We start from the raw sequence: 60,948 nt of genomic DNA on the forward strand, positions 1-60,948 counted from the left end.
ATTAGACAATTGTAACATTGGTAACAGTAGAAACTCAGAATAAGTCCAAGTGTTCATCCTAGGTTTAGTGTTGGAAGCTGAATTTTTCTTTACTTTAACAACACATTTTAATTAATTGAGTAAACACTCAAAACTTGTTCTAAATGCACTGCAGAAGTTCAATGAAGGTAGAATTCTCTTCATTTAAAGTCTGTGGTTTAAAGAGAACCCATTGCGCAGATGCTCACTCATGATTCTGTTTCATCTGAGCCTGTTATCATCTTGTATGCCTTGCTTATGCTAATTTACAGGGGTTTCCCCCAAGGATCTTATCTGCTGCCTTAATGGCTGTTACTTTCCGTACGTACCTTGCATGGTTGAACTAGCTGTGCTGTAGAAATACGAGTTGCTAAGTGGCTTTGCAGTTTAACTAGTCTCCTTCTAGTAAATGATGAACTTGTCTTTTAGAAAGAGGTGTGTTTTTTCTTTTTGTGTTATGTCTACAATGTTAAGAACACTCGGAACATCTAATTTAGTTTAAATTCATAAAAATGTAGAACTTCTTTTAGGCTGAGCCCAGTTCTCCTTTGGAACACACAATGCTCTAAAATCTCTATGTGTAGCTACTATTCTAGAAGCATCTGATAGCTCTGAGTGGATTTCTTTCAGGCTCCTGTTCAAAATGGGTTTCGTAAGGGGAGTTTTTTAAAAAATAAAATGTTACATGAAATGAAATGGAAAATGAAATGGACAATTCTAGGACAGTGACCTCAACTGGACAAGACATCATAGAATCATTGGGTTGGAAAAGACCTTAAAGATCATCAGCTCCAACCATACCTGTCTACTACTAAGTCATGTCCCCTAGCACTTCATCTACTCACCTTTTTTTTTGGTGGGACTCAACCACCTCCTTGGGCAGCCTCTGCCAGTGCCCAAGAACCCTTTCTGTGAATAATTTTTTCCTGATGTCCAATCTAAACCTCCCCTGACGCAGCTTGAGGCCATTCTCTCTTGTCCTATCACCTGTCACATGGGAGAAGAAACCCAACACTCACCTCTCCACAACCTCCTTTCAGGTAGCGTAGAGAGCAATGAGGTCTCCCCTCAGCCTCTTCTTCCCCAGACCAAATGCCAGTTCCCTCAGCTGCTCCTCATAAGACTTGTTCTTCAGCCCCTTCACCAGTTTCATCATTCTTCTCTGGACCCCAATGCCTTTCCTGTAGCGAGGGGCCCAAAACTGAACACAGTACTCAAGGGTGCAGCCCCAACAGTGCAGAGTACAGGGGCACAATCATCTCCCTGGTCCTGCCCATGGCAGGGGGGTTGAACTAGATGATCTTTAAGGTCCCTTAAAACCCAAACTATTCTATGATTCTATCTGCAGGGTCATTTAGACGCAAGTGCACGTTTTTTTCTGCCTGTGCTTCAAGCAAGCTAAACCAAGCTCTTACCAAGATGAAGCCCCAGTGGAGGTGATGTTTGAATTTGTCAAACATGGTTTTGGGGATTCCTGTAACTGAACGTTAGTTGCCTTTATATTTACTATTTTCTCATCAGCTGAGCTGCAGTTAGGCTGGTGGAGGCTGAACTCTTCAGGGGTCTGTCAGCACAAGACTGCCTACAAGCTTCAGACTCAGAATTCTAAGCAGTAAGGAATAGGAAAGGTTTCAAGTTCATAAAACCTGCATCACGATAAACCTGCCTATCATACACTTCTGCCTTGAGTATTTGTATTTGTCAGTCCGCTGAGAAATGAGATTACGTAAGGAGAAAAGGATCTAATAGTAATATATCAGCAAGGACATGGCACAGGTGCATGGGGGCTTCCTGACCTCTTCGGAGTGTTTTTCTATGGAAACGTTCAGCAGCTGTTTAAATCGTAAAGCATGCTGCTAGTTATCTCAGAAAGGAGGCAAGTCTTATTTCAGGAGAATTAAAACCAGTTAGTGCCTAATTATGTATCTGTAAACAATTTCTAGTGTGTAAGTTTGACTTCAGCTGAACTAGTCAAACGGCAGAGTTAACTGCATTAACTGTTTATTTCTGAGGTGCTGTTACTTCACCCATCACTGAACTGTCTCATCACTAAACTGACATAGTGACCGCCCCAGTTCTGAAATCTTCTGGTCAGCTGCCTCTCACCTCAATGTCTGCAGAAGAATGTATTCAGGATCATTCTTTGTTCTGATACCAGCACGTTTGTATCCAGCAGTCCTGGAGGGTTTCTCTGTTTGGTTCGATGCGGATATGATCTATTACACCGTCTGAGATCCCATCATCCTAACGAGGTTTTACAGGGAGTGGAAGTGATGGGTCTGTCAGATGACCTCTCTGTCTGAAGTGCCATACATCAACTCTTTACTCCCACATCACAAAAACAATTTTTTATTGTTCTCTACTGTGTAAAATGAAAAGCTTAGAAGTGAGGTACTTTCATCTTTCTAGACTAACAAATACTGAGACAGGTAGAGTTTTTGTGGTCTTGAAGTCTTTGTCCCTGTTCTGAAGTAGGTAAAGATCTGAAGATATTTTGCCTAGAAAAGCAATCTTAAACAATGCATGCACGCTATCTCTTCTATCTTAGAAGAAAAGATAAGAGATCTTATCTTTCATCACTGACTGTCCAGAAACCATACCTGGGTTTTATTATGTGATATAATTGCTAAGGACCAAAAAGTATGGGTCTTTCATCACTGTCTGTCCAGAAACCATACCTGGGTTTTAGTATGTGATATAATTGCTAAGGACCAAAAAGTATGGGTTCTCAAGGTTTCAGCTCGGTTTTTTAAAAGGTAAAAATCAAAAGCATATCCTGCCTGAATATAGGCCACACTCATCCTCTCCCTTTGAGAGACTGTATTTATGCATACATTACTTTTGAAAATTGTCTTTTAGCATTGCTTATAGCACTATCAGCTTCAACATCAGCTTAGAACAGTTAAATTGTTGCTTCATGCTGCAGCAAAATTAATCAGATGAGCTAAGCTATTTGTGACCCCGATTACTGCGATTATTTAAGTCCAACCTTCAAGGCATGCAGCACCTTATCTTGTGCCTGAAGTCAGATCCACATTAGAAAATCACATCCCTTCCCCTTTGGTAAGGATCATCTTACACCTAGCATTGGTGATTCTACCATTTTGTAGACACTGCTGAACTGCAACTTGTACAACAGCCTGCCCTGGCTCCAAGACTATTTATTTATATCCTGAAATGCAGATTAGTAAGTAATGGGTTATTTTAATTCCTTACATACACAATAAGCAGGCAGAAATATCTGGTTTTGGTTTTGTGTCCCCTTCTACCTCAGGATTTAAAATACAGTCAAAAGGGAAAGAATTTGAAACTTGTCTGTTCCATTTACCTGTTAGAAGTGAAAGAGTAACCTGTTTAAGACCCTGTTCAAATTATTACCCAAGTACCGTGAAAGAATTAAACATACAAAGTGATATGTTAAATGATGTTTGCTGATTCTACCATAGATGCTACCTCTTCTACTTAATTCACATTTATTTTTTCTAAATGGGAGTAAGATATTTATGGAAAACAAACTTGTTGACCATTTATTATCCTGTTTTGCTCAAGCTGTGTAATGAAGTTGAGGGGACATCTCTGATGATGGCGTACACTCTTAATAAAATATTTAAAGCCAAACAGACCATTCCTGTGTAGTAGCTAAAACATGTAGCTTTCACCACTCTTCAGACTGCTCAATTCTTTACTGTATTTTTCTATGTCAACCAACTGTTCCTAACAAATGGTTAAAAAAATACCACAAACCAACCCAAAACTTCTGTATTTGCTGTACAGACTAATGTGGGTCAAAGATTGCTGAAAATCACTAGAAGCTGCTCTTCTGTTCATCCTTCACACTACTCTACTTCATATCTGTCAACAGATTCTGAATTAAGGTACTGATGCTAACTCATGACTTACACTCAGAGTAAATAACTTTAATAAAGTGTGACAGTAACACAAGCATTTGATAAACATCTGTCTGCAGTGTAAGTGGGCACATTTGCGGTCTTGAAATGTTCCTAGAGGAACACGTTACCTGCTGCTCACGTCATTCCTTTCTTACACAGTAAGCCCACGTGTCCAAACATCTTCAGTTGTGCACAGTGAACATGCTATTAGCAACACATTACAAGGTAGACAGGTACAAGCACATGATGGACAAAAGGAAGCTAGTATATGAACAGAAGAAGATAGAACTATTATGAACAACCACAAACCAAGTAAAGCTCTTTCTTCAGAATACCTGGTGAAACGTAAGCCAGATGAAACCATTCAAGCTCTCTCAAACAGTGTTCTGTAACTAACTTCATTAACTTTGCTTCTTAGATGAAGCATGGCCATCAGAACAAACTGGACTTTACCAGGACAGCTACGTAATAACAGCCTAAACTGCAAACAAATACCTTTCTTTCTAAGGCTGCTACCTGTACAGCATCTGACTTGCACCCGATCTATTCTTTCCACTTTTGTGTGGCGCAGAATACCTGAAAGCTGAATTTTTTCCAAGTCACATCACACCTACAGAGATATATCATGAGCTTTAATAAAATTAAGTAATTCTCTCATAACATTGCAGTGGAAGACCAAAGTCTTACTGGGCATCACAAAAGTCACATAAGATAATGGCCAGATTCACATAGCTTGTTTCAAAAAAACAGGAAATAATCCTATCTGAAGGCAAATAGATGCAGCTGCAACACCAAAGAGAGGTAAAGGTCTTGACTGGTAGTAGCATGCATCTAAACTGGAGATGTGGCTAAACACGTTACTTTTCATTAGAAAAGCAAGAAGCTTATTCTTTGTTAACAGTGCACCTATGTGAACATGTAGCCCTTTATCATAAGGCAGAAACCCCCAAAACATCTGAAGAGAAAGCTTTGCTTACCAGAACATATATACTTCAGTAACAACCTCTGGCCATCTTTTTTAGTCATTAACAAAAGTGTATCACTGAATAACAGCTGCTTACCTACTGAATTTAGAAAATGCCTTGGTTTGAAAGGTAAACATTTCTCTATCAACCTCTAATAAACACATTGAAGCTAACAGTCCATTGGAAAAACAGTTCTTGCTGTGGTCACCTGGCCTTGAAATCATCCATCCATGCTTTATTCTGAAACAGGACTGAGTGTTTGCTTCTCTGTTCTTTCCTGGTCACCATTCTCTGGGTACTGGGTGAGATCGAAAGTCAGGACTCGGCTGAACATAATGTCATCATACTGCGAAGAGGAAGGACAGTAAAATTTCAAACATTTATGTTATTTGAAATAAGCATTTCATAAATGACTATGAAATAGAATTACGTGCTGGAGTTACCAAAATGATCCTTTCATTGAGCCAGTACCTGCACTTATTTCTGAACACAAAGTAGCTCACATCCAGCAACACAATTATGTACATGATTCATTGTAGTAACACTTAGGTGTGAATTAGTACTTCAACAAAAAATAGCTTGTATTCTTTAACAAAACTTGGTAATAATTAATTGTTACCTCTGGACACACTCCAATCAATGCGTCTGCTTTGGAATAAAACTCTTCCTTTAGAGAAATAACTATCATTTGCAACTGTTCATGTGCCTGATCTCTAATGAAACTTGATACCTTTGGAAAGAAGTCAAATATTTCAATAAGTCAGGTCTAGTAGAATTAAACCATGCTATAATTAGGGAATGATGTAGAAAGAACTGAACTACATTAGCTGCAAAATTCAGCAATTCAGTTAGGAAATAAGCAGGATAAAATGAGAAATAAGAGTCTTTAGATAGATACCACACAAGTTCTTAAAACAATCCCTCAGATTTGCTGCTTTTTGAAAAGACGTAAGAAAATAACAATTCTTTCAAATGAATAAAGTTACAGAAAAAGGGCACCACCGATGAAAAGTATTTTACTTACTATAAATGCTAAGGAAAGTGGAAATTCCTGAATAAGGGAAAAAAAAAGTGTGAAAAGGTGGTTACTGGCTGTACACTTAAATATGTGCTACTTTGCTGCAGACAGCAACATTTTTTCCCAATTATATGCAAAATAAAGCCACAAATATTAAGTTATAAATTGATGACTAAATAAGGCAGTATCCCACAATATATACGAAATGATGAATAAAGGAAAAGCAGTACCATTTTAGATAGACTTTTGTCTGCACAGTTACATCTATGCGATATGGAAGTAACTTTTTCAAGGGAAGGACTGCCCTTAATGAGTTGCATAACTCACATTTTACAGTATAATTACAAGTAAATTATTCAGGCTGAGAGAGTTGCGGTTGTTCAGCCTGGAGAAGAGAAGGCTCCAGAGAGACCTTACAGCAACCCTCCAGTACCTGAAGGGGTTACAGGAAAGCTGGGGAGGGACTGTTCACAAAGTGACAGGACAAGGGGGAATGGCTTTACATTGCAGAGGGAAAGATTTAGATTAGATGTTAGGAAGAAATTCTTCACTCAGAGTGGTGAGGCACTGGCACAGGTTGCCCAGGGAAGCTATGGCTGCCCCATCCCTGGAGGTGCTCAAGGCCATGTTGGATGGGGCGTTGGGCAGCCTGATCCAGTGGGAGGTGTCTCTGCACACGGGTGATCTTTAAGGTCCCTTCCAACTCAAACTATTCTATGATTCAAGATCTGCTTTGGTAAATCCTTAAATGGAAAGAATGTAAAAATTACCCAAGCCCTTCGTTCTACATATAAAACCAGAATACTAGTGAGTACTAGCAATATATAACTTTATAATTTTGCTCACTTGCAGTATTTAATTCTCTGTCTGAAGGTTTGGGTGCTTTCCAGTAACAACTGCACCTTACAGATAAGGAAAGAGATATGAAAGACCCCAAGAGCAGGGAAACATTCAGTTAATTATACTTGCAGATCACTCTTGCTTATTCTGCAATTCGACACACTTTTCACACATGCTTGAAGGATAATCTAACCCTCCTTATAACAATATCCAGATAGATGTTGAAGCCAACTCAAGAAATTTTTCAAGAAATCACTATTTTGTCATCTCCTCCTGTATTACACGGGGCAGCTGCTCTCCAAGCATATTTGCTTGCTTCATGTTGCTTATGTGAAAAGAGCAGCCCATTTAGTCACCCTGCCCTAAACTCTCCACACTGCATCTTCTCATGGGAGCAGCAGGCAGGCAAAGGACAGCACAAGGGCAGCAAGCCGAACGGGATGTTCCCACAGGGGCCACGCAGTCCCACCTTTAAAAGGGATGGGCATCTCTAGCAATGGTAAAAGCCTAACTCTACTTCAAAGCAGGAAGCTCAGCCTACCTTACCAGTCAGATTAGATGGGCCCTGAGGGCTCAACTAGTCATGCAGACTATTAAGGCAATTTCAGGTTTAACGCTAATGTGAAATATAACCCAAGTTCAAGAGCTCTTTGGCCATAAAGTGGTATTTATGGATGTTATTTTTATAAATATACATTAGATCAGAACTTAAAATACTTTAAACTGTATGCACTGATGTTTTTCTTCTCTTGAACACACGTCTTAAAAGCATACATTGTTGTTGCTGATGCAGCAAATGAAATATGATACTTTCAAACTGTAAAAAATACTATGAATTTAAGGTTATAAGCCTAGGAACCATTTGGGTAACAACTGTTAATAAGACCATCTTTTGAACACATGCAGTGGGCTACGAATGTGGTTTTTACCTGAAGAGAAGTAAACCAGATTTGAAATATGTTTGAGTTGCGAAACCCATTTTTGTTTTTAAAAATAAATCGAGTATTCTGTGTTTATAGTGTTCTGAAGAATAGTGCTTAGCGTATTCTAAGGTATCAAGTAAACAACTCTTCTTCGACCAGATCTGTCAGAATGAGCCTACTGAGAAAGGCAAGTAGAGGAAAGTGCCTCATGACTGCGTCTCTCATCAGAAATTATTAATGTCATGGAATGTGTAGGTAATTAATGATTGGTGTCTCTGTAACAACTGCAACAGGAGCTTATAAGGATAAAATAAATGAGTAATCCAGGTAAGGACCAGCAGTTTTGTTAGGCATTATCTGGGACCCCTGCTCAGCTGCAGACAGAACCATGGAGAACTTTACATTTGTATCCAAAAGACCACCTCAGAAGTCTGCAGAGGCAGGAAGGACTCCTAACCTAATGCACCACAACTCTGATGAAAAACAAAAGTGAAATTTAGCATTAAATAGCATAATAGCAGATAAGAAAAACAGCAAAGGAGAACTTGGAGGCAGCCCAGGTAACTGTAAGTCATCATCCACAATACATTTGATTCCAAAATTAAGAATACCAAACAGAAAACACTGGTGTTCAATCAGAACAAGTGATGTTCTGTACGTCAAATCATAGGAACCCTGAGCGAAAGCCTAGTAATTTAAAATTATTCCTGTTGAAAAGCTAAGATCACAGAGGTGTTTTGCATCACTTTGCAACCTTGTTTCTAAGCAACCTTGTTTCTAAGCAGTCATTGAGAGCCAAACCATAATGCTTGCTTAGCTATTGTAATGGGTTTGCATGGCAAGGTTTTGGTAGTGCAGGGGCTAGAGGGGTGGCTTCTGTGAGAATCAGCTGACTCCAAGACAGACCTGCTGCTGGCCAAGGCTGAGCCCATCAATGATGGCAGTAACAACTCTGCAATAGCGTATTTAAGAACGGAGTGAGGAGAGAACAGCAGGAGAGAAGTGAGAATGTGCAAGAGAAACAACTCTGCAGACACAGAGAAGGACAACAAAGGAGGAGGGAGAGGCTCCAGGCACCCAGAGCAGAGATTCCCCTGCAGATCCGGGTGAAGCCCATGGTGAGGCAGGCTGTGCCCCTTCAGCCCACGGAGGTCCCTTGGTGGAACAGATGTCCACCTGCACCTCATGAAAGACCCCACCCTTGAGCAGGTTGAGGCTTAAAGGAAGCTGTGACCCCACTGGAAGCCCACACTGGAGCAGCCATCTAGCAGGACCAGTCGGTCCACTGAGAGAGGAGCCCATACTGGAGGAGCTTTGCTGGCAGGACTCATGATCTCGCAGGGAACCCACGCTGGAGTAGCCTGTTCCTGAAGGACTGCACCTGTGGAAAGGACCCATACTGGAGCAGTTGGTGAAAAACCGCAGCCTATGGAAAGACCCCATGGTGGAGGAGTTCATGGTGGACTGTCTCCTGTGGTATGGAACCCACATTGAGTAGGGGAAGAGTATAAGGAGCCCTTCCCCTGCACCTGCCAAGCAAACTCTGGTGTACTTGGCACATCACAGCCAAGAAAAGACAAAGAAAAGAAAAAAATAGTTTGGGGATTATAAAACTGCTTTTGTTAAGCTCTATCAAGACTAACATCACTATTAATTAAGGCTTGGTCTTACTTCATGTGGAAAGGAATGTTTCAACAGAAGAAAATCCAAGCACATGTAGAGATCATTTTGATTCCTCCCCTACACATAGTCTCTGTTTTAAGTCTCCTCCACCCAGAGAATGACATCTGCAGCTGGCGATGCTTACTGCCTGTATTCTAGCCTATGTTTTTGCTATAGTGAATAGTTATTAGCAAAAACGGAAAGAAAATGAAAGGAGGATGGGAAGCTATCTTCATTAAGCAAGAATTCATGTGAATAAAAAGATAGGAGCGATGGTCCTTACTTGGTGTTAGTATAAAAATATTAGTAGGCCAATTACAAAAAATAAATACTCCAGCAACAGAATGACTTGATTTTTGAGGTGCAGTTACACTCCTTTCTGCTTCTTAGAGGTAAGGGAACGCAAAGGCCTTAAAAATTCCAAACAAACAAACGAAACCACCAATTCACAAATGACCTTTGTGTCAGATTGCACCGCACGTGGTCATGCAGTGTATTTTCACTCTCCTGACCTATTTTCTCAACTTCACAGTTCAGGGACTGATTAAAATGCACAGATTTATGAATCTAAACCTATCCCTAGTCTAACATTTCATACAATGATTATTTCACTCCTAAACCAAGTATAGTTTAAAATAGGTTAGTGCAGTGTCATCCATCTTTTTATCCCAACAACCTGCAATGAACAATAGCCATCCTTCTAAAAAAGATATCATTAAATCACAGATAAAACAGTAAAGTGAAAGGAATCAATTTACTTTATCGATGTTTGTGTTATCCAGGGCAGCATCTATCTCATCCAAAATAAAAAAAGGCGCTGGTCGAAAACTGTAGGAGACAAAACAGTATTTTGCATTTAGATGAAAAAACATTAACAAATATTCTAATTACTTTTTGAGATTCACTTACTCTATCATAAAATTTTGATAAGAAGTAATGACAGGTTAAGAATAAAGGACTTCAGTAAATCTCTGGATACTCTATTAGCAGATCTTTTTAACATGTTCATAATACTATCTCCCAGCCACTTACTCAGCCACATATTTGGATAACATGGTACTATTTCTTTTACCTGTGTATAGCAAACACAAGAGCCAGAGCTGCCACAGATTTTTCACCTCCTGACAAACTGTCCATTGGCATAAAGCGTTTTCCTGGAGCCAAACAGTTAAAGCCAATGCCTTCCAGATAAGGCTCCTCAGGATTTTCAGGACTAAGGAATGCCTGGAAACGGATACATTTCATTATGAAAAGTGACACATAATATCATTAAGATGGATATTTTTAAAGGTTTAAATACTGACTGAGATAGTCATAAAACTGAGACGTTAGCTTCCTTTGTGGGAAACAACTGTACAACTATACTGAAGAGCAGCATTATAATATTTCCCAGCAAATATGCCTTTGTTAATGAACCATAAGCTATGAGGCTAGTTCACAAATTAACGGTTCCAAGTATTTGTTATTCATAAACTTTCAACTACTAAATAAACTTGATTTTATCACCTTTTATTAGCTACTTTCTTTTTTTTTTTTAACTATTACAATTTTAGAGTACAAAACAGTCTTTTCTGTTTGGAAGTAAATATACTCCCAAAAGGCATCTTTTTTTTGTGAAAAGTTATCATAGAATCATTAGGTCGGAAAAGACCTTAGAGATCATCAACTCTAACTGTACCTGTCTACTACTAAATCATGCTCCCAAGCACCTCATCTACCTGCTGTTTAAACACCAGGGGTGGTGACTCCACCACCTTCCTGGGCAGCCTCTTCCAGAGCTTGATAACTCCTCCTGTGAAGAAATTTTTCCTAACATCCAATCTAAACTTCTTCTGATGCAGCTTGAGGTCATTCCCTCTTGTCCTATCACCTATCACTTGGGAGAAGAATCATAGAATCACAGAATTGGTTGGAAAAGACCTTTGAGATCACTGAGTCACTTACGAGTTTTACATAACCTAGGCTTTGAGCTGGAGAAAGATTTTAATACAGGTAGGCCTTCTTTATTACTTCTTATCCTGGTTCCCAGGTTCAAAAATTTAAAGTATTATTTTAAAGAAATGACCATTTTACCAAACCGTAAAAAGCATGATGGATAAGCTAATGGCTACCTAGTTTATTTTTCCTATTAAACAGATGAGACAATAAAATTATACAATGTCTTCCCCTCTGAACAAGTGGATACAGATAAAAAAGATTCCCATAGTTGACACTTATTTCAAATAGCTCATTTGGACATTTCACTGTCCATGGAAGAAGACTAGAAGAGATCTGGTGATAAACTCAGCAGTTGATCCATTTACGTAAATTTCTTAGGCAGTAGTTTCTTTTAAAAACACACAAGATGCTGATGAAATCAACTTTACTGCGCAATCTATTCAGTGCACAGATGTTTTGAGTCCAGAACTTCTGGAAGTTAAACTAAATCAAATATCAAAGCTTCTCATTTTTGTACTGAAGTGTAAAGTGTTATTAATACACATTAATATAGTATTAAGAAATATTAATCTTAGCAAATGATCATGTTAAGAAATTGTTAAGGTTACTTGAAAAAACATCTATTCAAGCTGCAACTGAGGCCACCACCTCTGATGGCAAAACTTGGCGCTAATTCTTTCCTTAGCTAACCAGAGCAATCATTTCCCTTCCAATGAAATTAGACCAGCTTCTTTCAGCTACTCTGTTAGTATCTAGAAGGCAGTTTTAGCTTCCCAGCTAAATCACAGGATAATATCTTGGCCAGGCTGCCTCCATGGCTCAAATCAAGGCACAGTATCACAGAACTCAGAAGGAAAGCACCCAAATACTAATTTTTTGGCAATGTATGTGGAAAATACTAGTTGTTTCAGTGATGCAAAGTCAAGACCTGCCTAATATTTAGTCTAGGAGAGAAGGTATATGCCCAGTATTCATGAAGAAAGAAATGCTTTACTATCCTGTCCAACCCAGAAACAGAAGAGATATATTTAAAGATACTTAAGGTGTTCACTGAATATCTGACTTTGAGGGAAAACACAAAATCTGAAGGTTAAGGCAGACAAGAATTCAAGCCTGAGCCCTTTAAACAATGAACGTTCTATGACATTTGATGTAACCAAAGCATTTGGGCTTTCTTCTTTACTTTTGGCATTAATACCGCAACATTAGCAAAGATTAATACAACTGTGACAAGTCTTCTACAGGTTCCTTAAAAGTTGCCAATGTACGAAGTCTGTCTTTTTAAAATATTTAAGTGGGGTATAAGGAGCTTTAAAACCTCATACAAAACATTAGCTCTGAAATACAGATTCATGGTTTTCAGATTTATCTACACTAATGATTAAGAGGTTTCAACTACCTATTATTGGCATCACTAGATCTGTAAACCAATACTAATTTTAAGTGAAGTACTCAAATACTTTACACATTTGTGTCATGATAATTTACAATTAATTCTGATAAATACAAAGAATAAAAATAACCCAAACTGAGTAGTTCCCAATTTTGTTAACACTTGAAATCATATTTCTCTGTCTAATGTCAAATATTACTTACTGGTTCTCTGAACCTGAAATTCTGAAGTCTTCATTTTCTTCTTCAGGACTGAAACTGCCTTTGGAAACTAGAAGTCTTACTAAGTTCTCTTATTCTACTTAACAAAGCTGTCAAATAGGCCTTTTAAGCCAATAACTTAAGAAGATGACACACCTGAGCGCTATGGTTTCTGCAGAGCTTCTTGTAGATTTGATCAACAGCTACAGACGCATGCTCAAAGCATCGGCTAAAAAGCTCATATCTCTTTTTTTTCACCTCTTCAAACTCTTGCTTGCATGTTCTGGCCTCCTTTCTGCTGGCCTCAAAAGCTATGAAAAAAAATTACTCCATAATAAGCCTCTTAGCAAATACACAGAACAGACACATGTTGTGTACTGTAACAAGCAGAAACTCAAAATACATGTTGCAGAAAAAGGTTCTAAGGAGCATACAAGTAGCATACCAATATTATTAATTCCTTCTGGATTTCAAATGGAGGCCCCAAAAATCTGAAAAGCTGGGATGCATTCCACCTGCCCTATGCACATTCGTCTAGAGCAATGAACAAAATTCTTCTACCAATTCCTTCTCTGAGCTAGGTGGCCTCAAGCAGCACCAGCATTTACCTGTTACAACTTCAGAACTCCTTGCTTTTCTTAATATGTTTATGTCTGCAATGCACTTTGAGGACACCAATAGTTCTGCAGCAATGCTCCTGTCTGAGCTCTGGACAACACAGATGTGTTCCTTCAATTATTTAAGAAAAATTTAAAGAATTGTATGATTAAAATCAGTAACTTTTACTAATTTTTAAAAATAGTTCATGATGTCATGATTTGGTCAACAATGTATCTTTCCAGTCATTCAAACTGTATTTCAATAAACCACTGCAGAGTAAAGCATATGTTAATAAATTGTTTGCAATAATTAAAAAGAAAACTGAGGATAAACACTTCGAGCACAAAAAATACCTTAATTTCTGAAAGAAGGAAATACCAGAAAGAGGAATTTAGATTAGTGTGAAAAAGTCTCACAGTTAGAAATGAGACTGATAAGAACGACTCAGTGTTACCATCTATGGATTCCTGAAACTTGTCCCGAGCTATCTGTAATTTCTCTACTGCTCTCAGGTTTGGAGCAGCTGTCTTCACTAAAGTATTCTCTTTAGATTTTATTTCCTGCTGCATCTGGTTCAGCTGATCTTCTATATCTTTATCAGACAGTAGGTCCTAAAGAAAAAAATAAAAATATTAGAGAAATGAAATTTGTTTGTAGGGCAAGACACTTCAATATATATGGCAAGAGCTCATGGTTTCTGCAGGAAGTACCCCACTCAGCTTTAACTGGAAACACAACAACACAAAAGAACTCTACCCGAGTCTTGGTTCTCAGACAAGGTCTTTAAAAAGAGACAACAAATTCCCTTCAGCCTACAAGTCTGGGTTAAACTGTAACAGAGGAGGAGGAGTGGCTGTCTTCACTGTTTGATTTGTTAAGAACAATCTTTGCAGACAGTTTCTTGATGAGTTCTCTGAGACAAATTCAAATCATGACAGATTCATCCTTGGCACTGTACGTAGACTCTGACATTTAATTATATGCCTTACGGTTAAAAAGGGAAAAAAAAAATTACGGAAAACTGCTGAAAAAACATGACCTAATGGAGTGTTACAGAAGGAAGCACAGCAGCCTCAGTCTCTGAAAATGCTACAGAGAGAAATTGGTACAACTCCCCTGGCAGCCAATCACTGGTTTCTACAGTTCTGAGACATAATCTATAGTGTTGGAACTTAAAGGCAGAAGGTAAACAAGGAAGGAAAACAGAGTTATATTTACTATTTCTCCATTCTACTTTTATCATTTACTTAAGCTTTAAATCAAACTGAATTATATGGGAAGCTGACCTATCCAGAAATCCCATACATCAGCACTATGTATGATTGCAAAACCAAAAAATACACACACGCTCTTAAGCTTAACAGTGGTTTTAGTAAGTTTCATTTAAAGACTAGTGTCAACAATAATTTCAACAACTGAAATATTTTAAATAAAAAGAGTCGATCTCTAATAATTTCAAACAAAAGACTACCTTCAGGTCTTCTGCTAGGCCGCTGTAGTCTATCTGAATTGCCTCTTCCCTTTCATAGATACTTGATGTAGTCTCTGTGCCTTCTGTTTCAGTTCCTAGCTATAAATACAAAGGACATTCCAGTTCAGAAATACAACACTGTTAACTTTTAAACTGTTAAAACAATACATCAAAAGGATATAAAATGAGGAGACAGTAGTAACATGGTATGAGGTAAAGTTATTCCATTGCTCCTCCCCTAGCTAAAATGAACTTAACAGTTAGTTGAGGTCCTATGAGTCTAATTAAAAAAATGCACCTTTTATGTGAAGATGAAAGCATCTGCTTATTTCAGTCTGGAACTAAGAAAGCAGTAGTAATTTATTTGTTATATTTAGAACAATGTGCATACTGTACATCTCCTGACTGGAAAGAATTTACATTCCCATGATAACGCACTCCCCTTTCAAGGAAATGCTCTAAAGTGTGTAAGTTGAGGCAATTCTTCCACTCAGCCTCAGAAGAAATTAGTAGCTTCAGTTCTCTAGAGCATAAGCAGCCTATCTTCTTGACACTGTAAACCTGCATTTTAAACAGCTCCTTTCCCCTGAACGAAACAAGCGCTGCATGTTCTTATCAGTTCCCTTCCCTTTCTCAGAACCAAATTTTACTGGTCTTCTCAGTGGTATTAATTAGGAATTGAAGTTGTGATTCCTACTGTTCACCTCCCTGGTTTCATTTCTTCCTTATTCTTTAACAGTGAGAGCTGAGCTGCCTCCATACTCTGATGATTAGCAATTCATGTCCTTTCCCTTCAAATACTGCCCATCACACTGCCTTCATTTTGTTTTCTGACCCATTCACTCATACCTATCACTCGAACAAAAGTAATTTTCTAAGGAATGGTTCAACAAATCTCATCCCAAACTCACAGACTCATAACAAGTCCTTCAAACTCATGGCTCTTTCCTTTTGTAATGGTGGAGAAAATTTAATATTGTCTCATAAAAGATATGCTGAAAAAAGAGGGAAGACTGAGAAAAACAAGGAGGGTCAGTCCTTTGAGAGCAGGGATATTTCTATTTTAGCCTATCCCCGATTTCCATGAATACCTACATCTACTGAAGGCAAAAGGATGATTTTAGACAGTACTTATATTATGGATGGTTAACCAAGTATTATCTCAACCTACATACTTGCCATATTTAACAGTTCTGAACCGACCCCTGCATGTCCTTTTACATATACATACCCAGAATACTCCTTTCATACCAATTTTCTCATACCACAGTGATTTTTCATATTTCACAGGAATACATTTCAATCACAAGCAAAACCACTTGCAAACAACATTACTGTCTACAAAAATAAACAAATCCTTCTCTTAATGGATGGGGCCTGATCCCATGAAAACAATGTATTTATTTTAACATTACTATGCAAGACAAGCAGTCCCTTAAGGAAAAAGAATGTATCTTTAAATTCAAGATTTAATAATTGCTCCTCCATAACATCTATGTCCTGTAAACATTTTAAGTACCTCTATTTCACTGATGTCATCCAGAGATCCAGACAGGAGCTTTATTTTCAAGTCCTGCACCTTGCATTCAAGAAGCATATTGTGCCGTCTCAGCCTCTTTTCTTCCAGAGCGGTTTCTATAGCTGTAGCTTCCTTTTGTAATTTTGTAGCTTCCCTACATACACAAAAGACAAAACTATTAAAGAGCAGCAGCTTCATTGCCAATAACACCCACAGTCATATAGCATGAAAAATAGTTACCAAACACAAAAAGGGCTTTTTCCTCTGTTATCCCTATCAAACAAAGGAAAACGGTACTTAACTTCTTGCACCTCCTTCATTCTCTCAAATTGCTCAAGTGGGAGCTGGGAACCACAGGCTATTCTAGTACTCAAGCCAACACTTCGCTATTCTGTACTAACTCTTAAATCTATCACAAGGTAAATGCTAGTAGCATGGACTTAGTTTCACTAATACATTGCACGGTCACACTAAAGCATGTTCAAATATCCACCTTCCCTAATTACAACTTAACTCTCTGTTCAGCTGAACATTCATGGAGATTTAGTTCTTTTAAAATTTAATCGGTATCTTTTATCATTACTCTACTTGGAATACACCTTTGTGAGAAATTCCTTTGATAGTATCGAGTTGCTAAATAAGGTAGAGATGTAACCATCTTATATTGTTAAAATTACATACTATAAAATTAATTACTAGGCAAACAATATATGACTTCATACAAAATTTTGGAAGTTTACCTAGCCATACTGTGCCAGTGTTGCAGTTTAAAGCATAAGGAAGACAGCTGATTAAGAGATAGTAACCATGTCAATAATAAACTAAGAAAACTGAGGTGTGAATTGCCCTCAAAGCAGAAAGAACAGTACGGGCAAAGTAGTGACCTAACATTAATATTAGTTTAATACTTGAAAGGCCTGGAGAAAATGAGAACACTGAAATCAGAAAAAAAACCCAAACAACACATTAATTGAACCAACTGTATGACAAGCAAAAATACAGAACCACCAGCAAACTTAATATGCCTCTCCTCCATCACATTATACACCAATAGGTACTTAACAGAAGTCATTATATGTTTATAAGAAATCACAAAGAGACCTAACACCAGCTAGGTAGTAAGATAATGTTATTCTATGTGGTTCACAGGATGGTTCTCATGAAATAGTCTGGTTCCCATCACTTTGGGGAACCACATAGTGCATAATGAACACTCTTTAACGAATGCATACTGTACATGCAAATTACCATGTCTCTCATGAACCTTTCACAAGAAAGCAGAACAAGAGAAATTAAAACATTTGATTGCTATCACTCTAAATATTATCACGTTAATCATTTTCCCAGGAGTACAATTAGTAATTACCTATTAAGAGTTAACAATGTCTTTCTGAACTCTTCAACTTCATTTTGGGTTTTTGTAACCTGAGATTTATGAACATTTAATCTATCCTTAAGATGTTGCTGCTGCTCCACAATTTCATTCACTTTTTTTAGAAGCTTTTCCTCATCCTGCATAGAAACATTTACATTTTTAACCCTTCACCAAAAATCTTAACACAGAACCTTTATTATACAGAAAGAAAGAATTAAACTTTGAATGTTACAACACACACAAATGTGCTACAGCCAAAATCTAAAAGGCACTGGGAAAGAGCTTGTCTTGCATATAGGAAGATACAGTGGTTTTGTATACATACGCAAAGACAGCTCCAGATCTGTGATTGTCTTGGTCTAAACCATAAAGTGATAAAACAAGGAAGGGACCCTAGGATGCCTATAATCTGTAGGCTACTCCCTTTTCTTCAATAGTTCCTCAGCCCTGCAAGAAAGATCCCATCTGCTGTGCATCTACAACACATTCAACAACACCTAACGTAACCTGAAATCCTTTCATAAGTATTGTTCATTAAAGATAAATCATCAAGCAATCTGCAGAGAACAAATGATCTATGGAGATACTCTAGAAGAATCTTCCCCTATATAACCCATATCATTGCCAAACTGCTAGGAATGAGGTGCTATAATACAATAAAACTAATGCTACATGCATGAAAAAATGGTCCTTAAAGAGACTAAATATTATGGCAACTTAAGCAAGACTTATTGCTGTGGCAATATCAGAACAAAGTACCTCAGAATTTAATACACATAATACTTCTCCAGGATAAAAATATCTGAATTTGCTCAGTCATACTGCAGAAAAATTATGTACACAGTCATGAAGTCAGACATGTTTTTGTGCATGCCTGAGTAAGGGCCTATTGTTTTCCCTCAGTATCAGAAATGTGTCTTCTAACGTAAAAATAGACTTCAAATGATGCATGTGGAGGATTTTGTCCACTTTGGGGAAGTTACAAATTTCATCTTCGCTTTGTATTCAAAGCACTAATACACATCTTTCCTCCTTCACTTTCCAGTGCACCACAAGCACAGTTCAACACGCAATATTAACACAATAAAAATTACTTATGGATAAAAAACACCATCAAGGAGGAATCCATACTTCTTACTTCAAAAAATTATCTAAATTAGTTTTCAAATAATTATTTTAAGCCTACTAGCGGCCGTCAAGCACCTTAAAGATGCAAAGCACCAGATTTGTTTACTGCTACTCAAAATCTTCTAAAGCATCTCAGTCACATACTACCAGTTTTATCTGTAGTCATACGCTGCTCTTCCATATAAACTAAACCCAATGTAATGCCGTACATATAGTAATCTCACATTTTAATTAATAGAACAGAAGCTAAGTACCTTAATATGATATAATAGGTTATTCCAAGGTTAAAATGACAATATGCAATTGCATTTTTTAACACTTAGAAAGTCAACACTGCATTAAGTTCTAGAAGAATTACTCAACAGCATCAACTATGTTTATTTAAAACTGTAATTCAACGTACTCTTTTATAGTTACCTTCTGTAGCCCATTAATCTCAGCTTCATCTTTCTGAGTGGTCTCTCTTAACTTGCTGACTGCATTTGTTAATTTTTGTAGATGATCACGATTATATTCCAGCTGAATGTTTAGTCTTGTCTTCTGATTTTCAAACTCCAGTCTAGCCAAAGTACAGTATTTCAAACAAAAACTTGAAAATCGCTGTTACTAGCCTGTTTGTAAGTTATTGCATTTTCACTTTGACTAATCAGACAGCATTTTTATATCTTGTAGTTGAACACAAAAATTTGCATACATCTGAATCACTGACTTCACTACAACACATCCTACAGATATAAGGGAAGTTACAAACATACAGCAATAATAGTTAAAAAAAAAAACAATATAAAGATATAGTACGGCCATATTCAATATGGAAAGTAACACTAGAAGCTCCAAGCACCTCTGTATGAAATATACACCTGTAAATGATGCAGAAACACGCTGGGAAAAAACTATGCCTATGCTGTGTATTTATCTAATGCCTGTGCTCCCAGCTCAGTCTCTGTAAGCCTCCTAGTCAGACTGCATGTATGTTGATCTTCTAATATTATAAGGAAACTATCTCATTTGGGAGATGTCAATTAAGAAGCACGATACCAGAGATTTTTAAGCTCCATTTGGTCTTGCTTATCATCTCTCAGTTGAGATCTGTACTTGTTTACAACAGTACAATGGCAGAAGCTTCTTCACATGCTGCTTGTGACAAAGGACTGAAGTAACACTAAGCGTCTGTTTATGGCAAAGTCTCCTCTCAGCTGTTACTATCCTCTTCTGAGCTTTGAGATTCCCTAAAGCTTTACTGCATCTGTTCCACCTCTTGGTTCAGGCAAAAGGGTTGGCAAACATTAGCTCCAGGCTGTGCAGACCTGGGCAAAAAGGCACCATAGCACAGGCTTACAGGACTAATGGTGGCACATTAGAGCACAAGTAAAGCCAAGGCTTTATGTGCAGTGCAGCATAAAGCCATACAAAAAGCTCCTCTTTCCACTGTCCTGTTACTAACTTACTACACTTCACCACACTTCAGTTCTTGTAAACATAATTAAAGGATGAAACCCTTTCAGCCAGCAGGTGCTTTAACTGCAACTGAACGCACTGCACTACTACCTCACTGCAGCCTTAGCCAAAACCATAGGACTGTACCAGTTTCTGAAAACCAGATTCTCTTAGAGATGGCTGAAAAGAAAATGGAGTTCAGTGCTAGCCATTACACTTCTCATGCAGAAAAGGTGTCTCTTCTATAAATAATGTCAGGAAAAGCACAAACTATACTACAAGGGAACAGTTCATTTTAGCATTCTCATCCTTTGAAAGGAATTGGTCCTGTGACACGTGCCTGTTTGACGGGAACACCAGCTGAGGTTGCCTGTGAGAAAATTAAGATCCTATTTTCCTTAACAGTATGTTCCTGTACCAAATCACTGCATTTTAGAGGCAGCTCTCCTTTAAGATTTTTGACACATACGTGAGCCTTCATGCCATCTCAGTTTGTGATACAGACATTTTTCAATGCAGATTTTAGAAAATTATTCTTTGCTTTGTTTTTGCACACCAGCGCTACCGAAATAGGGAATTTTAGCTTTCAAGTTTGTAGCAAAATGTTACTGATAATAACTGGCCAATAAACTCAAACCATAGCAACGCAACTGCTAACTTATCTTTGCACTGATAATATAACCTTTTACAGTATTCTAGTTTTTGTGGCATTTCCTATGATGGAATTACTCATTTACCATGCTGCCCAATCTAACATGAACCAGTTTTTATATTTCAATTACAAAGAACACCTTTTCTTATCAATCTCCTCTTGTTGTTTCAAATGTTCTTGTTCATAGACACGAATATTTTCTATACCAATTTCTTCACAGAACTCCCGGAAAACAGCATCTTCATCCTTCAAATAAAGAGAAATAGGGCAAAAAAATGTTTCTACTATTTTGGCACTCACAGAAGTAAAACATTTAGACAATCACTTTAGGCTATAGGATGTACTTCCAAGCTATTTTAAGACATGGAAAATAATCTGTACAGAGAAACAATCTGTATCTGACATCTTCAAACAACACTTTCATTTCAAATGTCAGATACCAGGCACACGACCTGTAAAAGGTAACTCAGATCTAAGCTCTTCTGACACCACCTGGTCATTTCAAATACAATTACAGTCATCACAGAGTAACTAACTCCCCTGGTTTCATCTGTGGTTCCCAGGCGACTAAAGAGAAAGCTGAACAGCATACAGTAAACTAGTCAGACACACCAGGCTTCTTGTGTGGCTCATTTTAACCTTTCAAGCCATCCATAAATATTAATTATTATGTTCCATTTATAGCAAAGACACAGCACAGAACCTCTTATTTCCTAGTTACATAGTATGTACCAACAAAAGCTTCAGCCAAAACTAGTCCTGAAATTCTAACAAAAAATGTAAGCATGCAAATATTAGGTACAACATATTAACATGCCGCAGGACTAAACAAAGAAACAGCAACAGCTGAAAGTATCTAAAAGAAAATGAAATGGACTGAACGAAATTGTAAGAGAACTTTTCAGGTCAAAACCCAGTACTGCTTATGTTGTTTCAGTACACGGGTTTGTTTAACCCGATGTCAGATACTACATCAAGTTACACTAAGCAAGTAACACTATCGTTTGGAAACTGATAAACACTGGTAAGCAGCCTCCACTTTGTTTTGGGTTTTGGTTTCTTTTGTTTTTTCAAAATAAAAATAGAAAAGGTCCCTGCATCTGGAATTCTTATGGCCTAAATATGAATGACTTTCTCAGTGTTTCCACACTGCAGACATCTGCACTCCCTTGTGCCTGCACCACAAGCACGATAGAGAACACGCAACAGTTTCAGCTTATTTTACATGCAGAATTCTAGTCACAGATTAATCCAAGAAAGACTGATGATAATGGATCAGAGGCCAGGAACTAAATTACGCACATACTGTACATCCCAAGTAACTGCAGATAGTGGTGAGGAATCTGAGGAATCTCTCTAAGAATCTACATTTACACAAGCATCTATGTGTAGGGCTCTAAAATTTCCAAATAAAACAGCAGCACCACTTTTCTGTAGTTTGTACCAGACTCCCTTGTTTGGCAAGACTAGGAACAAAGGCAATTTCCAGAGAGAAATAGGGAGACCAGAGGCCAGAGTTACTGTCTACTCTACTAGAACACAGCACAAAATCCCTCTTGCTATTGGATTAGGATTTACTACTACTAACTTCACTGAATGCCTTCAGTCTCTTCACGACAATCATGCTTTTGAATTTGTCACCAGCATGCACAAACTCTTCTGGTGATCATGTGAAAATCAGAGCTGTTTAGTACAATAAGAAATAATGACTTTAGACATGTAGGGACAGCACAAGGTCCCTAAGCTCCACATCAGCTACCATTCAAAAAGCAGGGAGAGCAAAAGCAACAGTTATACTGTGGGCTAGCTCAATTCAAATTAATGTAGGCATATAACGATGTTAAACAACAAAAAAACCCCAAACCTCCTACCAACTCCCAACCCCCACCAAACCCAAAATCACAATATCCAAAAAAAAAAAAAACCAAAACCCCCAAACTCTCAAGCAAACAAACAAGAAAAAAAACACCAGAGGAGTGCATGATTGCTGACAATCATGCACAACTCAACCATTCTCCCAGAGTAATGACAGTGCACAGAAAATAAAGACATTGGCTACTTCCCAAGAAGTGAAAGGAATCTTCACACCATGCTGCTCTTTAGCTACTTTTCTAGTACATAGTTGTGTAACAGGTCATTGCCAACATGACATAATCCTGAACAAATCACTCTAGCAGGGCTGAGAACTGATCTTAGCTCTAGAAAACTGATACAGAGTACTCTTCCTAATGGAATGAGCATGCCTGGCCTATTCTGCTTGTTGCTTGCAGAAGTAGTGGTTCTCCAGGTGAAAAGATACTGATACAGCATTTCCATGTAGAAACAGAAAAGGTTCTGCTACAACTGCAGTGAGAATGATTTGCAGGAGGACAGTCATTCACATGGAGACTTTACTTACTGAATGCACTGATTACTAAAACATCTTGTGATGTTTTGTGAGTGCATACAGAGTTTAGCACATACAACATACTCTCACGTATTCTGACAAAGAACAAGCTGAGACATAAAATTTTACCCTCAGATCATGAAAGATCTAGAGAGTATTTTTCTGGGAAATGATCTACAGTTACACTCTGCATTGAGAGCCCTAGAGCTGTGAACTTCAATGGATTGTCCCTGCTCAATACTACAAAGAGTAAATCATATTTACTAGCAGAGCAGGAAAAAGTGGGAGAAAACCAACCCATCTTCTTCGAACTCTAACATTTTCTCCTTTATCAAATGAAATTATAGTGTATACGTTAAGCAAAGCTTAAGAAGGAGAAGGTGATTGATTTAGAATCATAGAATAATTAGGGTTGGAAGGGACCTTAAAGATCATCTAGTTCCAAACCCTTGCCATGGGCAGCGACATCCCACTAAATCACGCTGCCCAAGGCCCCATCCAACCTGGCCTTGAACACCTCCAGGGATGAGGCACCCACAACTTCCCTTGGCAAGGGAATCCTGTATCTCTCCAGCATTTGGTTGGTTGGGTTTGTGTTTGGCATGTAAAAGTCACAGAATTTTGATTTTAAGAAGTTGATATGCAAAGCTATGATACATATACAGAATCATGTAAGTGCATTTCTAGTCAGAGTTACTTTGGTAAATAAGTAGAGAACGTGGAAGAATGCTGGAGTAACTTACAACCCTTGTTGAAAAAGTAGTTTACAAAGTTAAAAGTTGTCCAAGTTTTAAAATTCAGCAGGAACAGAAAGAATTTTCTTTATTAAAAATGCACAAGCTGTCTGGACTACGACAGAAGTCATTACCTCATTAATCTTTTTCTGAAATGCTTCTATTTTTCCTTTTCTTTGTGCTACTCCTTCATTCAGCATATCATACTGAGACTCAATATTTACCAGTTCACTTTCCAATTTTGATTTTTCCTAGACAGAAAGAAAGGAAAAAGATAGTATTTTTTCTTAATAGGATGGTCAACTTTCTAGAAATCAAGACAATTTTATTCCAAATTAACTGTTTTTCCTGATTAAAAACATAAAACATTTTTTTCTCAAATGCCACTTACCCACTATTGCAGCCAATTTGCACACAATGATTACAGTTTTAATGAATAGGAAAGCAAACTACATTATAAGTATCACTTAAAGTGCATTTTGACTTATAGACTTTCGAAGCTTACCAAATGATAAGCCAAGCTTACCAGAAACTCATATTTAAAACCTAGAAGAGTAATTTACTTGAAGCTTTTTCTTTGTATTCTTTTTTTTGTATTTTATTAATTCCTCAGTCACAACTGCCATGCATAAAACTTAAACTGAATTAAAAAAACTACATAAGAAAGTCGTGTTTACTTCACCGGTAATTACAGCTTAGGGAAAAAACCCACAATTATTAAACATGAAGATTATAAAGGCTTAGTACTATACCACATAGAGATTAGCAAGATGTTTCTTTTTAATAAGGTCTAATTCACTCTGTGAATATTTAAGTCTTGTCTGAATTCCGTGGCAATGAGCATGCAACTGCTTCAAGTCAGCCTCCTTACGTTTGACCTTCATTAACTCCTAGAAAAATATTACAATGACAGTAGAGAAAAAGCATTTTCAACTAAAGGTGACTTACTTGGAAATCACTCATTTTTCAGATTCATGCACTACATAAAACTACTCTCATTGACACAGACCCATTCAAGGCAAGTCCTGATGACACTGGACATTTTGTGACAGATTTATTTCTCAGAAGCAAACATATGCTTGCAAATCCTAAATTCTTACTCTAGCCCTCCTCCAAACTAACTAGAAATAAGACAACTTGTTTTAAACTGATGTACTTTAGTCCATGCAAACATTTTCACGTTGACAGAATGTATCATCTTTTGCACTAGAAGTCTTCAGGTACTTTGAACCACAGTTCTATTGCCTTGAAGGAACTTGTCAACAGCGCTGTCCTCTTTTTCCACCTCTTTGACACATCAGACAACCCACCAGCTATAGGACAGAGACCCACAGTCAATTATTAACTGGAAGAGTTTATGCCCCGCCTTCAACTTTTAGAAGTTTTGAAAATCTTACTTTTAGAAAATCATCTTCCTATAGCTGAATTGCATTAGATAAAACTTTAATTCCTTTATGCCTTTTGCAGGTAAGTGCTCAAGAGACCTACCTTTAACTCATTAATCAAGCTATCCCTTTTTTCTTTCATTTTATTCATTTCTTTATCATCCCAACATCTCGCTTTAAATCTTAAATCACTTGATCCTCCAGAAATCACTCCAGACTTCATAAATAAAGTTCCATCAAGAGCCACTGTCTGGAAGATGGAAGAATAAATAAATAAATTAAAATCAAATAAATCTGAACACAGAGCAGTCAAAATATTCCATGAACTAGGGCACCAAGACAGGGTAGTTAAACAAGCAACAACCACATTTTAGCTGGCCTCTGATTCTTTTTCCTATTCCAAACCTGCTAACATAAGACACTTGCATCCACAAAAAAAGGCTGTTGTTTCTTAGCACTAGTCACATTTGGGTATTATTACAACGATCTTATATAAAAGGAAATGAAATTGTGTAATTTCCTTGTATTTAGGAAATTAATATGAGACATTTATGTATACACTTGCAACTTAAAAGGTTATGTCTGATTCAGTGGAGCAAACCAAGCAATATGATAATATGATGAAGGAAAACAGCTTGTTTGTAAATGGAGAGTATAAATTCTAGTGTTTTTGTTACCTGGCTGGATTGCAAGTAAACATGATTTCACACTCACCTTCAACTTAAGAGTTGTTTTGAGGGAGAATTTTAGAACATTAACTAAGTGCATGAAAGGACGCTACTGACTGTGTCAGCCACAGAGATATGGATAAGAAGGCATAACTGCAGAAAGAGACAGAGAAGCTTCCAGTCCTCAATGCAATCCGCATCTACAACCTAAGAAGTTTTGTCAGATATTTTAAAGAATTTTTGAAAGCATTTCTCCACAGAAAAGCTAGCAAGATAAGGTTTTATATCTGGCAGTTTTAAAAACAGGATTATCTCTCCTCCCTCCTCCTACACTTCATCAAAAGGAACATACCAAGAAACATATTTGGATACCAACTATACTCTAATTTGTCTCTTTTTCCCAGAAAATCAGTCAAACATACTACCAGTCAGATGAAAATATAATCGTGTGAAATATCTGGGATTTGTTTATGTGGGAGTAGACTAGACAGCGTAGTACCATTCTGTGTTTATCTGTAATAGTTTGTGGGATGTTTATAGAGTTACTATTTAAATAGCATCAAATACATAACTGCTATGAAAAATGGATGAAATAAAACTCAGATTCTTACTTTCAACCTCACTGGTCCATCAAACGCTATTTGTTTTGCTTCTTTAACTGTTTCACAAACCAAGCCATTCCCACACACAAACTGAATCACTCTTTTCAGTGGAGCAAATGGAGTTTGTATAACATCCACCATCATTTTAGCTCCTTTTATCTCTCTCAACTTCTCATTGATTGGTTTAACCTGTAAAGCAAATAAGCAGTGCTTAGAATCCATGCTGCACTAGCAAAGCATTTTCAAATTTGAGTGGTCTGGGGACAGGACACAGAAATCAACAGAACGGGGGTCTCAGTCACTGCCAAGACTAAATACAGATATGATGGTTTTCATATTCTGTGTATACCATGGTCTTTACATCTGTATAATCTCTTTCACCATGCATGGCTGTAAGTACACTAATGCATGTAGCATGGTGAATAAACAAAATGAGTTAAAGATCTGTGTGCAGTTGCAGGGCTACAATCTTCTTGGGATCATGGAGACACTGTGGGATAACTCCTACAACTGGAGTGTTATAATGGAGGATTAGAAGCTCTTCAGGAAGGACAGGCTGGGAAAACAAGGAGGTGGAGTTGCCCTGCATGTGAAAGAACAGCTGGATTGCATAAAGCTCTGCCCGGGGAAGGATGAGCAGCCAACTGAGACCTGAGGAGTAAGAACTGAAAAAAAGAACTGGTAAAGGAAGATTGTAGTGGGTGCCCGCTACTGGCTGCCTGACCAGAACAAGTGGATGAGGCCTTCTAAAGATAGCTAAAAGCAGCATCACATTCACAGGCTCCATTCCCCACCGGTAACTTGAGCCACTTCAGTATCTGCTACAGGGACAACAGCAGAACATAAGCAATACAGGTGGTTCCTAGGAAGCTTCGATGACAACTTCCTCACCCAACTGACAGAGAAGCCAACGTAGAGACCTCGTACTCACCAACAAGGATGGGCTTGCTGGGGATTGGAAGGTCAAAGGCAGCCCTGGCTTCAGTGAGCAAGAGATAGGAGAGCTCAGGATCTTACGAGGGAGAAAGAAGGACAAAAGGCAAGCTTGCAACCCTGGACATCAGGAGAACAGACTTCGGCCTTTTCAAATATCTGCTTAGTAGAGTCCCATAAGATATGACCCCAGAGTGAACACAGGCCCAAGAGTGCCAGTTAATATTCAAGGATCACCTTCTCCAGCCCTAAGAGTGATCATCCCAGTGAGAAGGGAGTTGGACAAAAGTGACAGGAGGCCTTCATGGATAAACATGGATCTCTTAGAAAAAAGCAGACACAATAAGGAAGTACACAGAAAGGTGAAGGCGGGGAGAGGCAACCTGGGAGCAATACAGAGGCATTGTCCAAGCATGCAGATATGGCCAACAGGAAAGCCAAACCCCAACTGGAACTGAATCTGGCAAGGGATGTCAAAGAAACCTTCTGTAAGTACAGAGGTGACAAAAGTAAGACAAGGGAAAACATAAGACTGCTGCTGAATGAGGCAGGGGACCCGCTGATACAGGATATGGAAGAGACTGAGGTACCAAATTCCTTCTTCACCTCAGTCTTCACTAGCAAGACTGGCTTCCAGTAGTCCCAGTTTCCAAAGACCAGGGGAGAAGTCTGGAAATCCCAGGATGGGATCAGACAATGCTTAGGCAAAATGGAGACGTCATTGCAAGGGCACTGTCAATCTCTTATAATCACGACAACTGGAAAAATTGCCTGAGGACTGAAGAAAAGCAAGTGTCACCCCTGTGTTCAACCAGGGGCAAGAATGAGAACCCAAGGAACAACAGGACAGTCAGTCTCACTTTGATTCCTAGAAACCATTTCCAGGCACATGAACCACAAGACAGTCTTGGAGGAGTGGTCAACACTGATTCACCGAGCTGGTCATGCCTGACCAACCTGATAGCTTTCTACAGTGAAATGAGTGGCCTGGTAGACAAGGGGAAAGCAATGGATACTGTCTGCCTAGACTTCAGTAAGTCTTTTGACATTGTCTCCCACAAGATACTCATAAAGAAGCTGATGAAACATGGGCTGGATGAACAGACAGTGAGGTGGACTGAAAACTTGTCAAACAGACAGGGCCACAGGGTGGTGTGGTGGCACGAAGTCTAGTTGGAGGCTAGTAACTAGCCATGTCAAAACTGGGATCAAGCTTGTTCAATGTGAGAGATGAGGCAGAGTGTAACCTCAGCAAGCTTACCAACGATACCAAACTGGGAGGAGTGGCTGATGTGTCAGATGGTCATGCTGCCATCCAGAGGAACCTGAGTTGCCTCATCACTTAAGCCTGTTTTAGTAAAGCTTAATTAAGCCAATATGAAGATTCACAAGGGTACTAACTTGCTGATGACAGGAAACAGAAAAACATACTTACGTCAAGGTAATCCAAAGCAAGAAAAGTTTCAGGTTCAGCGCGTTCTTGTTTTAGGAACCGAATGCAATCTCTTGCTGTTTTTTCAGTGGCAACTACAATAGCAGTCATGTATTTGCTGAATACCTTGGTAACAGCAAGCTGATATTTTTTATGAATAGGATGACACAGATCAAGCAATCTTCCAAACTGAGGATAAAAATATAGAAAAATATTAATATGTTAATTTAGATATAAAATAATATTCATGCATACAAGATACTGAAGCAGTAAGAAGAAAATGTTTTACTTATCTACCAGCTGCACTCTCTTACAATGGCTGTACATCACAAAAAATAAAAATTGTAGCAGTCATCACTCCAAATTGCAAAGTATGCCTTTAAAATCTAACAGGATTTAATTTTTTTCCCTTGAGGTTCCAGATACATGGATCAATGTTTTACTCAGTCTCCAGAGAAGTCCGACAGTGAGAACAGTAAAATTAACTAAGCATCTTTGTTGGAGAGAAAGAAAGTATTTAACACACAATAAGATAACTGAATGACAATAAGGTCGTAAATAAATAGAACTCTTCCTGACAAACGTTTTCCTCTTTCTGAAAAAAACCCCCCACAACAGTAAGATGAGGATAACTTCAACATCACAAAGGTCTTTATTTAGTTTTCTGGTTTTCTCACACTGTGTCATATACTTGGATGCTTCTATCTGCAGCTCAGACATGTGATGTTTCAGAGATGCAAACCTATACAAATGATCTATATATTTTCAGACACAGGCATTTAATTCCAGATGGAATGCAGATTTTTGTGAAAACAAACACTGACAGCCCAACTGAATCTGTAACAATAACAATCTTGCCATGTAAAACTACCAATGTAGGAATGCTATTTTGAAAACATAATCATAAAAATCAGTTCCAAAATTCACTTTATTCATTAGACATCTGTAAAAATGCACACAGTATTCATACAGTGGGAATCCCGCTGCTGCACAGCTATTCCATTACCTGGAATGTTCATCAACTACTCTAAGAATGAATTAAACAGAAGAACAGAAGCTTTAGAATGGATGCGAGAACTAAACATTTAGGAGCCGTATGCTGGGTTTTGCCTATGAAATCCAGAAGGCCGACACCAAGATTTCCTACAGTTCTGTCTGAGTATGTAGTGACCTACCAGAAGTCAAAATGTGTCACGACCCTTCCATCTTGAGAATTTTAATTTAGACTGTATTCAGTAATCTGGAATTAGCACACCACAGCGTGAGGAGCAGCTCAGAAGCAACTCTATCACCCCACCCTGGAGTATTGTGTGCAGTTCTGGAACGCCCAGCAGAAGTACATGGAGCTTTTGGAATGGGTTCAGAGGATGGCTACAAAGATGATCAGAGGTCTGAGGCACCTCCTATAGGAGAACAGGCTGAGAGAGTTGGGGTTGTTCAGCCTGGAGAAGGCTCCAGGGAGACCTTACGCAGGCCTTCCAGTACCTGAAGGGGCTACAGGAAAGCTGGGGAGGGACTTTTTACAAGGGCAAAGAGTGATAGGAAGAGGAAAGATTTAGATTAGACATTAGGAAGAAATTCCTCACGATTAGGGTGGTGAGACACTGCCACAGGTTGCCCAGGGAAGTTTTGGATACCACATCCCTGTCGGTGTTTAGGTCAGACGGGGCCTTGCTCTAGTGGGAGTTGTCCCTGCCCATGGCAGGGGGGTTGGAACTGGGTGATCTTTAAGGTCCCTTCCACCCAAAACTGTTCTGTTATTCTAGGATCCTGTGATCTTTTTGATGCAGACAGTCAGTTGAGAGATGTACAATCTGAGAATTTTTTTTTTAATGTTTAAAAGGTGACATATATCTGTTTCCTAGTGCTGTCACAAAAACCAAAATGTTTTCAGTTGTTCTTTGCTTCTTGGTCTTTCGCAAAACTCCTCTGACTCGCTCCAACAGCTCCATATCTTTCTTATGTTCAGGATTCCAGAACTGGACACAATACTCGAGATGAGGTCTCACAAGAGAGGAATAGAGGCAGAATCACCTCCCTCAACCTTATTGATTATACTTGAGACACACTCAGAAACCAATTATTCAATTGATTAGATTTATTTAAAAGATCTTATTGGAATGGCTCAAATGCTGGAATAAATATGTTTAAATTTCAATAAAAAGGTGTAAATATGCGTCATAAAACAATGTCTGCTGACAATTCTGAATCAGTCGACAAAACACTTAAATTGCTCTTCAGTAACACATTAAGTAAAATATAGCTACTGATAACTAAATACAGAGAACTTGGTAACACAAAAACCTCATGCACTTAGAGAAAATATCCTTTGGAAGAAGTATTCTTTCTGGTAGAAATAGTCTCAGAACTATCTTACCCATTCATTTGTTCAAAATAATTAAGTAAAAAATATGTTTGAGGACAAAATAAAATAAAAAGAAAACCAAGAAGAAAACAAACCAACCACCATAAAACTGCAGTAATCTGTCTATTTCTGGCAGCTGAAAAATAATCACAGCATATGCTGCTATTATTTCAGTAACACTATTTCACCAAGTACAGTCAAGCAAGCAGGAAGTTTAAAATTACATTCGAAACGGTTCAATTTATTCTACCCGCTTATTCTACAGCAGAACTCTTACATCTTAATTCTAAAACAAGAGATTTAAATGAGGCCATTTAATTACCACAGAATCCGGATACAGCCTTTTGAGGCTTTCCAGGATCTCTGCTCTCATTTGCTGGCGCCTTCCTTCATGATAATCAATTCTGGCATTCTGCAGTTCACTAACTGTTTTGTTTAATTCCTCATTCACTTCAGCCATTCGCACCGTTGAATTTTCAATTTCCTTAGTTAGCACTTCCTCTTGCTCTTTTTTGTCTGCTAACGATTCACTTTCAACAGAAGCAAAATCAGAAAGCAATTTACCATGTCATTTATACAAGTTTTTAGCTTATAAAATTAAAGTCATTCTGTGGTGATAGGCAATGAAAATCAGTAAAGGCTTTAAGTATCTACAAGAAACTACTTATACAAGTTGCATTCTACAGAATAAGCTATTTTCAAGGTTTCAAAATTGAGTTCAAGTGAGAGCTTTTGCCTGCGGAACGTACAACCATGCTATTCTGTTCTCCAAGGAAATGTCTGGTACTGTGAAACTAAGAAGGACTGAGAACTTTCACGCAAAATAATGACGCGCTTTACACACTTACTGAAGTCACTAAGGTTCTACCACACTTTACTAGAACTACTTAACGCAAGTCATATTGCATCACACCAATCACAATAGTTCTGCTGCTCCTCGTCCACAGCAGAACTTCGCTCAGTATACAGACAGCATTAAACCAAAGCCACATTACAGATGCAGAGAGAAAGAACAGGTTGAAGGAAAAAGAATAAATCTCTGGACATCACCTACTCTGACCTCCTGCACAAAACATAGACTAATTTCAAAGTTAGTCCAAGTTGCTCAATGAAGGGCTTATACATCTAATGTATAAGCCCTTTCACAATGAGTAAAATTAGGTAGAAGACAAGACCTAGGAAGCAAAAACCAAGCTGTGCTCCTATTGTCCAGAGTAAATATTAACTGCTTCCAAGAGCAGCACAACTACAGAACTGCCCTGTTCACTCACATAGAATTTTTGCACTAACAGACCCACATCCTACCTGTAGTAACATAACTTGCACACCTAGAAGAAATTAGAAGCAATTACAAAATTGCTTCAGACGTCTGGATAAGCTGGCACAGCTCCTACTGTATTCTAACAGCTAAAGTAACTAAATTATTAATTAGAATTAGTAATAATGCAAATTTTTATTAAAATTTGAAAGGATAGAAAATAATTATAAATCTGCTATGTTAATTTCCAAACACATAACATGCAAGAAATCCTATTAGTGTTTAATTTTTTAAACATACTTGCATATCTTGGCATATTCTTCCAGCTTTTCTATTCGTTTTTTATGTTCTTCTATCTGTTCCACAGTCTGTTTTATGTTTTCCTATGCAATCACAAATAGAATGTGTTAAAAACAAGCCAGAGGAAAGCAGAAGAACAATATAAAGCACTTAATTCAGAACAAGTATGGAGATAGATCTTTTCTTCCTTGTTGATATTTCATACTGAAATAACAATATTTTTTTCAATAGCAGATGCCAAATTGTACTACGAATAATAGAGGAAATTTATTTTATCAAGGCCAGAGGAAAAAAAAAATACTGTTACCTACATATTCTATTAATCATTTATTTAACTTCCAAAATCCCTGTGACCTTTTAAATAGCTCTAGGGATGGAGAGTCCATAATCTCTCTGTGCACGCAACTTCAATGTTTGACTGTCCTTGAGATGAAATAGCTTACCTAGCAGCTATTCAGAATTTTCCACGTTCCAGGTGGTGCCTCATGTCTCCTACCCTATCACTGTGCACTAGCACAGCTCCATCTTATTCAAATCTTCCCATTAGGTAATTGCAGACAGCAATAAGGTCTCCCCTTAACCTCTCTTTCTCCAGGCTTAACAGATCCAGTCCTCTCAGCCTCTCATAAGGCAAGAGCTCCAGCTCCAGCCAGCTTACTGGCGCTCTGCTGGATTCATTCCAAGATGCCAGTATCTTCCCTGTATTGGGGACCCCAGAACTGAACACAGCATGCTAGACATCGTCAGAAATGTCAAGCAGTACAGGTAAGTAATGCCTGCTCTGAATCGTCAGACATCTATTTTATGAACTCTCACATATCTCTTATTCCTTTCTTAACAGTACAATGGGACTTGCACAGTTCAACAAACACAAGCACTAGAATTTATTTCATGCCTAAATACTAATTAGTTTTTCCTGGCAACTAGCACTTCAAAAAGAAAAGGTAGTATTTATGTCAAGAGCAAATGGATGTACAAGTATTAACTTAGACATCATGGCAAAGATTACTTTACATCCTCACAGATAGACAATAAATACAGGCTTTTCCATACAGACAAGTATATATGTACAAGAGCGAGATGTTAGGACTTCATCCGATGGACTCTTTAAGATTTCTGGACATAAAAAAAGGCTCCTCCAAACACTGACTCCATAATTAAATGGTGAAGAAATGCATGTTGCTTCTCTAGCTTCTTAGAAGGTGACAATACTGCAAAGTCAATTCACTTTGAAGATAAAGGTAAAATACCAAAACATCTAATAGCGTCAAGGTTTCTAGCAAAAGATGGATCGTCATCTGAGCTTCTGTCCTTTCTACTTCTATCAGAAGCATCACATGAAATTGAACCACGAGTTGGGAAATAATTTTTCTAAAAGAGAACATTAGGCATGGTAATCAAGTCACTGAAAAAAAACAGGTATTTTGTTATTACATGTTTGGATCTGCAATGATAAAAGAAATCAGAAACAAAACAACAGCAATGATCTGTATTCATGCCAAACACCCTGCCTCCACAGTGCAATAGAACAGTTGACATCAAGAAAGTTCTTCCAACTACACCACACTAATACACACACCTGTCCTTAAAAACTCAACAAAAGGTAGCTGCAATCAAAATGAACCTCTATCATACAAATATACAACAGTGGTAGGATATCTCAAAGAAAAACTACACTTACTAAACCAGGAAGTGATTACAGTTAATCATACGTTCTAAGTAACTCTATAATATTAGAGTCAAAGCTTTCAAAACCAAGTCTTCAGTGTGGGCCCACACAATCATTCCCTGAACAAATTTAGAACCTATTTTCCTTAACCCGTTATAATACGAAAACTGAACTAACGCTTCCAATGTACCCCCCTTTGCTGATAATTTTTTATCTCAAAGCATTTAACACATTTACATAGACGCTTATACCAAAGGGAGGGATAGAGAAACATTTTTCTCCTTAAAACATAATTATAGCTTGATACAAATACCTCAACTTCTTTTTTCTTCCTCCTATTAAGTTTCAGCCTTTCTTGATCTGCTTTTTCCTCCCAACGCAGTTTTTCTACCTGCTGGGTTAGTGTAGCTACTTTCTTTCTTGCCATTTCCTTCAGCGATTTATAGTGCTCCAACTGGACAAAAACCAAAAACCAAAATTCACTCCACTGACAGTGGGAAGACTCATGTTGTTACAGCCTCAGTTAGCAACTGCTACTTTATCATAAATTAAAATTATGAAAAGACCTAATTCTACAGAAAATCTTTAACTACTAATTGCATTATCAGAAATCATATTTTATTAAAGAAAAATTCAACCCAAAGCTTGCCATCAATAGTTCCTGCCTAAAGTCTTGTTTTAGGCTTCCAATGACTTAATTTTCAAGAAAGTTTATAAAGTTTACTGTACTTCACTGTTAATCTTAAGGTTAACACTAAGGTTTTGCATTGCCCAAAAGTAGTGCAAGTTTTGGTATTTATAATTAGAACATTCTTATGCCATCAATTTTTTTTTTTAAGGTGAACACAAAACCCAACAGTTTAAATGACCTTGCATAGTTATGACTAACTAATCAAATGTCTTTGAAGTACAGAGTAGGAAGATACATAAACTAAAAGAACAACCTTGCAGGTTCTCCATTAATTGATCAGACACTATTTTAAGGAAGAGGCAGAGGAGAAAAGGTTGGACTCGGTTTTAAAAGTGTTGCAGGACATGTGGCTGTAAAGATAGCTTCTGCATATGTGAATTTACTGTAAAGTGATGCAGTCCTTTCTTTCTAGCACTCTAAACAGCTCACAGGTGAGCTACCTCAGTTTTAGATTCTGAGCCACAGCAGAAGGTATGTATACTACCAAGTCTTACTTGCATTTTTATTGTCTTCTTTTTTCCTAATTGAAGACATGCTTCTGTACCTCAACTGACAACGTATTTCTCAAAAAAATTATACCCTCTTGCCCTAAGCCCTACTGGATCTTCCCTATCCTACCCTCCCATGACATACCACATGGGCCACCATGAAAACAAAAAAAAAAAAAAAACCCAAAACCCAACCCAAACCAGAGAGAACAATCTAACGATGGATAATTACACATAGCTATAATCCTAATCCACAGATGACAGTCCCTGTGTAAAACCATTCTGAAGTTTCCATCAAGCTCTTCCAAAATTATTGTTCACTGAAAATTCACCACTTCCTTTAATGAGACATCATCTCGTGTTGCTTAGAAGCTGCATTTCACACTCCACGAGAGATGCTTCCCATTTCCAATCTCACAATGCTAAATTTCGAAATCTCTATGCAACCAACTTTAAGTTCACTTCCTACAAGTGTTCCACATCATCCACAAGAGATCATTAGAAATTATGGTTACTGGTGAAACAATTGTTTTGAACAGTACTTTTTGGTGTCCTGATTCACCTGACTTTCTCCCAACTCAACGTGTGCTGCTCTCTGCAGTATCTCCTCTTCAGCTTTCTTCTCAAATGCTCTCCATGCCTTCTCAATACTATGCAATTCTATTTCTAGTTCTTTTATGTTCTGCTTTTCCTTATCGCAGGATTTCTCCTTGTCCCTCAGAGATATTTTAGATGCTTCTACTTTCTTGATTTGGTAGGAAGTGTTTTCCTTTGCTTTTACATAGAGGGATTTCTGCTGAATTAGGGATGTTTCCAGAGTCCTACAAAAAAAAAAAAAAAAAAAAAAGCCAACAACCAAGCACAAAATACATCCAAAACAACAAAACCACACCATAAGAAAAAAACACAGCCCCTCCCAACTACACATTCAAACATATAAGCAGTTGTTAACATCAATTTTACATACGCAAAGGTATTTTTTTTTAGTATCCACTGAAAATAGAAAGTTAAAAAGTAAAGCATAAACTTTTAATAGAAAATAAGAAAATAAGAAAATAAGTTTTTATAGAATGAAAACATTGACAAGCTGAGCATGGTAGTGGAGGTGAAATCAATGTCTAGGTATTACTTGAGGAACTGCTACAAATTTACATCCATAGAGTAGGGATATGGCCCAACTGCTTCAACAGGAAATACACCCCTGCCAAGGAATTCCCAGCGCAGACTATGTTTTAACTCAGCTATCAGAGAATCTGACTGGAAAACCTACTTAATTTCTCTTTCCAACTGCTGTTGCTCTCTGTTTTGTACACCAAGCACCTTCTTCTTTGCTCTAAATGCATCTTCCGCTGTTGCAAGAGAGTCTTTCTTGAGACTAGCCTCCATAGTCTTTTCATCCAAGCTTGTTTTCAGAATGTCACTGTTTTTTTCATTGTGATAAAGCCGGAAAAGCTGCAGCTGTATCCTTTCTTCATCCAGGTCCTGGAGAAGCACCTGGTAATGCTCTGCCTACCAACATGAAAATTTTATTTATGTTTTATAAAAAGAATTTTCAGTCACTAGCAGTCTAATTTCAAGTGCAAAGTGATCAAAAATGAAGCAGCACCAACTCTAATTCCAGTAATATTCCAGTAATACATACTAATCACAAAACACAAACATGTCAGTCAACACTTTAATTATACTGGCAAACCTACACTTTCTTCTATTTAGATATTATGATATTTATTGCTCTATCCTTTTTTTTTTTTTACATTCATTATACTAAAAAAAGATGCAAAATCTGAGATCTTAACATGAAATAAAGGAATATCTGAGTTACCTCCTCTTTCTCTATCTTTGCTTGTTTGCGTTCTGCTGCAATGCTTTTTTTCTTGTTATAATTAAACTGTGCATCCTCTTCTGCTTGCTTCATTTTTTTCTTTTTTTGTTCATAGTCTTCAGCAAATTCCCATGAATTACTTATTTGTTCAAAAAGTTGAGTTCTCTCTTTCGGCTTCTTCATTGCAATTGATTCTACTGTTCCCTAAAATAAAATTAAAAAAAAATTTTAAAAAATCAACACTATAGATCATTATGTTGTCTAACGATACATTTTTTCTCTGAGACACATAGTACAGACTTATCTCCTGACAAATTTGGTTAATGGAATTTGTTAACTTTCAGATTCTTTTTGAAATACTTTTAGACTCTAATCCAAGGCAAAAGTTTAGTGTCAAAAGGCGTATCACTTAGCCACCTCCCCTAATTAAAGACATCACTAAAAATTTTAGAATGTCACATACCATCTACGAAAAACACCTTCAAACTAAATCAACCACACAAATCAGTAAGCATCACCACAATGACAAAAGTAAAATCCTGTCAGACTCTTCAAAGGACATGGATCTAATTTTCATACACCCTCCCCAGTATTTCAAAAGAAAACACTTGATTCTAATGCACCAGAAGATTAGAAGATTGTATGATTAGATTTATTAGATTATATGATTTGACACACTAAACATTTATAAACAGACACCCACTTTGTCTTATACACTCTGAATAACGCAAGTACTCAGTTTCTTCCAGATTAGCTTCTTTCTTACCAGTGCACTCACATACACACAAAACCCACTATTTCCATTTTGCAGTCCTGTAATTCTTAGCGAAGGTCAGGGAAAAAAAAATGTATTGGCTTGAAATTAGCTAAGGGTGCCCTCTTTCCAGTCAAAAGGATAATTGTGTACTCCTATAAAATAATCTCAGAAGCTTTTATTTTCTTTATGAAGCACCTTAAATGCTCACCTGAAAAATAAGACAATTCCTAGCTTTGACAAGAATGCCTATTTTTTCAAGCTCAGATATGTAAGCAGATCGGCTGACAGAGTTATCATTAAAATAAAATTCAGAACAACTACCTAAAGGAGGAAAGAAAAAGAATAATTACAATAAACCGGCTACAACACAAAATCCATAGAAAAAGAGCTGAGCTAGTGGAACAATATAACAGACTAGTGTCCTCAAAGAAAATACATTTCAATTATTCTCTTAGTAATTTCAATAATTTCATTTTTCTGTATGAAAATTCTAACTGCATACTTTCAAAAGGTAGTTACTGATGCCTGTTGCTTGTTGCCTGCAGCAAGGCATCAGACCCCATCTCCTAGAGCCTACACGACCTACATATTTCAAGTGAAAATCTACAGATAGAAGTACAGAGCAAAGAATATCACTTGTTTAATTTTTTTGCTTCGTCACAGCATGTCTTTTCAATAACGCTTACTATCAAAATGCTACTGAAGGACTAGAAGAAATATTGCAACATTCATGGGCTTAATCCACCCAAATATGATAGAACATTAGGCATCTGAAATTCAAAGTTGAATTCAGAACAGAATTTACTACTTACCACGGATAATTCTTGAAAATGTTTTCTCTCCACCATCATCTTCACAATACACTATCTTCACACTAGCTGTAGAAGAAACTGGTTTTCCTACATGTCCTCCATGAATAAGTTCTCTAATGCTTTTAACTCTCAAATTAGACGTCTTCTCACACATCACAAAACTGACAGCATCCATTATGTTAGATTTCCCTTTAAAAAATAAGAAAATATTCCTTTGATATGGCAGAAATGAAAGGAGGCATTCGATTACCTAAAAAGTGTATTTGTAAACTTGAAAGTCCTTGTTAGCTCCCTAATTCTACATTTCACTGAGCAAAAACATTAAAAAACATCGCACCTAGTAAAGAAATATATTGCTAGAACGTGACACACTGGCAGCAGATAAACCTCTATGTAACAAAAATCATCACAAAACTTTGCTTGTGCTGCCACCCCCCAGGTGCTTTTGAAGAGACTTTAAGCAGGCCCATATTTCTGTACATCCCCTCCATAAAACCCTGACAACTCCACTCCTCAACAGGCAGACTACTACTATCCTGAACCATTAGGGGCTGGTATTGCACCTGCACCACTACCATTTCCTCCATTTCCATCGAGCCTGTGGTGTTTACAGAAAAGACCTGACAAATACCCCAAAACTGAAACTCATAGTGTTGAAAGAAATTATAAAATCATGAAAACAGAACACTGCAAAAAGGAGACACTTCCCTCAATTTGACATTTGATTAAACATACTGACTTTTCAACAAAGCTAATCTTGAGTGGGCACACATGGGGCAAATTTTAATATCAAAAATAGTCAGGATGAGCCAAACAAGGATGCAATAAATGAGAAATGTAAGGACTAATAATTTCAGTATCATTAAGCAACCTGCGAAAAGTTAATTAGTGAAGGCACAAGTTGCCCAGGGAAGTTATGGATGCTCCAACCCTGGAGGTGTTCAAGGCCAGGCTGGATGGGCCTTGGGCAGCCTGATCCAGTGGGACATGTCCCTGTCCATGGCAGGGGGTTGCAATCGGATGGGCTTTAAGGTCCCTTCCAACCCAAACTATTCTATGAGTCTATGATTTAGGATTTCAAAATAGAAAAATTAGTTAAGAATATGCATGACTTTTCTGGGAATTCTATGATTATTTATCTATCTGTAGCATATAAAATAGTGGGGTCTATCCTGAGGGCTTAACATGGGAGTTTGGAGGCTTCATCAACCCCAAACGTCCAGAATTTGCACAAATTCTGAATAAATAAGCTCTCTCTTGGGCCTACAAGAAAGCTGGCAAGGGACTTTTTATAAGGACATGGAGTGATAGCACAAGGGAGAACGGCTTTAAATTGGAGGGGCAGATTTAGACTAGACATAAGGAGGAATCTCTTCTTGATGAGGCATTTCAGACAGTGGCCACAGAATCACAGTTTCATTGGAAAAGATCTTTTGGATCCCAGAGGCCAACTGTACCTGCCCACTACTAAACCACATCCCTGAGCAAAACAACAGCACAACAGAGAAGAAACAACCAGCTGCCCACTGCCGCCAGTCTGCTACCTGATCCATTGGGCCCAATGATGCAGTTGAACCTCATGAAGGGGCCGATCACCTGCTGCCCCCGCCACGACTTGAAGTCCTCCACCACCAGCAGCTTCAGGTAACCCATCCCTGCAGGGGCAGAACCCGACAGCCCCTGAACTTCCATCGCCCTCGCAAGATATAAACCCGCCACCGGCCTTTGAAACGAGTTTTAACCCTGGCGGTGAGGCGAGACGGGAACCACCCGGGCGCTTCCCCTCTCTCGCCTCGACCCGCCTCCTCTCCTCAGCAACCCCTGGACACGCAGCCGCCAGACCACGTGCTTCCCGCCACCTCGCGCGCGGACGGCGCATGCGCGGGAGGGGTGGGGGAAACAGGACGACGGAGGAGGGGGCGGGGACTCGGGGCGGGGCTCCCGTTGCCATGGCGACCCGAGGCGTCGTTCTTTCTCCCTGCCCTTTTCCGGCTCCACCGGCCGCGCCGCCGCCCGCCATGAGCCGGCTGTGGGTGCAGCGAGAGCGGCAGGAGGCGGCCGCCCTGGAGAGGCGGCGGCAGCGGGAACTGCAGCGGCAGAGCCGCATCTTCAACGCGCGAGTCCGAACCATCGGGGTGAGGGCGCGGAATGAGCCCCCCTTCCCTCCTCTCTAGGGCTGAGTGGAGCCCCTCCTTCCTCTTCTCTAGGGCTGAGTGGAGCCCCCCCTCCCTCCTTTCTAGAGCTGAGTGGAGCCCCCGCCCCCCATGTCTAGGGTTGAGTGGAGCCCCCCCACCTCCAGGGGAGAGGGGCAGAGGGGAGAAAATGCCTTGATACAATAACTATTTACTATTATAAACAGTGAGCTTTTTTTTTTTTTTTTAATCTAAACTAAGAAAGAGTTCAGTTTTCATCCAAGTTAACTGTATTTTTTGATGTTAGACAGAATGTTCCTCTGATAGCGTGTGGATTTTTATAGCTTTTTTTTTTTTTCCCAATAGTGTTTTTTCCAGCCACTGTTACAGTCTCATCGTTTTGGAAATGATACCATCTTGTGTTAAATATGATCTGTGCTGAACCGATGTTTCTTCATAGAATCTCTTGTTTGGAAAAGACCTTTGAGATCATCAAATGCAACCATACCTGTCCACTGTTAAATGAGATCCCTGAGCACCTCCTCTACCCTAGGGGTGGAGTTCCAAACACCTCTCTAGGCAGCCTCTGCCAGTGCCTGAGAACCCTTGTGGTGAAGAAATTTTTCCTGATGTCCAATCTGAACCTGGTGCATCTTGAGGCCATTCCTTCTCATGCTATCACCATCTTCTGTAACCACCTGTTTGCAGGCTTTCCCTCTCTCAAATGCAAGGTTGGGCAGAGCTGGCTCTAAAGCTCCAATTAGCAAGAGTTTTGACTGCTGTGAGGTTTGAAATGAGTCTTGGGGAGTTTATTTCCTGGCATTTTTGGTGCAGTGACTTCTGGAGGGCTGAAAAGCTTATACAAGTTGCTGATGAAGAGAAGTTGGTACTCTCTAGGCATTGTCAACAGTTGTCTTTGGCAGCTGTCACTGGGTGAGTGAGTGTGTCTCACTGAGGACTTTTGTCTCACTGCTGTAGAGTTCCCGCGTAGCATTTCCTTCTTCCTTAATAAAACAGAAGGAACAAGCCCTGTGTTTCAGTATCTGTGTAGGAGCTAACTTCGTGTAGTGTTTGCTTTACTTTGGGGTAAGCCAGAAACTTGAAAAGTCAGCTTATCCCATGTGGCAGAGACTAATAAATGTTTTTTACCTTTCTGCTCTGCTGATACTTCCCTCAGCTGTTTGATTCTCACTGGAAGCTAGGATCGGTGCTGTGAGAGATTTATTGCTGAAAGAGATCCTGCAACTGGTCCCTGTTTTCATCTGGCAAAGTGAGACCGATCCACCAGGCCATATTTATGTATATGAAATTAATGGGTGTGTCTGGTTTTTCCTGGAGTGGATGTCAGGATGAGAACAGCCTTCAGTCTGGGAAGATCTGTGGGGACGACAGCTTCAGTCTAGTGGGTTTTCTCTAGAGTCACCTATGCAGTTTGCACCCTGAATGTCAGGATTTTGCATCTTATACCTATGTGAACTTTGGATGCAATAGTACATCTAGTCTTGTAATGTGTCCAAAAGCCCACACTGAGGTTCTGTATATGTGCGTGGAAGGAAGAGTGCTGTGAGTTGAAGTGAGTTTACATTTTACTTATATTTTGAGTGCTCTATGCTGATGTATAAATCATGTGTAAGTGCCATAGCATTAACTAGCATGGAGCCAAATTTAGAATTGGTGAAAATAAGCCCAATCTGTTCACTCAGTTGGACTGGTAGGATTGCAACAGGTATCAATTTGATCCATCTTGTCTCAGGTAGAGAAACATCTCTCCAGTCAGAAAAAGAATATCTTCACCTTCTCTGTGACAGTGCCTTGGATTTATTCTTGTTATTCTTATGCAAGAGTCATTTTAGTTGCACAGTAAAGTAGCAGTTCCTACTTAGAAACAGGACAGGTTGCCCACCTGATCCAGCATCCTGACACATACAGTAGCCAACAATATATATAAGTGGAAGGACTTAAAACCCTTTTTCTAACAGATGTGGGACGGGTATAGTAAGCTAGTTCAACTTTCTTTGTCAGGAAACACACAATTTCTCTCTAAGATGGCTTTTCTAGACCCTTAAAAATGAAATGTAAGGCATAAATTCTCAGCTAATGAACTAGCTGAGAATGAAATATCATGTCTTGGTGTGCTTTATTGAGCAATACTGAAGTACACCATCTTAAGGTCTTTCCCAAATACTTCTGCAGGACTAATTTATCCAACTGATTTTGATAGCTCCGTTTACATGAGACAGGGATCTAAAGTGAAGGAGAGTCTACTGGAGGAATTTTGTAAATATTTCGATTAACACAATTCCATGTACCTTATCCATTAGCGGAACAAAGACTGTGGACAGACTGTGGACAGAAGGGGCTATTCTTATGCTTTGAATTTAGGCCAAGTCCAAAGCATGAACAGTCAAAAAATCAATGCGGACAGATACTTTATCAGTATTTCCAGTGTGGTTTTAGATTCTTTGGTTTCTCTGTCTCACCAGTTTAGCTGAGCAGCTGTCTCTGACAAAATTAAAAAATCAAGGCAATATTTGACTTGGACACCACAAATTTTAATCTGGAATTAAGCAGTTTAAAAACGTAGGGATAATATGCTGACTGGAAAGCAGAATGGGAACCAAGTTCTTCATTTTTTTTCCTTGATTACTGCTAGCTTTATTATTACTTTGACTTCCCTATCTGTTTCCTCATTTGAGTGGTGGAAAATTAAGGTACTGCTCACTTCACTTATAGATTTAAGAACTTATTTTCAGTAAATCAGTAATTTCCCAAAAGAGTTCAGATGAGTACTCCAAATGAAAAATTTCTTTCTATTTATATATGGACTACTACGCATTAATAGAAGTAGATTAGAAAACAGCTGCTTCAAACCATTCATAGTAACGGATTTGTTATTTTAATATTTAAAAGTTAAACCTGTAGCTTTATGTGAGTGGAAACAGTTTTAGGTATGTATTCTTGTCGAGTGAAAGAGTTAAAATAGGAAGGGAGCTCATAGTGTAACTGAATTTGCATCAATACATTAACTTGCATGTATTATTGCCAGAAACTACTATTGCAGTCATATTGAATTTTTCTTAACATCGTTTCCTATAGTTGAAAGCTTGGTTTCCCAAATAAGACCCGTGAATGAGTTGATATGTAATTCCCACAACTCCGTTATTTTTGGACGATGATACCCCGTAGAATTCGTAACACTTTCACCCTTGCTTAAAGATTTACCTCTTTTCCTGATTGGTATGGTCAGTAGTCCTCTACAGCATTAACAATATGTATTTTCAGCCACGATCTGTTTAGGTCTTTCTGTCTTGGTCTGCATAGTTTGTAGGCAAAGACTTTCAAAATAGTTTAGCGGATTCTTGAGGAATTGTCATTGTTTTTTAATAAATCATTGTGATGTTAAGTGACTTGACCAGTCTAAAAAAAAAAAAAAAAAAGGAGGAAATAAAATCCAGGCTTCTGCCTAAGTTAGGAGGCTAACTTAAGTGCCCCTATACAAACACACAGAGCATGGGAAAAACAAGAGGACTTAGAGATGAGTGTGTGCCTGCAGTGCTATGATCTCATTCTTTTGTGTAAAATGCAAGTGTCTGCTATGATTTGAAGATATGCTGTTATGCCTTGCTCCGCTACCACTCTCCAGGGATGGGAATAGTGTATCTGTCAGCTCATTGTAGATGTCTGCATATATCTCTAATGCTCACCCAATATTGCATTTTGACAACTAGAGATAAGACTGGAAAATTTCTTTCCATCCCCAGTTATTTCTTGAATATATTCTAGTGAACCACCTAGATTTTTTTCAAATCTGAACTATTAAAACTTCCTATCATCTTGACTGTCAAAATACCTATCCACTTTATAAATAAAAGCAGAAACCCAAGAAAAACTAAGTAAAAATGTCAGCTGTGATGGGGGAAACATTCTGTGTAACGTCGCTTAAAATGTTTACATATTATAGCTCTATGTATCATGTAAATGCAGTATTTTGTTCTGATTCAGTGTGGGAATATCATTATTAAAAAGAAGCAAACAAACCAGAATATTGCTGTTTCTGAATTTTTGTTTTGTTGCCTACACTAAATTTTGATGTGTGTATACTCTGTTGGTAGTGGGTTTATATCATTCTTGTACAATTGCAAATGAACATAGCTTGACAATGCCTACTTTTAATCGTTCAAGCATAGTACGTCTTAAAAGAACTTCTTGTTTTTGTTTTAATAGGTTGATAAAAATGCACTGGATAGCCAGGTCAAGGATAGGAAAATTCAAGAAACAGCTGAAAAAGCATGGAATGAAGAATTTGGTATATTCATAGATATTCTGATATTTCTGTTAAGAGTTAAATGTAATTTACCATCTCTTTCCTGCTTCCTTTTTCCCTTCAAGTATTTCAAACTGCTCTATTTCCAAATGGAGCCTATCTCCTTGAATCTTGATGAATATCTCTAGCTATATAAATCTATCAATCCATATATGTGAGTGCAATTGTAGGCTTTTCTCTGAGTTCAGACGTACAAACTGAATACTATAATGTGTAGTACTCTTTATGTTCATACATTTACATCAGTACCGTTTCTTTTCTTCTGTATTTGGAAATTTATGTTAACACAATTTAACTGCTAAAGTTTCCTAATAGGCTGGAATTGTCAGTGTTTTATTTTAATAAATGTTGACAAATAGCATTGTTTAGAGACCTGAAGATACAGGAGCATTTTGAAAAAAACTTAATTACTTAGTGCCGTTCTTCTCAGAATAGTAGTGGCAAATCTCTTTGATTGCTTTCTTGTAGAGAAAGCCTATGTTCTCTCTGGCCATTCTTCAGTGGGATTAGGTAGGTTCTATAGAATCGTCTATAGATTATTATTGCTAGAACTGTCAGTCATACACAACAGGGCTGTAAGTAGGAGCCATCGCTGTATCAGAATACGTAGCCGCACAGGTATTTCAGTTGTGTCCCCTGACCTCAAAACCCTTTGTGGCCATTTGTGTTTGGAATTCTTTCCTGTGGTATCATTTGAAAAGGCCCCACTGACCAAACTCTCTGTGGATTTCAAGAAGAGCTAGAATGGAGCTGCCAACTTCCATGCTGTGTTTCTACGGCTGCTTGTGATTTTCCTGGCAGAATACCTGTCAGACTCTGACTTGTAGGAAGCTGCCAGAAGCAATGTGTAGTCTAGCAGCAGGGAAACAATCTTTTCTTATTAATTATATTTAAATGGCTAGAACGGCTAGTTTTGGATTTTTTTTTTGTTGTTGTTTGTTTTTCTTTAAAAGTAAATCAAGGACAGCATTTTGATTAAATGGATAAGAGCTATTAAGCTGTTCAAAACCTGTTAGTGCCAGATGATGCTTTTAGTGCTATGGTTAGAAGAAATCCTTGGAACTATGAAGCAGCTATCTGTATCCCTTTTAATAGGAGCCAATTTTTTTTTCTTAATAAGCAACTTAATGTATTTTAGTTGTAGCTGTAAACTGTTACAAGAACGGTAAATTGTAAATTGAAAGAATGAGTGTACAGTACATTTTGTGTGTTACTGCAAGTTGTAATGAAATGAAACTTCATGGTTCTAAAAGTATTCATTATTGTATTTATTTCACATGCATATATTTGGCTGTAACATTAATAAGACAACTGACTCCTAAAAAAATGTAAGTATTTTATAAGTAAATATTACTAACATTTGAGTGTTTCCTGGGCTTGTACTCACAGATCAAATACTCTTTCCTAAGATATAGCAGTTTGAAGATTTGTATTCTACTTATTCCTTTTCAAAATTTTATTTTCCACCTTACGTGTGCACTCCCGCGTTAAATGTGTGCTTCCAAGAGTTGTATTTTCATTGTGTTTGTTTCCTCTAGCTAATGAAATGAAGCAAAATGACAAGATCATGTGTATGTTAGAAGAACAACAGAAAAGTGCTATCAGAAACATAAATAAGGATATTAATGAATTTCGGAAGAATTTTCAGAAGCCAGAAACAAGACGAGAATTTGACCTGTCTGATCCACAAGCCCTGAAGAAGGATAGAGCTGCTCGACTTTCAGACAATGATCCTCGATGTACTGTGTCTGGCATGCAGAAGTTTATGGGTGAAGACTTAAACTATGATCAGAGGATGAAATTTCAAAAGGAGCAGTTAAGAGAGTGGTCTCTTCAGCAACAGAGAGAGTGGAAGAATGCATTAGCTGATCAAAAATTTGCAGGTAAAGGAAAATGATAAGTTAATCTGCTTTTTCTGAAATTCTGGTATATCTGACAGAACTAGGATATAGCCTCTTGTGTCAGAGTCTTGACATAGCAGTATTTTAGTATATTCAGTGTTCAACTTCTAAAAATACTGCAGCAGATTTTACAAGCTCTACTGTATTCAATATCTCACTTAAGAAATCTATATTTAATAATACAATGATTTCATTCTGTTTTACTTCTCAAATGAAGTAACAGAGCATTCTGAAGAGCCATCTATATTTTTTCATGCTAGATGGTATGTTTACTTGATAAGACCAAACTACCCAGTCTTTACTGTTCTAGAGCAGACAGAATAATACTGATTTTTCTTTTATAGCTTGTCATGAAACATTTTTTTCTGCAATACTCAACGTAATTTTTCATTGTAACTTTGTCTAACTGTTAAGACAAGATGGGTTACATAATAAACTGATTCCACAAGACATTTGAAATTCTAAGATGGAAAGCTTTGGTGGTAGGATTTGGATATATTTATGTAATTCAGTGTACTGTATCTGTAGCTCCTTTGTTGGTCTGTCTTATAGTGGCTTACTCGTATGTCCATGAATATTGACTGAATTTCATTTTAATCTAATTTAGATGATCTTTATGACAAGAGTAGGATTGAACTTGACCAAAAGACTATGGAGCAACAACAAAAAGAAGAAGAAAATAGGCGTGCTGTTTGTGTAGCTACTAAAGATTTCAATAGGGCTCAGGTAAATTTATTATGAATTCATTTGTTTTAAAAAAAAAAGAGAAAGACAGAAGGAAAATGAGATGAGCAGAAGTAGAATAAGTAATGATGTTTTCACAGAGATTTCTTAACAGCTAGCATCCAAGGTTGTTTGAATAGTTGGAAGATAAAATTTACTCACTTTTTCCTCTGCAAGGTTCTATCCATCCTCTGTCTAGATATCCTCTGTCAAAATTCTCCCTCCTGCCTCTCAGCTTGCTGACTAGAAGACCACAATTCCCCGTTCTCTCTATTCTGTCAACTAAAACACAGAAGCCTCTCATGCTTCCTTCTGTTTTATACCAGTCATTGAATAATCTTAGCTGTGTCTGCCTGCTTTGCTTTTTGCTTATGTGGAGCTGTTACTACCAGTAGCTTTTTGCCTTTATTGCTTACATTAATTCCCCACAACCACTGTTTTTAAGCACTTTTCTGCCTGGTATTTTTGTACATGTCTTTTGACTTCTAAAGTGAATATTCACAAGCCAGCAATTTTTGAACAAAGCATGAGACAGTCTTGGGCAAAGTGGAGAGATGGATGTCCACTGGTCTGTTGAAGTCAATATATATGTGTAAAGCTATGTGTGCGACAGACAGGTTTGGCAACCTGTGCTCTTTGTGCCCTATCAATAAGGAGATTACCTATCCTCTGTTCCAATAGAAGCTGGCACTGTGTATTTTTCCAGATGGTTTAGTTTACACATTACAGAAGGATGAGACAGGATTAGAAATAGATGATGAATAGCAATATCATTCAACTTCTAATTAGTTCACTTGATCTAATTCTTCTTTGGAAGGTAATTACTTTAAAGTAAAATCATCATATTTGCTTTCTGGAGTTTTGTAAGGGCAAGATTTCCTCTGAATAGGAAAGTATGACCTTATAATGGACATTAGGAATAGTAATTTCCATAGCAAATGCACGTTATGATTTCCAATACTGCAGGTATATTCATATAATATGATTCAAGTGTGCATTTTGTATCAGCAAAGGGAACAGGTTCAAGGCTGCATCTTCAGGCATAGTATATGCATCTGGTGTTTGTTCGTTTTGAGTCCATAACCATGCTCTCCATGTAGAATTAGTATGTAATATATATTGAGGCTAGTGATTCAAGATTGTAAATTTTTATTGTAAATTTCTTCTGTATTATGTCTAGCCTCGAAGTATTAACCAGTATTCGCTTGTTGATAGATGTGAAATTATTTAATTCAGGCTTTTCTTACAAAAAAAAATTCTCCAAATTACTGGCTGTATGTGATATGACAACATTAAAGAAATGTACACTATTAGATTTTTGAACTTAACCAATAGGAGCATGGACGTAGTATTCATATTTGATGCTGTTGACAACTGCGTGTGCAAGTTGAAAAGAAATCTATTATGATGTGCTAGCTTTGTTGCATGCCTTAGTATTTTGTCTTGGAAAAACTATCAGTTCTCTCCTTTCACTGAATTCAGGCTGCCGAAGTAGCTGAGAAAAAGAAGATGGAAAAGTATCAAAAAATGAAAGATGACATGGATGAAATTTCTAGCCTCCTTCAGGGAGACTTCCTTTCTGAAAACCCTGAACAGGCAATCAGTTCCTTTGGTAGACACCGTGTGATCCCAGATCGATGGAAGGGAATGAGTCAGGATCAGCTGATGGCAATCCGTTCCTCTCAACAGCAACAAGTTCTGGAGAAACTGGTATTTAAGATTAGATGCATATTCTATATTCCTGGTTGCAATAATATTATAGACGTTTTTAGAAGAAAATATTACCGTTTGCTCTACACGACCCATTGTAAGACTATGTTTTCTATTGATCTGAATTTTACCCAAACCTTAATCAATAATCTGAACACAGTGTCTCTAAAGCGGCTGAAAGATGTCATGGAGCAGCAGGAGTGGACTGGAGCCCTAGAGTTGGCCTGGGAGGAAGGTGTCTGTGGAGCCCAGGGCCACAGGGCCTAACGAGTCTTGGGCCATGGTTCGTGGTGTCCCAGCTGAGGAGCAAGATTGTGCACAGTCTGAGAGCCAGACTTCATGGTGCAGTTTAGGACCTGAGACTGCATGAGATTTCTGCAAGTAATGAACAGGAGTGGGCTGCTTCATAGGGGAAGAAGAGCCAGGAACTGAGGGTGACAGCAGGGGAGCAGGCCAGAGCAGTGTTCTCATGCTCAAGTGTACTCCAGCAAGGCAAATAGAGCTGTCCAGTGTCCAGCTCATGCATATTTCATAGTATTCATTAATGCAATGGAATTTCCTTTCTACCATCCCACACAGCTCTGAGCCATGCTCTGGGACAGAGTTACAATGGAGAAAATAAACATTGCTAATAATTGTTGCTCTAAAAGTGTATGGTAGCAGGCAGTCAAGATGAAGAAATCTACCCTTCTTATGCAGTCTCAAGTGTTACAGACCTAGGTACTGTAAAGTAAGAGGATACTTAGCTTGTTCAATGCAGAGGCTGGATTCATAACAATTAACGAATAGCTGTTCAATTTTATTTTTTAATCCCTACAATATTGTATGCTGCACTATGTCTTATGTACCAATGTTATTAAAGCTGAAGATAGAATTGTCATTTTCCTTGCTTTCCTGTGACCCTAAAATAAACCCAATCAAGTAAAGCTGACACAAAATGAGCCCTACCAGGAATAGAGAGTTTTTGCAAGCTTGGTTTCTTGAATTGGTTCAATGTGGTGTCAGACAAGAAGTGAGGAGATGGTAGTGTAACAGGAGCAGAGCAAAAAACTGTTTGAGTCTACTCATCTGGTGTTGGTGGCTTAGTTGTTACAGAGTTAGCTGTCTTATGAGCCATACTGATGTCTACTAACTTCTGACCTTAAAAGTTACAACTCTTGCTAACAAGAACTTAAAAAAGACTAATCTGTCTTGCTGCTCTGGGTTTTTAGAGAGAGCTAATATGTCAGAGAGAAATAGTAATCTGATTAACTTACTTCTGCCAGGCAGCAGATTCTTATTTTCTTACCTCGTGCAGAGGCAGGAGTCTGTGTTGCTCCCTGGGAAAGGATAGCTTTCACATCTGCAGTATCTTACTTTTGCCTAATGCATGGGCTCCTACCTGGTTTGGAGATGCTTACTTTTTCTCCATTTCAAATGCTACCCCTAGTGTTCGGTAAAGGCAAGCAAGTTTGTTTTGATGAATTTACCAATCAGACTTTACACAGACTGTTTCATCTTTGAACAAAAGGAAAATGAAGTATTTTTTTCATACCTGTAGAGACTAAAAGAGGAAGAACGCCAAAAAGAAGCTGAATGGGACAAGCAGATTGTTCAGACTGCTAGAGCACTGTTGATTTTAGAGCGGCAGCAACAACGACAGAGTCGGGAACACCGCCGAGCTTTAGATAACGTAAATGCAGAGCTATCTCAGGAGCAGAAAGCAAAGTAAGTACCTTAACATGATAGTTTGGCTTTTAAAGAGCTTTTTTTAGTGGTATTGTTTGTTACTTTATTAAAACACTTGTTACGAGCTTATACTTTAAGAAAACCCAAACAATTCAGCTTTAGTGCATCTTTTAAACAATCTTCAAAGAGTAAGTTATGATTGTTAATGCAAAAAATTATATTACCAGTTGTAAACCACTACACATTTCCTTAATTTCCCTTAGTTTTCTGAAACAAAAAAGAATGAGTGTCAGTAGAGCTGCCAGTTTCTGATAGCTCAAGTTTAAGCTAATGGCACAAATGGAGCTTTTCTGTTACGTATGACAAAGCTAGATGATTCTTCAGCTAACCACTGGACGTGTCTTGGTGGACAGGTCTTGTGTTTGCTGTAATGGGAAAAATAAAATCAGACCAAGTGATTCAGTGTTCTATTTTTCTAGTGCTTTTTTGGTGTTTTTTTTTTTTTTAATCATGCATGCATGCATCCACTTTGCAGAATAATTTCCAGTGCCTCATGCTCTGCTGTTGTGAAAGCAAAAATTCATGATTGTGTTAATTTAATTTCTTGATGTGAGATTTTTGGAACTTCATTTTAGGATGATAAAAAATGTTTGCTCTGTTGAGATGTGTCATACATTTTGGAGGAAAATATCTAGTTATATTAAATTCCATTTCTAATAATTCTGAATTTTATGAGTATTTATGAATATTTATGTATTGCATCTTTAGGTTTCTCAAGTTACTTTCATGTTAACAATAAGAAAGCACTGATGGTATTTTCTTTTTTTTTTTTTTTTCCTAGGAACATTTATCTTAAAGAAGAAGAATATTCAAATGTTCCAACAGCCCAGTTTTATGCACAGTTTAATACAACCAGCCGGTGACATTATGGATAAATCAACCTGAGATATACAGAAGTATGTAGACATATTAAAATTCTTGATTGTGCAATCCGATGTTTCGTTATTTTGATTTGTTCCTTATGGTGTTCAAACAGTGTACTCAAACTAAAGAGCAGTCTGCTAGGTCACGTCTGTTCTGAGAATAGAAAAACTTTTTAATAGTTTTTGACTTGATGTTTTTTCTAGAAACTACTAATAGGTATAATATTTTCCATACCTTTAGAAATAAATTTCTGGAAAGAAATAACAATTTAAAATATAATGATACTTTATGAAGCTTGGTCAGAGGAGGATGTTCCCTGATCATCACAAGTGATGCACACTTAGCAGGCACTGTGGGAAGGAAGAAAGATGACCTAGGCAGAAAGTTTTGGATTTGTTTAAGTCTAATTTGGTTTTGTTTGGTTTTGGGGGTTTGTTTTTTTATTTTGGTTTTGTCCTTTAAAAGAAAAAAGCAGCCAGATACAAAAGCAAGCAACAAGGAAGAAATGGGCAAGTTGGGCCAGAAAATATGGCTTCTATTTTCTGAGTAGTAGAAATAAGAAGAGAAGATTTCAGTATTTATGGAGGTGATTATAGCATTGAGGCATGACACAGAAAAGCAATATGTTTTATAATAATTGCAGAAAAGTATGGGGGGTAGCATTCCTACATACACCATTGCTCGTTAGAAATAATGGAGAAAACGTAAGAGCAGTGTGCCTCTAAAGGAGAGTGTAGGGAGAGTTTACACATGTGATGGAAGAGGGGTGAAAAAGCAGGTATGCACTAAATAAAAACAATGAGAAAAAACTCAGCTTGTGCAGGTTATTTCAGAGAAACTGTTCCCTGTCTTTATGGTCACAGAATTGACTTAGCAATGGAAGAGCCAGTCATTCATATTTGAAAAATGGGCAAGTGAAACACATAGGAAGAAAATACAGAGAAGCAATGTAAGAAACTAACTGCACAAGAGAATTGAATGATTGAGATAATTAGAAAATTAAATCCGGAAGGGAAAGAGATGGCGTACAGAGGACTGGAAAAGGGTTTAGAAGACTTAATGATCTAAACAGAAGAAAGAGTGAAAGACAGATGAGAGAGATTAATCTAAACATCCAAGACCTCTAAGACTATGATCTCTTAATAAAACCAGAAAGCCCATTTATGAGAATAGGCCTTGAAACAAATACGTGTAGCTTGCCAGAATCTGGGATGCAAACCTGGGGTAAAAACATCCCGATGATATTAGCATGAAGTCCACTGGTTGTTCTTAGTATCAGGATAAGTTATAACTTTGAATTCTGGTGAAATAGGTTGAAGATGACTATATCAAGCTAAGTAGGAAAGATGTTTAAAGAAACTGAGGCTGAAGTAAACTCTATAGGTTATTCCAATCTTTGTGAAAATAATGAAAAATGCACGGTTCTCAAGATAGCTATTATTAGGAGGCTTTTCAGATGTTTGAAGGAAGCATTCCTTGAAAGGGGACTGTTCAAACAGGTCTGTTTGCTCCACTGAAATCCTATGGAATCAGGCTGATATGACTAATTACCATTTTGAACCAGGTAATAATACCAGAAGTTTGGAAAAGACCATTGTATTAATTTATCTAGATGGAGAGGAGGAAGAAGATCAAGTAAGATGAATATGCAAATGTGTAGAGAAGTGTCTTGGGACAGAATTACCCGTAGCAAAAGTTATGTCCAAATTTTAGTGTATTAAGACAACTGGAACTAATTGCAGTTTAGATAGAAACAAGGTAGAAAAGCAGTAGGACTGGGATACAGGAAATGAAGAATGTGCTCTCCGGAAAAGTTGGAAGATAAAGCTGAGAGGGGGTCTCACTTGCACCGTTGATGATAAGCCAGACTGCAAAGAAGTACTTTTCTAACATGCTGGTATTTGGAGATCTATTTATTTGTCAGGCTGCGATTCCCACGTGGCTGGATGTCTTTCTAGTATTACTGAATACTGTATTAAACTGACAATCTCAGAAGTCCAGGCACTTGTCTTAGAATAGAAAGGCCATCAAATGGAGTGGGAGCATAAAACAACAGGCTATCTATAGTAGATTGTATTTAACTAAAGCTGGTTTTGATTTGTGTTGAATATGTCAGGCTTTGACTTTTTTTTTTTTTCCCTAATGAAAGTTGCTTGACAGAAAAATTAATAAAGGAAGTGTTGAAAAGTTCATGAAGTTGTCTTCATTTGTGCAGCTTGTGTCAGTAGGTATTTACAGACTTAATGACAGCTATACAGCTTGACTAAAATATGCTGGACCTATATGCTGCACCTAAAAAGGTAACTTTTGAGCTTCCCTAAGGAAGGACTGCACGATTAAAGCCTTTTTATATTTACCTGCGGAAGTGACAGGGTCTGACTGACAGGCCCAAAACAATGTAGGTGGTCCATGAGTGATTCATATTGTATTGCTATGTGCACTGTTTAATCTGTAACTTATCACATTGCTATTATCAGTAGAATTGCACTGTGCTATTTTTAATACAGAGACTGTAGGAAAATGTATCATAGTCAACATTATCAGTAAAATTGGCCTATGCTACCTTAATTGTAGCTTCTCTAGTGTATACAGAATGAGAAAAAGACCAACACTCTGGCTAATTCTTAAAAAATTCCTAACATTGATTCCTATTACCCTCCTTGCAGTTAGCCTAGTTAATTAGATGCAGGTACTACAAAATTGTCCACATGTTAAATGGTCTTCATGGAGCATCACTGAAGTAATTTGGGTAATATGTACGTGGTAGGATCTGATTTTAAGGAGGAAAATGGTGATTGATACCAATCATGTTTAAATTTATGTTTTAATTTTCTTTTTTATTTTTGCTCGTATCATAGCTTTCTGCATTACTGATGATTACCTTGAATTAGTAATCTGGGAAAAGGTATGTATTTAAAGTTTAAACAAGATGTTATAGTGGCTGAACGGAGTCCAGTATTCTGCTTTTCCTTGGGATCTTTTATGTTTGTATCTTTAATAATTTCATACAGTGTATGCACAAAACCTTTTCCATTATTTCTAGAACAACTATTGAAGAGTGAGTAATTTCATATTAGGGGCATTTTCATATTAAGCAATGTTTCTTTGAATATTGTATATTATGTTATAGCTGAACATTCGTTTCCTCCTCTGAAGAGGCTAACATGAGACCAATCTTCTTGAGACATAAGAAAAAAAGGTTATAATACTATTAAATTCATGGATGTTAATGAGAGCAAAATTTGCCTGACTAATACTTCCAAGGCTAATAATTATTTTGTGACTGGTCTATTCATTCTGTCATCTGCTTAGACCTAATGTTGCTGTATACTTCTTGAGTTACATCTGGGACATCCATTTAATAGTATCTAGTTGCTTTTCATTTTCAGAGTCTGCATTTCTATAACATTACATATTAAACATTGCATAATAAATGTCAACAGTATTATTTTTGTACTGAAAAGGCAAGTATTAACTTGCATGAGCAGGTCACTGCCTATACCTCACAATAAAATTTCACTCATAATTGTATTTGCTTTTAATTTTGCTGTAAGCAAGATTCATAGGATTATAGAATCATAGAATCGTTTGGTTGAAAAAGATCTCTGAGATCATTGAGTCCAACCGTACCTGTCCACTACTAAACCAGATTCCTGAGTGCCTCCCATACCTGTCTATTAAATACCACCAGGAATGGTGACTCAACTACTTCCCTGGGCAGCCTCTGTCAGTGCCTGAGAACCCTTTTGGTGACGAAATTTTTCCTAATATCCAGTTTAAACCTCCTCTGGTGCAACTGGAGGCTGTTTTGTCCTATTACGTGTCATTTAGGAAGAGAGACCCAACACCCACCTCTCTACAACCTCCTTTCAGGCAGTTGTAGACAGTGATAAGGTCTCCCCTCAGCCTCCTCTTCTCCAGGATAAACAACCCCAGTTCCTGCAGCCGCTCCTCATAAGACTTGTTCTCCAGTGCCTTCACCAACTTTGTTCCTGTTCTTTGGACACCCTCCAGCCCCTCAATGTCTTTCTTGTAGCGATGGCCCCAAAACTGAACACAGCATTTGAGGTGCGGCCTCACCAGTGCTGAGTACAGGGTCAGGATCATTTCCCCGGTCCTGCTGGCCACACCATTTCTGATACAAGCCAAGATGCCATTGGCCTTCTTGGCCAACAGGACACCACTGGCTCATGTTCAGCCGTCTGTCGACCGACACCCCCAGGTCCTTTTCTGCCAGGCAGCTTTCCACCCACTCTTCCCCCAGCCAGTAGTGCTGCATGGGGTTGTTATGTCCCAAGTGCAGGATTCCACACTTAGCCTTGTTGAACCCCATACAGTTTGCTCCTTATCCTCATGCTAATAGGCTGCTTTTTTCTTCGAAGAATATATGATTTTTCAGTTTTATTGGTTAATTAAAAGTTCAAAGAAAAATGTCTGCTGCTTTATTTGCTATTTTACAAGAAGACATGGCTGACTTAAAGTTGTGGTAATGTTAATGCCATCTCTTTCTCCAACTTCTGGAACTCGGAAATGCCTAGTAAGTGCCTTGTAGATATTATTGAGCTTTGGACCTGAAGCAAGTAGGGAAGGTTTGAGACCTTTTTTTTTGTTGTTGTTGTTGTTAAAAAAATCAGAAGTTACTGCAATTAAACATCACAGTAGCTAATAAAAGGCAGTTTTGAAGTAAAATGTACTACTTCTGTTAAAGTTAGGGTGTTTGCACAGTACAAGAAAGATGTTCTAAGTGATCTCCAACTTAAAGCATAACATGCTTAGAAACAAAGCAAATGTTCAGTGCAAAAAAGCCAACAGAAATTCATAAATCTAAAAGGAGTAAACAGACCTTATAAAATAATTTCTTAGTGTTATTCTGGCTTAAGTTTGACCTTTCAATAAATTTTTTCATCTGTTGATTTCAGTAAAATTAACTTCTGAAGTGAAGTCTATTGCATTTAGTTATGCTAATAAACAAAAACACGTGATGAAGGAAGATAGGTCAGTTCTCTTTTCCTACCGCAATTGTACTCCTTATTTGCTTCTCATATGACTCTACATTTATTTTCTGAGGACACTAAGTTCCTGGACTTTTAATACAATAAAACTGTACTTCAAAATCTTGAAACAAGGAAATATTCTGTATGAACTAGGGAGAAATGTACTGGCAGTTCTGTTCCAGTAAATTGTATGTGTGATTTCTGTCATACTGTGTTGCAATTATTAATGGAGTGAAATGCTTTTCAGATGACAGCACACAGAACCAGGAAAAATTGAATATCTAGCAAACGTTCTACTCAATGAAAGGCTCATGATGTACTGGGAGTATGAGGAGTACTTCAGGTGATCATTTAATCAGGATAGATACTACTTTTTGGAAGCAGAATTTTGCCTAAATATGGATTTATTTAAGGCTTGGTTTAGCTTACTGTTGTTTAGTTATTCCTACTGTTCTGTAAATTTCTGCAGTTATGTATCTGTGCCTATTTTTGCAATAATTTGTATAATTTTTTAGGACTTTAGCATACTTTTTCTTGATTTAAATACTTATTTTAAAATAAACTTTCCTCTTCTTTTATAGATTTAATGTAAGTTACTAAGTGGGACTGCATTGCATAGCCAGACAGTTTACTCATTGTATGTACTACTTGCATTTTTTTATGCAGTGAGCTTCAGAAAGATAATAGCTATAAACTGGAGAGGGGCAGATTTAGACGGGACATAAGGAAGAATTATGTCACCACCATGAGGGTGGTGAGGCACTGGCACAGGTTGCCCAGGGAAGCTGTGGCTGCCCCATCCCTGGAGGTGTTCAAGGCCAGGTTGGATGGAGCCTTGGGCAGCCTGGTCTGGTGGGAGTTGGCCCTGCCCATGGCAGCAGGGGTAGAACTGCATGATCTTTAAGGTCCTTTCCAACCCAAACTATTCTATGACTCTATGAATTTAGTATGATTTTATTTTTAATTACATTTTTCTAATAAGCACCAAAATATGATAATAAAAAGTCTTCTAGCACTTACTAAGGCACTGAATCCAGTCACTCAAATTGTATAGCTGAGAATATAGACAAAGCAAATAGGTGATCTTATTTATTTTCTGATAACATAAGATAGAAGACAATGACAATGGAAGGCAATATTCTTAAAATTGTAGAAGGAAATATTTGGAAGCAACATAATGTAAGAATATAGTATCTTTGAGACTGTTTAATAAAATCTATAATACTTTGTTTATATGGTTAATGAGAATCTATTGAACTACTTTGAGCACAGTGTGAAAATGCATATGTAAACAGTCATATTTCAGGGCTTAAGCCAACTATTAAGACCACCATCTGATAAATCAGTGGCACATGTTAAGAACCTGCATTGTTTTATTCAAGGCAATGGAACTGTTCATGCTTAAATATGGTATGCACTTAAGTGCTTTACTGGCTCAGAAGCTAATAGTTCAGTGGTAGAAATATAATACAAGTATGGGCAAGTTCTTTCGAAGGTGTCTATTATGTCTTTCTTTTACTTTCCCCTAAAATAAATAAGTTATTATCAAAGGCAGAATATTATGATAGATGGACAACTAGTTGGATCCAATAGGTAGTTCATGTTCTTATATTTTCCTGTAGCTAGCGTTTGTTCAATAAAAGTTCTGTTTTTACTTTTTCTGCGACACATAGAGGAAAAAAGAATTATGAGCCCTATCTTCTGCATGACCTGTTTGATCACTGTAAATATAGAAGAGGTGTATCCACTAGGAAATGTAAATTATTAGAAATGTATATACTAGGACAGACAATGGAGATTACCCTTTTAAGCGTATAGCATCCAGGTTTTCTTAAGTAGATGGGAAAATCATTTCATTCTTCAGTAATGATGTCACTAACCTTGTAGCCCAAATAGTGTTCTCATTCTTGGCAAGTAACACTAAACAAAGAATGTATGGTTTTCAAATACTGCTCAGATTCAGTTAAAAGCATTTATGCAAACAAAAGCTATTATTGTGTCTAAATACTGTTGTTTACCTTTAGAATGGAGCCATGTTAATAGTTTTAATATGCTTAAACATACGGTTCTAAATGCACAGAATAATCAAATTCTGATCATCTGACTAAACAGTACTGTCATACTGTGATCTGAATTAGGATTATGTGCAAGAGAAAGAGAAGATTTGTATGCTGAAGTTTCAAGCCCTGAGTAAGTGTGCACAAGGTGGATACCGTAGAAGTCTTTTTTTTTATTCTTACTTTCCATGGAAAGTATAGTTGTGTTTCTAAGTTTTAGCTGTATTTTCTTGAATGTCTAGAGAAAATATATGTATAATATGTATAATAGTTGAAAAAGAAAATGCATATTCTTGTGATTATTTACTTGACTGCCAATATGAATTTTCAGTTTTAGCTTTTCTGAATTCACCTAGACATTCATATTTCATCATAAAACACTGTATAGTGCCATTTTTGCATAGGGTTTTCCTTTTGTGCTTGAGATAGAGGTCATTCCCCTAGGTACAAGAGAGCATTAGAACATGTTGCTCAGAGCGGTTGATAAGTCTTTATCCTTGGAGATATTCAAAAGCTGTCTGGACATGGTCTTGGGCAGCCAGCTCTGGGTGACCCTGCTTTGATTACGGAGTCTCCAGATGGTGTCCAGAGGTCTCTTCCAGCCATGAGCATTCTGTGATTGTATTATTTCATTTCTTGCCTATAAAAACAAAGAAGGGAGTATATGTGTTGGTGTTCAGACGAAGAATTATATTTATAGTAGCATTCAGAGGTATCTTTGTGAAGATACTCACCATGTCCCAGTAAAAAGACTTCTAAAGTGTCTGATGCAGAAAAGTTAATCTGGTTTTTGATGTTCTTCATTGTCTTCCATTTTTTCTCTACCTGTTAGAGAGAGAGGAGACAAGTGACTTTACCATACTCGATGTTTGTCTAGTTGGGACCTAGCTGAGAAAAAGAACAATAGGATAACCTTACCCCTCCTCATTGGTGGGTGCAACTAAATAGCCAGTATGACATTCTAGCCAATAAAAGATACAGCAAGTGAGAGTGGGAATAATAGAGAAAATAATGTATAGATCTCCTTTTTGGGAGAAGTACATGTGACTGTTCTGAGCGTCATTTTATCTGGATGACTCCCCTAATAAGTTGGCACTGCTTAGCCAATTTAAATCACATTTGGCTGAACAGGAAAGGTATCAGCAAGATGTTCCCATCATTAAAGGTCTAGTTGAAGAAAAGCC

At 37.8% G+C, this 60,948-nt stretch overlaps 2 protein-coding genes across 3 annotated transcripts; one reads left to right on the forward strand and one right to left on the reverse strand.

Moving 5' to 3' along the window:
- Window positions 1-4,113: 4,113 nt before the first annotated feature.
- On the reverse strand, window positions 4,114-40,984 carry SMC1B (structural maintenance of chromosomes 1B). Of its 2 annotated transcripts, XM_009564953.2 has the most exons (25): window positions 40,876-40,984; window positions 39,332-39,520; window positions 38,728-38,840; window positions 37,763-37,966; window positions 37,211-37,449; window positions 36,503-36,761; window positions 35,075-35,215; window positions 33,093-33,175; window positions 31,857-32,064; window positions 29,173-29,358; window positions 26,814-26,993; window positions 25,638-25,784; window positions 24,902-25,039; window positions 24,284-24,400; window positions 21,169-21,275; window positions 19,358-19,499; window positions 17,804-17,949; window positions 16,438-16,591; window positions 14,919-15,017; window positions 13,902-14,058; window positions 13,004-13,158; window positions 10,389-10,540; window positions 10,075-10,144; window positions 5,493-5,603; window positions 4,114-5,219 (listed from the first exon to the last, which is right to left on the reverse strand). In XM_009564953.2, the coding sequence occupies exons 1-25, from the start codon at window positions 40,982-40,984 to the stop codon at window positions 5,109-5,111; spliced, it is 3,717 nt and encodes a 1,238-aa protein (XP_009563248.2). In that variant the 3' UTR covers window positions 4,114-5,108. The 2 variants fall into 2 exon arrangements, with proteins under 2 accessions (XP_009563248.2, XP_053937252.1); XM_054081277.1 differs by lacking the exons at window positions 10,075-10,144; window positions 10,389-10,540.
- A 351-nt stretch (window positions 40,985-41,335) lies between these two features.
- On the forward strand, window positions 41,336-54,728 carry RIBC2 (RIB43A domain with coiled-coils 2). The gene is made up of 7 exons (XM_009564954.2): window positions 41,336-41,466; window positions 45,688-45,769; window positions 47,326-47,670; window positions 48,296-48,414; window positions 49,894-50,121; window positions 51,662-51,828; window positions 52,631-54,728. Exons 1-7 carry the CDS (start codon window positions 41,350-41,352, stop codon window positions 52,710-52,712), a joined length of 1,140 nt encoding a protein of 379 aa, XP_009563249.2. The 5' UTR covers window positions 41,336-41,349; the 3' UTR covers window positions 52,713-54,728.
- The last annotated feature ends 6,220 nt before the right edge of the window (window positions 54,729-60,948 follow it).

Source organism: Cuculus canorus, chromosome 1 (assembly GCF_017976375.1).
Source record: "Cuculus canorus isolate bCucCan1 chromosome 1, bCucCan1.pri, whole genome shotgun sequence".
Classification (NCBI taxonomy): domain Eukaryota; kingdom Metazoa; phylum Chordata; class Aves; order Cuculiformes; family Cuculidae; genus Cuculus; species Cuculus canorus.

Excerpts from the sequence above, each read along its gene's own strand:
- RIBC2 (XM_009564954.2), top strand. The coding sequence starts at position 41,350 with ATGAGCCGGCTGTGGGTGCAGCGAGAGCGGCAGGAGGCGGCCGCCCTG. Across the intron at positions 45,770-47,325 it reads AGCATGGAATGAAGAATTTG|CTAATGAAATGAAGCAAAAT; the intron begins GTATATTCATAG and ends TGTTTCCTCTAG. Across the intron at positions 50,122-51,661 it reads AACAAGTTCTGGAGAAACTG|AGACTAAAAGAGGAAGAACG; the intron begins GTATTTAAGATT and ends TCATACCTGTAG.
- SMC1B (XM_009564953.2), bottom strand. The coding sequence starts at position 40,984 with ATGGGTTACCTGAAGCTGCTGGTGGTGGAGGACTTCAAGTCGTGGCGG. Across the intron at positions 21,276-24,283 it reads TTCAGAAAAAGATTAATGAG|GATGAAGATGCTGTTTTCCG; the intron begins GTAATGACTTCT and ends CTTTATTTGAAG. Across the intron at positions 5,604-10,074 it reads ATAACACAAACATCGATAAA|GTATCAAGTTTCATTAGAGA; the intron begins GTAAATTGATTC and ends TTCTTTCCAAAG.